This window comes from Peromyscus leucopus, chromosome 2 (assembly GCF_004664715.2).
Source record: "Peromyscus leucopus breed LL Stock chromosome 2, UCI_PerLeu_2.1, whole genome shotgun sequence".
NCBI classification, from domain to species: domain Eukaryota; kingdom Metazoa; phylum Chordata; class Mammalia; order Rodentia; family Cricetidae; genus Peromyscus; species Peromyscus leucopus.
The window spans coordinates 58,097,002-58,168,398 of NC_051064.1; the positions used below are offsets into that span (position 1 = coordinate 58,097,002).

The 71,397-nt window shown below is 51.1% G+C and overlaps 1 protein-coding gene across 1 annotated transcript; it reads right to left on the reverse strand.

The window, feature by feature from the left end:
* Nucleotides 1–9,180: 9,180 nt before the first annotated feature.
* On the reverse strand, nucleotides 9,181–52,623 carry Anks6 (ankyrin repeat and sterile alpha motif domain containing 6). Its single transcript, XM_028882777.2, has 16 exons — nucleotides 52,258–52,623; nucleotides 45,349–45,851; nucleotides 43,781–43,825; nucleotides 42,578–42,782; nucleotides 40,702–40,808; nucleotides 37,657–37,805; nucleotides 37,277–37,475; nucleotides 36,491–36,540; nucleotides 33,299–33,493; nucleotides 30,848–31,001; nucleotides 28,726–28,913; nucleotides 25,009–25,192; nucleotides 23,370–23,437; nucleotides 21,330–21,446; nucleotides 14,465–14,561; nucleotides 9,181–10,615 (listed from the first exon to the last, which is right to left on the reverse strand). Exons 1-16 carry the CDS (start codon nucleotides 52,587–52,589, stop codon nucleotides 10,566–10,568), a joined length of 2,643 nt encoding a protein of 880 aa, XP_028738610.1. The 5' UTR covers nucleotides 52,590–52,623; the 3' UTR covers nucleotides 9,181–10,565.
* Nucleotides 52,624–71,397: the final 18,774 nt, after the last annotated feature.

Here is a 71,397-nt window from a genome sequence, read left to right on the forward strand (position 1 = left end):
AACACACCTGTAATCTCAGTATTTGAGAGGGGGGAAGCAAGAGGCTCAGAAGTTGAAGGTCATTCCCAGCAAATTCATAAGACTCTGCTTTAAAAAGGGGGGAGGGGCTAGAGAGATGGCTCAGCAGTTAATAGCACAGGCTATTCTTTCAGAGGACCTGGGTTCAATTCCCACACCCACATGGCAGCTCACACTGTCTGTAACTCCATTTCCAGGAGATCCAACATCCTCACATAGACATACATTTGGGCAAGATACCAATGCATGTAAAATAAAAATAAATAAATCATAATAATTTTTTTTAAAGTCTCTGTGCTGCCTCCCGCTCTCCATGGACACAAGCATCTTTTTGTACTCGTGTCCTTAGGAACATACAGGAGTTCCCCTGAGGTACTGTGGCCAGGGTTGGGGATGCTAGGCCCCAGGTATTAATCAGTCTAAGCAGAAAACAGTGTTTACCACAGAGGGCTGAACAGGACACTAGGGACTGGAGGCATAGAAGGCTGAGTCGCTTCTGGAGGAAGGTGAGCCGTCCCCAGCATCAGCAAGAGCAGAAGGTGGCTACTGTCTCCTTCTGGGACCAGGGTGACAAGAGGTCATCCAAGAAATCTAGATGGATGGCTGATTTGCTGCCCAGAATGGCCTTTGGAGGTGATGCGGCGGCCAGCGAGGAGACACTCGGATACCCACATGGAGGAGAGCCTGCTGCTTCTGTCCTCCGGCAGGTTCTCAGTGTCCTACTTTACTTCTCCTGTGGGATGGCAGTCCCAGCTGCACCCTGAATAAGGCTCTGGCCCCCAAGAGAGCTCAGAACAGTATTGGTGCCTTTTCTCTGGAGGAAACCTGCTGAGGCCACTGGCCAGAAGTCAGCTGACAAGGAGCCTGGGGAATGAGACCTTTGGGAACCGGTCCTTCATCACACAGAGCAGAGGGAGAAGAATTAAGAAACCCCTCAGAACACAAGGCCTGGGGCCAGCACCACAGGCTGCTACAGCCCTGGCTGAAACATGTCTTGGGCCAGACTGTATCTCAGTTGGTAGAGTGCTTACTGAGCTACACAGAGCCCTGGGTTCAATCCACAGCACTTCACAGCCCGGTCATAGTGGCACACAACTGTGATCCCAGCACTCAGGAGGTGAAGGCAGAAAGATCAGGCGCTTCAAGCAGGGCTGGGGAGACGGCTTAGCCGGTAAGGTGCTTGCAAACAGGTGGACCTGAGTGGGAGCCCAAGAGCCCCTGTGAAAGTTCCAGCCACGGTGGTGTGTGCTTGAAATCCCAGTGCTGAGGAGGCAGGGACAGGATGATCCCTGGGGCTCACACTCAAGGCTGACCTCTGGCATCCACACACATCTACACACACACACACACACACACACACACACACACACAGAGAGAGAGAGAGAGAGAGAGAGAGAGAGAGAGAGAGAGAGAGAGAGAGTGTTCAAGGTAACCCTCAGCTGAGTTTGAGAACAACATGGACCACATGAGATACTACTTCAAAAAAAAAAAAAAAAAATCCAAACACCACCACCAAAAAACAGCCTGCTTTGCAGAACTGACTGTGGCAGCTGTTACAAACCACATCTGCTTCCCACTGAGCCTGTCTGCCTGTCTACCCTTCGGTATGAAACTGACAGGTAGAGAGTGTTCACGTCCTCTCTCACGCAGGAGGCTGGACTTCCCTTCCCTTGGACCTGGCTCATTATGTCTCCTAGGACAGCCCCCTTCCCTGGGTGCAGGAACACTCCCGCCTCTAACTGCTCACCTCTGTGGGCTCCTGCCAGATGTGGACATCACAGTTCACTTTATGTCCTTCCTTTACAGCTTTAACTCTCATGCCCCACAATCTATCATTATTATTACCTTTCTCGGGGCTTTGGGATGTTTTTGGTACCTTGTCAAGGAGTCTGAGATGGGTGGCATATAGCTGTAATCCCAGAATTTAGAGAGTTGGAGGGCTGAGGCAGGAGGATCACGAGTTTGATCAGCCTGGGCTACATAGTATGAGATTCTATCTCAAGAAGCAACAAAACAAAAATAGGAGTCATTCCCCACTTGGCAGGTCACATCCCCTCAGTGCCCTGGACTGTGCTTCTAAGCCCCAGGGAACTGTGGGAAGAAAGTAGGAACTTGTCCTTCCAGGTTTCCCGCTCGCTCTGCCCTGTGCTGACCCTTCATTCTGGGGTGATCTCTGCCTGTTTCCTGGATTGAAGGCTCTTCATGGAAGACTTAGTTTTCAGCAGCATCAATTTCCCAGAGAACATAGTAAACATTGTCATCACTATTGGCACCACAGCTGGAAATAGCAATGCTGAACAGGAGGGAAAGGTACGCATTATGTGTGGAGCAGAGCTGGCTTCCGAAGCAGGTCCCTTCTAGGAAACTAAGAAAAGTGGAGAAAAACGCCAGGTGGGCACGTCTGCTCCCACCCCTCAAGTGTCCTGTCCTAAGGGAGTGTGCACACCTCAAGTTCACTTCCAGTTCTGCGAGTGTGTCAAAAGGTTCACAGTGATGACCCGTTTCATAGCTATAGAGGCAGCAGAGCATGGGGGTCAGACACACGCCAGTGCGTGCGAGAGAAAGCCGAGGGGATCTGCACACAGCCCCCCACCTGCCACGTCCCCTGACCTGCAATGTGCCCCTTCCCTGAGGACGCTTGCATGCCAGTGCAACTGAAGGGCGCCCCAGCGTTTAAGGAATGGTTCGTTTTGTCAAAAGGTTCCCACTGTAGCTCAGGCTGGCTATGAACACGTGAGTCTCCTGCCTCAGCTTTCCAACTGTGAGGATTATAGGCAGGCTCCACCATGACTAGCTAAGGAGGCTTTTGTTCTGAGACAGAGTATAGCTATATAATCCAGGATGGGGCTCCCAATTGTGACCCCCCTGCCTCCATTTCCTGAAGGCTAGGATTACAGGCATTCAGGGCACCACACGTTAGGCCTTCACAGATTGCTAAGCACCTACTTTGTGGTATGTACCAGGGACACCTTTTCTCACTTAATCCACCCCCCCCCCCCGTGCGTGCACACGCATCATCACAATAGGAGAGACTTATTCTCCCCACTTTATGGAGAAAGCCATCGAGACGCAGAGGTTCCAGACTGAGGTAGCGTTGCTGTCGGGGAGGATGACCATCCTTTTTTTTTTTGAGCTGAGTCATGGAGCCATTTGATTTGAGGTCTTGAGGCCTCTCATTGGCCTTCCTTGTGATCGCTCAGGCTGCTCCCCACCCTCCCCACCATTTTCTTGGCCTGGGAACCAGATGAACAGCAGTCACACATAGCACTTTCCAGGTCTCTCCTCCCCCACGGCTTAGGCAGTGCTCAGAGCTCCGGCAGCCCCAGGGATCCCCCATCTGGCTGCTGAAGCTTGCAGTCTCCTGGGAAGTAGTTCCTATAGCTCCAGGCAGGTGCAGAGGCCTGGAAAGACCTGTTGTTCCAGGGCTGATAAGTGAAAGCCCCAGGAGTCCTAACTTCCCATGACAAGTGAGGAAGGTGTCACTGCCTTCCCTGAGCAGGGGAAGAAGCTGCCTATGGCCCTGTGGATAAGGTGTTCGGGCGAAGTCTGGGTGTTAGAGTATATAGTGGGATGACTTGTAGCAAACACAGTCAAGTGCTCAGCCATAGCCACCCTTGGTGACAGGTTAGTGTAAGGGGTCTAGAGTTGCGTGGGCATGATGGCCTCAGGTTGCCCCTTAGTTTGAGAGAGCATAGAGGCGACTTTCCTGTAAGACTCACTCCCAGGAAACTTCTAGAGCCAGTCAGCAAGGGACTGAAGTCTTTAAACTCTGGTTGGTGTCCCTTGATGAACAAGGCATCAGGTGATTCCAGGAGCAACAGGTTCTCAAGTCTGAGCCCTTCCGACTGGAAGGTGCCTGAGACACTCCACAGCTTGGTCTTATGTAGAAAGCAGGCTCAGAGAGGGCAAGCAAGGTTGCACAGCACAGCCAGCCACCTGGCATCCACACTCCCAGTTATGACTCCCAGTTATGCTTTCTGCTTAGGTGGTTCTTGAAAGTCCCTGTGTTAAAAGTCACCATCACCACGAGTGCTCAGCCTGAGGGTTTGTCATAAAAGGGGCTGTTCCCCTAGATTCTGAAAGCTCTAAGGAACATCCCTGTTGTTTAAAAACTATATCTAGTTCATTTTAGTGTGTGCACATCACAAAGACATCACCGATGCTCTGGCTTTCCCCTTGCTGGATCCCTGGGAGATGTAGACTCAGGGAACATTCTGCTTAGAGCCTATGGGGAGCCGGAGAAGTCCCAAGCCTAGTGTATCCCAGGGAGCAAGCTGCAAGGCCGGGCGACAGCAAAGGCAGGTGTGGAAAGAAAAAGTCACAGGGAATTTATTGAAAATGTGACTTTGTCATTGACCTGCTGGGTGACCTTGGGTGGGTGCCACCCCATGCTTCCTCAACACCGGTCCAGCATTGGGGCTGAGATCCTTGTTTTCCCCCACTGCTGTCCCTGGGTACCACTTTTCTTCTTCCCTCGGGTTTGCAAAGGCTGGGGAAGGGTTGGGGCTGAGATGGAGAGGTTTCTCTCCCGTTTCAGCTCAGGGTTACTGAGTGACTTAGTCTCTGGAGGTGACAGCTGGTGAACGCGAAGCTCCTGAGGGGCTCTGTCTAGATCTGACCATAGCCAGCAAGCGAATGACAAGCCATCCTCTGCTCGCTCTGGGCTGACATGGCAGCCAAGGATGCTGTTAATTTTGCTGTTTACAGAAAGAAGTCCGGTGTGAGTGGAGGCTTTTTTGGTGTTTAAAGCCAGATGGTATTTCCTGCCTTGATCAGCCTCGGAGCTTTGGTTCCCATGGCAACCCTGAAGTTCCACCTACTGCAACTTCCTCGTTCTCCAAGCTTCTTCCTCTTCCACCACCGTGTCAGGGGCCCAGGAGAATAAAGCCATTAACTAGTGTGTTGCATTGCACTTCACAGCTGACATACGTTCGAGCGTTTATGACCTCACTCCTCACCGCAGCCTTGCCACAGAGCATCTGCTGTCTGTCTGCTGTGCACAGGGAAACCCAGGCTCCATAGACAGGTGACTCGCTCCATTTGCCCTTATTGGTGCCGGCAGGACTCCAACCAGGTCTGATGTCTCTGGACCTTCAGTAGGACGAGCATACCCAGCACACCAACTGCTGTGCTTACGATTCTGTGCTTACAATTCCTTGATTCCTAAGTGGTGAATTTCTTTTGTGAGTTGGGCTAAAATCAAGGTGTGGCATCTTTACCAAGTTAACTTCTCTGAACCTCACTTTATCTACAAAATGGTAATCATGGTGCCTCTGAAAGGGTGGGGAGATTACACATGGATACATACATAGCCACAGTATATGCCTAGTGGATTTGAAGAGGACCTGAGATCGACTGTAATTACCTGCAAGACCCTGGGCGGATTATTCTGCTTGTGGAACCTGATGGATGAAAGTCTGAGAGGTGTCCAACTTTTAGACACTGCAGCATGATGTTGTCATCTACAGATGTGCTGGGCCACACAGCTATGTGATGCATGCAGCTTGCAGGCCGCAGGTTAGATATGCCCGTGATAGGTAACAGCACAAAATGTTTGTTTGCTGTGATAAGGGCAATGGACAGCTTCTCAAGATGCAATGGACGTGCACATCCCTGAGGACCTTGTAGGGATTTCACTTATAAATGACCTTATGAATGACCTTAAGGAGCATGACCGTAGCTTATGAAGCACTGTGCGAGTGTTCTGAATGTTTCACTGTGTAGAGAGTCAGGGCCCTATCTGTAGACTACTCCAGAAGCTTCGGGGCTCTCAGAGTGTGGGCAGGCGCTGGTGTGGAGAATCCCTCCAGGTACCAGATTGTTAGAAGGGCACCTGCTGCCACCGCCTAGGTTCTGCACATCCGGCACCCCGTGAGGCTTTGGCGGCCATTGTGCCTGACCTTGGGACACCCAGGAAAGAAAGGAAAGATGTCTCGCATGGCAAAAATGTACTCATTGATAATGACTTGGCCAAATCTTTTGAAACTAAAGTTACTTCTTAAAAAAGTCATCCTTTCTCAGGAATGCCAAAGGACACATTTAAGCTCCTGACAGAAGGGGGATCGAAGTGGAACTGACAGTCGGCACCTGCTCTTCCTGCCAGCTTTCTTTGCTCTGTGTTCTGTATGACTGTGGTTTGCAAACTGAATTATGTGCATTAAGTTAATTGCTATCCAATTAACAAATATTTTCCATTCATTCTTGCAATCAGTCTGGCTGGTACATCCCATAACCAGCTCTTTTGCCTGTCCCCAGCTCTGTGGTGGTCAATGTAGCGGTGCCAAGTGGCTGATCAGTAGTTTATGTGGCTCGATCCCCCACTGGACAGACAGAAAAAAAATGACCAGGAACTCGGGGGGCCGGAGAGTGCTTTCCTTGTGACGAGCCCTCAGATGGCCAGTCAAGCTCCACACCTGCCCCTTGAGCCAGGACTGTCATTATTCTAGAGGATGACAAGCGAGGCAAGGACTTGGCTTGGCTCCCGGGGCTTCCCCGGCACCTGACAATGCTTGGGCTTCAGCACATGAGCCTGCATCCCAGTTCCCACAATCCCTAAGGACACAGTACAGTCAGCTTGCCCGGTAGCTTCATTCACAACGCTCTCCATCTCTGGACCCTTTCCACTGGTTCCCCATGCTGCCCTAACCCCTCTTGTTCTATGTGGGTTCCAGGAGGCAGACTCTACTAGTGTAGAATGGCTGTGTGGTCTAGTTTTATGTCAACTTGACATAGCTAGAGTCATCTGAGAGGAGGGAACCTCAATGGAGAACATGCCTCCAGAAGATTATAGGCTTCATAAGGCATTTTCTTAGTTAGTGATTGATGGTGTCATCCCTGGGCCGGTGGTCCTGGCTTCAATAAGAAAGAAGGCTGTGAGACTTGAGGAGCAAGCCAGTAAGCAGCACCCCTCCACAGCCTCTGCATCAGCTCCTGCCTCCAGGTTCCTGCTCTGACTTCCTTCAATGATGGACTATGTTGTGGAAGTGTAAGCCAAATAAACCCTTTCCTCCCCAGCTTTCTTTGGTTATGGTGTTTCATCACAACGATAGTCACTATAATGAAGACGTTGGCCTCCAGCCTTTGAATGGACACTTGCAGACAGGGAAGTGGGGCTGGGTGGCAAGAGAGGAACAGAGGGGACTGAAAAGCACACGAAAGGCTACAGAGTCCCCAGGCTGAGTCTCAAGGGCTGAACAATGGCTGAGCAGATCCTGGAGGGGTGGGTGACCATGCGAGTGACAAGCTCTGAGCTCCACATTCGTCTGCTGCTGAGCAGAGACAATTGCTCTACTGAATGAACTGCAAGTGAATTCGCTGAGAACTGGAGAGAGGGTGTGGAGCGTGGTGACTCCACCCCATGGGGCAGTCTCACCTCAGGAAGGGGGCTTACTGGCCCATTCTGAAGCATTTGCTCTGCAGGGCTCTGGGGACACTGGCTTGAGAGTCTCAGTATGCCTAGGTCCCTCTGAAAAGTGGGCCCACGTATATGAGAGAAAGCAGCCCTGATCAGGTAAAGATCTCCCACGGAGGACAGAACAGAGGTGAACAAGACCAACTCGAAGGGTGGAAGGCCACGGGACACCAGGGCCTCGGGTGGCCCCTCCCATCTCCTATATTTGGTAACTGAAACCAAAAGCAAAACCACCGAGGCAGAATGCAGCAGCAGAGTCACACCCCTGGAACCACCAAGGTAGAATGCAGCAGCAGAGTCACACCACGGTAACCACCAAGGTAGAATGCAGCAGCAGAGTCACACCCCTGGAACCACCAAGGTAGAATGGAGCAGCAGAGTCACACCACGGTAACCACCAAGGTAGAATGCAGTCACATACCCCTATGGAGTCACACCGTGTGACGCTTGCACAGCCTCTAAGGAAAACCCTCCCTGTCAGCAATCACACTCCCCTCCCACTCCAGCCTGACCACAACCAACATGCTTTCCATCCCTGTGGATCTTTATCTGCCACTGTGGAGACACTGTGGTCTTCCGTCTGTTTTTTTCCTTGGTGCCAGTCTCAGGTTCATCCTGGTCAAGACATCTGTCAATTGAGTCATGTTCTTTTTTATAGACAGACCACATTCACACACTGGTGGATGCCTGGTGTGATGGTTAGGCTATTGTCAACTCGACAGAATCTACAGTCACCTGGGAAGAGTCTCAGGGAGGGACTGCCTAGATGAGGTTGGCCCGTGGATATGCTTGCAAGGCATTTTCTTAGGTTACTGAGGTGGAAGGCCCACACTGAATGTGGGTGGCACTGTCTCATGAGTCTGGTCTTGGACAATGAAAAAGAGACCTGAGCACACATCCCTGGCTCTGTCTACAGATGTGACCACCTCCCTCAAGCTCCGGCCTCCATGACTCCCCTGCCACGGTGACTGTAACATGGAAAGTGAGACAAATGAACTCTTTCCTCCTCAATACGCTTTTGTCAGAGGCAACAGAAGAAACCAAGACACCCGGGCACCTCCACCTCTTGCCTACTGTGATGGTGAGGTCTCGTTTGAGCATGATTTCCAATTCTTTTAGAAATATGCTGAGGAAGTGAACTTCTGGGTTAGATACACATTGTGTTTATACTTTTTGGTCCTGGGTTCAATAACAGGGTCTGGAAAATCTAGAGGCGAGCACTCTACCATTGAGCTTCCCCCAGCCCGGCTGGGTGGGCATTCTACGTTTTACTTGTTGAAAGCGCTCTCCTGCTTCCTAGTTTCTCATGGTTATGGGGGGAATAAGACCTACAAAGGGTCCAGGACGGTGTTTTTGAGATTTGGATTTCAGCAGTCAAACTGAAGCTATCATTGCTGTATCTTCTTCCCAAAGCATGGCGGACTTGTTAGGGTCAAGGCTAACATGTCAACTGGAGACTTGGTGTCAGGGTAACTTGCTAATGGATACCTATCCCTGTCACCCTACTACTGACTTTGGGAATCACCTGCCAATCCATCCCCCACTAATCTGAATTCCTCTCTAGTTACCTCTCTAGTACCTAGCTCGTGCTGCGGCGCGCTCCTCGCAGCTCTGGTTCCTGAGGGTTCTTCCCCATAGGGAGCTGCCCTGTCCAGCCTCCCCCCAACACCTAAACACCACCTTCTGTTTGCCTGTGCTCCAGGTGGCTGAGGCACCAAGACCAGAGTACAATTCTTCACAGAATTGAGGTGAACCTTCCAAAATCTTTATAGCACTTTGCACCCCCTCCCCACTGTAGACAAACTATAAGGAGGAAATGACAAAGTGCCGATTGGTTGGTTGGTTGCTGGCTGGGTTACTCATTGCCAACAGGCAGTCAGACATCAGAAGATGGACTCTGAGGGGAGACCTGCATTCAAACCAGCGTCCCTCATTAGCTGGGTTTGACCTTCCTAAAGCTGGTTACTATCAGTGTGTCAGTCACCAAACTGACAGGAATGGAAGGTTCCAGCGGCCTCAAAGGGTTATTGTGGAGATGGGGTAAGGCGGTACGAACACCCTGCAGCATGCTGTGCCCCGAAGAGCACAAAGAGAGCAGACACACTCCCCACTTTTAATACATGCAGTTCCGCAAGCAAAAAGTCTTTCCAAGAATCAAGTCTCTACGTGGAAATAATGTAAGTCTGATGTGAAGGAAATGGAAACCAACCGCAGGGCTGAAACGCAATGGCACCATGATCTCTGACTATCGGATGCAGCCACCCTGGTGTGGCTTGGGACAAAGTCGCACCCTAGCCCCGCCACCAGGGTATCCTGATGAAGATGGCTGGGGCTGTGTCTACTGGTCTTTGTGGAGAGGAAGCTCCCGTGGGAAACAGGACTCCGCTCTGAGGTGATCTGGCTGCACTCCGGTAGGGCCGGAGTAGCCGGAGACAGGTGAAGGGCTTTGGTGCTCTCTCCTTGGTGCTCTCCTGGACGGCTCCTCCTCCACAGCTTCCCCCTGCGGCTCTACCTCACGGCCATTGTGCTCTGAGCTGTGCTACAACCATAGGTGTGTCCAAGTCTGTTCCTGGAGAGCAGTGCCCCAAGAGCAGGAGGAGACTGGCAGCCCTCTGGAAGGAACCAGAAAGCGACTGGGAAACTCCCAAGGGTCTTGGCACTCTCTCCCTGGCATCCTGCAGAATCTGGCATTATGGGCAGCATTAGGCTTCTTCACGTGTTGAACAGGACCCACTGGTGATTGCTTAAAATGAACAAGGAGAGCCACAGTGGGGTGCTTCACCACGCCTTGTGCAGGGGTTCACCTGTGCGTAGCATCTTCTCTGGAAGGGTCCCAGGCCTTGAAGGCAGCACCTACTTGGATGTAGAGGTTAGGGTTCTTATCTGCAGCCATGGGGCCTCCATCTTGAACTGTACATTTCCAGGCCTCTCCAAAGCATTAGCAAAGAGAGGGGCTTCCCAGGCCCCTGCATGCTGCATTAGCTCTGATGATTTGGCTACCCAGCCTTCTTTCTGTGCACTTGCTGTGAATCCCAGGGAGGAAATAACCCAGGGGCAGACGCAACAGAAGGGCAGAGATTCACCACTCAACCTCGGTGCCTCAGGGCTTCGGTGCAACAGAACCATCAAGCTGCAGCTACCTCTTGCTTGACACTGCTTCTTCCGGCCTCGCCCATCCGGCCATGGCTTGTTGTCGTTGTAGAAGGACAGACGGAAGAAAAAGGGAAAAGGGGGAAGAAACAGATTTAAAAGATGCAACCATCTTCAAGATTCCTACCATCTATACAGCTCCAGGGCAAAGGGGCTTTCTGGACTCCACCTGACTTTGGCACCTTGGGACAGAGGTTCCCTGGTAACTCCAAGAGGAAAACCGAGGCTCAGGAGATGAAGTGACGTATTGTGTATCACTTAGTGAACAGCGGCTAAGCTAGAGCTTGGTCGGCTCCACACGCAGTATCTTTCTAGAGCTTCCACTCACTTCAAAAAGGAGGGAAGTCAGGTGATGAGTGACATGATGGATATACAGACTCCGTGGACATAATCCAGTCAGAGTACCTGCTGCCACTCCTGTACCCGCGACTGTACCATGTCCACATCTGCTGAGGACCAGTTCCTGTCATCTGGGACCATCCAGGTGGAGCCCGAGGCCTCACTAATGATTAAGTCCTTGGCTCACCACACACGTGTCCTACATCCTGACATGTCACCACTGTCTGTCTGGCCTGCCATGGGCCAAAGTGAGTCTTTCTGTGGTCTCAGAGCCCAGAGGGTCTGGTATGGGGCAGATGCTCAATAAATGTCCCAAGAAGAAAAGGCTAAAAAGGACACTTGGTTCTTACAAATTCTGCCAGCCTTCTTGGAATGGTGTGGGGTGGAAAGAGGTGGCCAGGACATTCCAGCAGGATGCTGGGCAGCAATGTCTCCCACCGTGCAGTGGACAGAAAGGCCACTGAGCAGGGTTCCTGCCAGCTGAGTCAGGGAACTCCCTCACCCTGATGTCCTACCGACAAGCAGGCCACTTCTGCAGGGCAGTTAAGAACAGAGTCTGAGGACTCTGGGTGGCTCGACTGAGTGCCCCCTGGAGTCTGCAGCTGTCACTGTTCCGGATGAAGCAGGGCTTTCTCGGTGCTGTCCAAGGGACCCTGGTCTCACAAGAGCACCTTATAAAAGCCACCATGAGAAATGGCACCAGCTCTGTGACCCCATGAAGTGGCCCAGCACAATGAAGGGACTGGGGTGTTTCACGGCAAAGACAATCTCGCATCTTGGCTTTGACTAGCGTTTGCCAAACCTTCCTGATACAGAACCCGACCCAACTACCACAAACCCTCCTGTCAAAACCTAACATCTCGTGGCATTAGTGTCCCAAGAAATGCATTCTGGAAACTACTGGAAGCCATGGAGCAAGGGAAGCACTTTTTGTGGAGGGCAGGGAACAACCGTGAGTAGAGGAAGGGTCCCTAGAAGAGGTGCGGATGGCCCAGAAAGGATGCCAGGGCTGGCCAATCAGCACACTGCGTGGGAGGAAAGGGCTCAGAACCATTAGAGGGCAGTAAAGGTAAGAACGGTGTCACCCACAGCCTGTCGCACACCAACCTCGCTGTCCGGCCCTCCGATGGGGTCCCGGAGGCCTGTTCTATAGAAGCCAGCTCTGGCACGGCACCTGTCTCACGGGTGTCCCACTGAGGGCAGTGCCAATCACGTGGATACGCCAGATGGGGCACAGCAGGCGGCACACACGGAGCCTCCAGGACACTGGTTACCCACAACAGCAAGCAGCACCACGACTCCAGAGGTGGACAGGATGGGGAAGGCCTGGACGTGGAGGCCGCCACTCGGACTCACACTCAGCACTGCTACTTCAGGACTGAGTAACTGGAGGGCTGCTTTCTGCCTCCTGGGTCTACTTCCTCGTGTACACTGTGAGGTTAACCAGTGTGGAGGATGAACGACTGTGCCAAGAAACTAGGGCACGTAGCAGGGACTTAGCGAGCACGTCCCCTTTAAAGCAGTGGTTCTCAACCTATGGGTCGCAACCCCTTCGGCAAACCTCTACCTCTAAAAATACTTACATTACGATTCATAACAGTATCAAAATTACAGTTGTAAAAACAACAAAAATAACTGCATGGTTGAGGGTCACCACAACATGAGGCTCTGTATTAAAGGGTCACAGCATCAGGAAGGCTGAGAACCACTGCCTTACAGGACAGCATACAGGAACCTTCCTATAGACAGTTTCAGTGAGCAGGGGATGGGAGGAACAAGAGACCCACCGGATCCATCAGGAGAAAACACGAGGCTCTGGCCAGTGTGGTGGCCATGGCCTCTGACAGCCAGTATGGAGGGACAGATAAGAGATGGCCCAGCACAGCTCACAGTAAAGATCTGAATTCCGAGACAAGTGCTGTCTGCTAGGTGCCTCCTGAGGACCAAGTACTTGATGTACACAGGCTCCAAGGTGCAGCTCAGAGGCCCGTGCAGCTCTCTTACCATATCCCCGGCCAGCTGCACAGCTGGCCCCGACCCCTGACCCCAAGTCCACAGCACAGAGCCTACTCTTTGTTGCTGTCCCTGAGGCTGGGACTGCCTGCTCACGCGCTTCCCTGCCCATCAAGATTCTCCAGACAAGCTCCAGTTCTTCTCTCACTCTCAGCACCCAGTAAAAAAATAGAAAGAGTGAGTTTGAAAAGCCAGGCCCTCCCTGGCTGTAGAGATGCACAGGCCAACTAACTTTTGAGGAGCACAGCATTATAAATAAGGTAGAGTAGAAACCCCAAAGTTTCTACTTCATTGCCTTCTGAGCCCCAAAGCCCTTTATTTTTCTTCTCTATTTTATTTTTTTGGTTTTTTGAGACAGGATTTCTCTGTATAGCCCTGGATGTTTGGGAACTTTCTCTGTAGACCACGCTGGCCTCGAACTCACAGAGATCTGTCTGCTTCTGTCACCCACGTGCTGGGATTAAAGCCCCAAAGCCCTATCACAACGCAGTACTTCAGTCTCTGGCTCTGTGCTATTGCAGAAAGATATACCTGACTCTGGAGGGCACCGTGGCGCCCAGAACCTTGTTTTCCCAGCTCTCTAGCCTGTAGTAGAGAAGGCAAAGGCCACAGAGGAGGAGGATCCACACAGTGGGTTGACAGCCTTTGCAACAGAGGAAAGCATGCTGTACACCCCACGCTTGCTGCTTGTGTGCCGTAGCTGCAGTGAAGAGCTACCGTAGTGATGTGCACAGCACAGAAGAACCGTGTGTGTCTGTAGAGACACCAAGAAAGGCCATGACTGGGTGACTGGGACCACCAGGAATGAGTTATGAGTTGTTCTATAACAAATGGTCTCATGGATCCAAGGCTGGCCACAAACTCACTACATAGCCAATGAATACTTTGAACTTCTGATCCTCCTGCCTTTACTGCCATGAATGCCATGGCATGAGATTATAGGCATGTATCACCACATCATTTATGTGGTGCTGGGGGTCAAACCTGGGTCTTCATGCATGCTAGACAAGCACTCTACCAACTAAGCCTCATTCTTAGCCACAGGTGAAGGTCTTACAGCAAGATGTAGCAGGCAGGGTTTACCTTCCACCAAAATGCTCACTCCCCTGTGATTAGTATTGCTTGAGCCACTACAGGAACTACATTTCCCAGCCTGCCCTGCATCCAGGTAGAGCCATGTGATCACTGGGGGCCAATGAAGCATGAGCAAAGGCATTTAGGAAGAAGTTGGGTCTGTCATGTCCATTTTTTAAAGACTTTAAAACTCTTGGGGATGGTAAGTCACCAGGGGTAAATAGTAGGGTCCCTGAGTCACTGTGTGAACCCCACTACCAACCAGGAACACCCAAATGTCTCTATGCACTGGAGTCCTGTGCAGTACAAGTATTGCCAGGGCTGTTCTGGTGGAGGGACAGTGAATGGGCCAAGACATAACATGGCAGCTTGGGGCAGCAGCTTGAGCTCTGGCTGTGGGAAGGGGTGTGGATGTTCAGGGCGCTCACACTGACGGTCACAGCAAAGAGGCTCACGTACAGGGACTGTTGCCAGGGGCCCTGGTGTTGCTGGCGCTGCTCTCGAAGGAAGAGTGGAAGTTGTGGATGGTCTCCTGTAGAATCTGCCTCTCACGCCCCTGTGGACAGAACAGAATCACGCACAGAAGTCCTCTTAGACGTGTGGTTGCTCACTCGGCTGACTGTGGTCGAGGCTCAGTGCACACCTGAAAAACCCCAGTGTTCTGGAGGGAAACAACCCCCTAACTGCCCGAGTACCCAGTTCAGGAAAACCAGACCGAGTCAGAAGCTCCCAGTGCCAGCCCACAATTACAGCTGCTGAAGGGAGACAGACCCAGGGTGCAGGGGTCTTGTCTCCAGCTGAGGTATGACTGGGGACTCCACCTGGCTCTTGGGGAGGGTTCCTCACTTGCCCAACTTCAAGAATGCAGTGGGATCCCCCACAACAAAGCCCCTACCCCCAATTCTGATGTGGGAAAAGGCAGAGGTGGCTGTTTCCCCAGCCCTAGGAGAGCATCTCCCCCCACAATGCCCAGATGAGAAGCAGCAATAGACACACGCAAGTTAAACATGGACTAAAACCCAACAGCCTGGGTTCAAATCCCAGGTGTCCCATTTGCCTCTCCACCTCTCCGGGCCCTGCTGTCCTCATCTGTCAGTGGGGCAAGGACAGTAGCTCGGCAGGTAGGTCCCATCATGGGACTCTGCATGGCAGCAGGGAGGTCCTAAGCAGGCGCAGCACTGTCTGTTAGACTGTATGTTCTAAACTATGGACAGACGTGCCCAAAACTTAAAGCAAGCCACAAGTGTATTCTCAGCTGCGCATGGTAGCACACACTTTTGATCCCAGCACTTGAGAGGCAGAGGCAGGAGGATCTCTGTGAGTTCAAGGGCAGCCTGGTCTTCATAGCAAGTTCCAGAAGAGCCAGTGAGTCCCTGTCTAAAAAAGAGGGGAAAATGCCCACTGAGTGAGGTCAGATTCAAAGGTTCTTTTTGAACTTTCATGAACTTCCACCAGCTAGAAGTGTCTGTCTGTCTCCAGATCCAGCGTGGGAACCTCCCGTGCTGACGGAATAGTGGGAACTGCCCTTTACGGCAACCTTGCAGACGACCTCAAACAGCTGTTAGAATTAGCAGGGGTGTACGGACACACGGCTGAAGGCTGCAGAGTAAGGACCAAGCACCAAATGTGAGCAACGGAACCAGAAGCCTTACTCCACCAGTGACAAGCGGTGGCATCCAGATCTGGCCTGGTTCCCCTGAGCAGTATCTGTAGAATGGGATAATGCAACCTGCCAAGTGGCAGGGGACATGTGGTCTGATTTGAAACATCATTTCAGCCTTAATTCCCTGAGAAATAGGTCAGGGACACCCAGGCCCCAGAGTTCTGTTTCCTCACCTCAAGAGGACACCAGATATTGAAACCATCGTCACCAGGATGGCGGTGACAACTGCCTTCTGGTCTGCCTGAACATCCCCAGAAAGAAAGAGCAAATGACCAGTGTGTGTAGGCAACAGCTCTGATCCCTCTACAGCTCAAGAAATGTAAATCAAAACCAAGGGTATGTTTGAGCCTACAAACACATAAGGACTAGAAACCACACCAAAGGGCCACTGAGATGGTTCAGTGTGTTAACACTTTCCCCTAAGCCCCAGGGTCCAAGTTCAATCCATAGGGCACACATGGTGGAAGTTGAAATTGATTCCTGCAAGTTATCTGTGATCTCCACATGCACTCTGTAACATGAATAGACACAGACAGACAGACAGACAGACACACACACACACACACACACACACATACATACATAATACATACATACATACACACATACATACATACATACACACATACATAATACACACATGCATACATAATACACACATACATACATACACACACATACATACATAGTACACACACATACATAATACACACATACATACATACATAATACACACACACACATACATAATACACACACACACATACATACACATGCAACTTTTAAAAAAGCAAACCAGCAGAGCTCAATACCAACAAGGCCTCCAGGGAACTGGAACTCACAGCCACAGCTAGTAGGGTGTCCATGATACTTTCTGGAAAGAATTGGGGATGACATGCATGCACTGTGGGTCTGGCTCTTTGAGTTGTAGACACCTATCCTGAGGACACTGGGAAGAGGCTTCGTACAGAGCTGGCTGCTGCACCCACATGTAGGGAGCCACAGACCAACAAGCAGGGATTTTAAAAACAATTTTAGTAAATCTATGTAAATTTATATCAGTAAGAACTCTGCAGGGCACAGTAACATATTCCTGTCACCCTAGCACTCAGCAGGCTGAGGCTGGAGAACCCTAAGTTCAAGGCCAACCTGGATTTTATAGCAAGGCTCCATCTAAAAAAACAAAAACGGGGGAAAAAAAAAACCCAAGAGATTTCTTAGCAACGTGGGTAACTGCATAGATTTCATGCTAAACAAAGAAAACAGGATATAAAATTATAGATCCAAATTTATCTTAGTCGTGTTTTAAAAAAAAAAAGCCACCTAGCAAAAAAAAGTGCAGAGTAATTTGCCCCAAAGTGAATAGTGTTAGCCTCTGAGTAGCTGGAGCATGATTTCTTACAAAAATCCTTTTGATCATTTTTGAACTGTACAAATTTAGTTAAAAAAATCATCACAAAAAGAGGGACCCTAAAGAAACAAAGATTTAGAACCCAGGAGGGTGAGACAGAGACCATGGTTTCTGCTGAGCCGTCTGAGACACAGAACCCAGTGGGGCATTCATGGACCTAGCAGCAGACTCACGTTCACGCTCACTGTGGTGACCTGGCCTGCAGACACAGGGCCTGTGGCACTCTACTAAACGGTGTTATTAGGCTGATAATACACATTCAACATATGTATTCCTCCCTTGAGGCTGGCTTGAACTTACCATGCAGGTAAGGATGACCTTCAACTTGTTTTTTTGGACACAGTCTCCTGGTCTTCTGTATCTCAGGCTGCCTTGAACTTGCTATCTAGGTGAGGATGGCTTTGACCTTTTGGTCCTCTGGTGTGCGCACTACCATACCCTGTTTTATGCAGTGCTGGGAATCAAAGGACTGCATGAATGCTAGGTGGCATTCTATCAACTGAACATCTATCCTTTGCCCTCACTTAGAAACAAAAAATCTAGGTTACAATGCTCAAGCATTTCTTTGAGTAAGAGGTGTGTTTTCTATCAGGACTCACAGCAGAAAGAAATCCCCATTCCTCCAAGCAAAGCCTACTAATGGTCCCATTTCACTGCATTTTTAAAAAGTGCTTCTCCAGGGGCTGGAGAGATGGCTCAGTAGTTAGAGCCCTGGCTGGTTTTTTTTTTTTTTTTTTTTTTGTTTTTTGTTTTTTTTTTTTTTTTTTTTTGATTCCCAGCATCCCCATGGCGGCTTAAAACCTTTAACTCCAGTCTCAGGATGTCCTCTTGTGGCATCCTTGGTACTGCATGCATGTGGTGCACAGGCATTCATGCAAGTAACACACATACACACACACACACACACACACACACACACACACACACACACACTTTGAAAATTAAACAAAGTATCCTTTTAGGCCCACTCAGTTGATTCTCCACCTCCCACGGCATGCTGTGGACCTGGGTGGCAAGAAGCTTAGACCTCCCTCTGGCATTTCAGAGATCCAATCTGCAGTGGCTGTCCTCTTGACTGAGCTGAGTGTCAAAAGAAAAGCCTGACCGTCCAAACAAGTTCACACTCAGCCTCAGTGTGGAGTTGGAGCCTCCAAAGAGGGCCAGGCAGGGCCTGCCCTGAGCAACCTGGTCCAGTGCAGTGGTCGGGATTGAGCGCTGCATCTGGCTCCAGGAATCATGCTCCAGCCAGGTCCAGTGCAGCAGGTTGGGATCTGAGTGCTGCATTTGACTCCCGGAATCATGCTCCAGCCACTACGTCGTGCTAAGAACCTGGGTGAGTGGCACCGGAGCAGAGAGTGCAGCTGAAGGCCGTGTTTTCATGTGAACCCCTCCCACTGTACCTTCCTCTAGGACACGGTGGCACTGCCCCTTTCCAGAAGGCTGTGCCTGGTACCATTTGTCCCTGGGGCAACAGGGTCTTCCTCGGGCAGTGACTTAAGTTGGAGGCTGCTGCTGCTGAGGATCACCTGGCTTGGCATGTGGGCTTCCAGGGGGAAGGACACAAGGTGCTCTGGGCCCAGCATCTCAGTCACACAGAGCGTTCCTCTTGAAGAAGCTCCAAGGAGGATCACCCAGCTAACCCTTCTGCCTGTGAAGGAGCCTTGCTCAGAACAGAAGGCAGCCTGTGCTAACCGGACAGCAGGAGGCAGTCAACTTGGGAGAAAACAGTTGTGAGAAACGCCCGTGGGGTGTTGGTGGCCATCTCATCTACTCTGTGGGGGGCAGTTACCTTTCCTGAGGCTGGCACACCTTTCTGTTTGTCTCCCTGGGCCAAGGAGCCCATGGCTACACAGGGTAGAGGAGGCCACGGGGCATTAGCCACTGCCATCTGCATGCCACCTCCTGTGGTGCCCACGCCCTACCTGTCTTCACCATCCATGTTTAGAACCTTCTCTGGCTCTCTCTCTGAACTTTGTCACTGGCTTTCCTGCCATCCTTTCTTTGGCCACATGTCCACCCTCTAGGCTTGGAGGATGGTAGAGACCCCAACTGTGGGAGCTGGTTCTCGGGTTCCTCGTGGCTTTACCCAGCAGGTCAGCATAGAGGATGATTAGGACCACGGGCCTGAGTGCAGGTGTCTGAGATGGTCTGCACTTGGCTGTGCTGGGGGAGGAGGTCTTTTGCTCCACCCCTTGGCATCTCTATAAAAACCCTGGGGCAGAGACAGGGCCCGTTGGAATAGGTTCCAGGCCTTCTCGAGACTATGCTTTATTTTCTATCTGTTTATCTCCGCAATATTCTCAGTAATATAAATCCTTCTATCTAATATTTCCTGTTGTTCACACTCAAGAAAACTCTGGGGAGCTGTGGGGTTGGTGGGTAAACGCCCCACACCCAACCTCACAGTCTGCCAACACTCTGCCCTTTTTCAAGATCCTGCCCTCCTTCACCTGGTCACCCCACCATCCAGCCTCTGCCCTCTGGCTTCCTCCACGAGTGTTTCCCTACACACGTGCTACCTTTGGCCTAATCTATCCCTCATCCAGGTCTGCCCTCCATCTCCACTGCCTCAGGAAGGTCTCTCCGGGCCCTGCCTGCCCAGCTCCACTCCACATAAAGGACAGGGCATCTCATGCCCGCCCTCCTCCATGTGTGTCTGTGGTTCACTGACACTGGGACATGGTCACACCAGGTCCCAGTCCAGGCCAGTCTCTGCCTCTTACTGGCGGTGTGGCCCTGCACAAATTCCTCCATCACTCTGTGCGTGGGGGCTGTGGGGGCATTTCTCAGCATGGTCTCAGAGCGACACTCAGCTCTCAGAACTCACATGGTACCCAGGACAACACAGATTCTTTCCATGAACAAGTCGGTGCTTCAAAGCCTTCATGAGGGCTTGGCTACCTTTATGGACTGGCCGAGGGCTTTTGTTCCCTAGCTGACACCCTTCCTAACCAGGGAGACATGCCTGCAGCCTGCCTCTGCTTCCTCAGTCTCCACATTTAAGAGAGTAAGAGGAGCCTGGCTGGTGTCAAGGAAGTCAGGGTCCCCTGCCCACCTCTGAGCTGGACTCTGTTGCCTACCCATTGCCTGGGTGAGACACTTTCAGGGACACCGACAGGAAAGACAAGGAAAATGTCAGCAATGCAGTACCTGCGTGGTACTCCCTCATTCATGAAGGGTCATGAAACAGAAATAACAACAACCATTGGCCCAGGCCTAGCTATACAGCAGAGAGGAAGAGGGTAAGTAAGGCCAGAAGCCCTGGGTTCAGGTCCTGCCTCAAGATGCCCAGCATGGAAGCCAGACACAGTCCAGTCTGGGAGTCTCTACTCCCTTGCCAGGCAGCTGTGCAGACTCCGGCCTCTATCAGGGCTGACTGACATGCTTACTGAGTGACTTGCAGATGATAAAGAGCGGCATGAACATTTCTTCGCCGTGGGCACTGTTCATCAACCACTGTTGCAGAGCACACTCCCCAGGGCAGAGAAGGAACCAGAAGCCTGGCCATGCTCCTGCCTCGACTCACATAGTGCGGCACCACCCGGGAACAGGCAAACCATCAGACAACAGCCAGAGTTCTTATCACCCTGACACACTGCTACTGCTCCACAAGTGGGAAGCTGTGAAGCAAGGGGCAAGAAAAACAGCAGGCAAACAAGCACTGTGGCTGCTGAGGGAGCGCTTGACGGGCAAGGGGCAGGGGTGCAGGCCAGAGCCTGACAGCAGCCGCGGCTAGGGTTTGCACGGTGCGTGCCGTGGAGTGGGGGTACTGCCGATGCTCACTTCTAAAGCGATGAGCTTTAACACTAGGCATCAATGCAGGACACAGGACAGATAATGGTGTTTGACAGTCTTGGGTGCCAGGGGGTCTGCAACAGCCCTAACCCTCACACTACAGGCAGGACAGGGCAGGGAGGCCCAGAGAAGGAATGCCAGGTCCTGAGATTGCACCCACAGCTAGTCTGATCCCAGGGCTCCCATCCCACAGTGTTGTCAAAGGCAATACCCATCCCTCGGCACTGAAACCACCCTAGGAAATACGCATGTAAATTGGAGGAGCCACAACCTGGCTGGGAGAGGCATTTGCAAAGGGGACGGGCTGTATGGGGAGGTAGTGGGCTCTCAGTCATGAGGAGTGTGCAGGCAGGCCACCTCTGTCACCTGCCAGAGGACACGCAGAGGGACCATCGTGAAGATCGTGGTGGTCTTCAGCGTTTGAACAAGGCGGGTGGGAAGCTAGAACACAGTACCTTGCCTGCATTCAGCTCGGAGATGGCGGCCAGAATCTGCTGCCGGGAACCATCCGTCTTAATACCCAGCTCCTGCAGGTCACCGTCGGTGAGTGTGAGGAAGGCCTCCATGTCCACCTGGGGAGAGAAGGGATCGCCACTGTCTGTGGGACACTCTCCCCGACGGCACATGTGCCACAGGAGGCGCTGCTGAGCCTTTCTATACACACCCGTGATGACTCACTACTTCCGAGTCCGGCCTGACACTGAAAGACAGCTAACTCTTCACAGCCCTAGCCCGTGGCTTTCCAACGGAGACATTGTGGGAAGATTTGAAATGAACAGAGGGACATCTTGGGGACAGGGATCTGAAGGACTCGAGGTTCTGCCACTAGGAAGGGAATCCCCATGTGACTGCATGTAGCCATGCTGAACCCTGCACAGCAAACAGGGTACATGGGGGTACTCACCGTATCCCCCCAACACACAGGACAGGAGAGGTGCACACTGGGGAGAGACAGAGAGACAGCTCAGCAGGAGCAGGAGGGAGAGAAGGACCATGGGGAACTGAAGCGGAGACACCACAGAGGCATGTGCGACAGTACCCCTTGTCTGGCCGGTGACATGCTGCCAGCGCCGGCCGGCCGGCCGACCCGGGTGTTGGGAAATGTCCCTGCTCTAGGAGAAAGGGTGATGGGCCTCTGCCCCAGGAAGTTGGGGCTGAGAGGTGGTCAAAGTGGCCCAGGTAAAGACATCCCACCACCCTGCATGTGGGACGACGACAGCCTGAAACACAGCGGGTCAGGGACAGGCTCCCAAACGCAACAAATACCAGTCCTATGTGCCCGATCCTGCACAGAGTGTGGGCGTGAGGGCTGGAGCCCCAGGAGCCACACGGCTTTGGGGATGAGGGTCACACACCTCATGAGACAGAAGTGAGGTACACTCTGAGACACAGTCTATGGACACGTCAAGGAAGAGCAGGCAGCAGCCAGGAGTCGGGAAACAGTTCTTGGAAACGAGGAAACCTCTGTGGAAGTTTCAAAGGCCAAGAAGAGAGACAGGACACGACAGGAGGAAAATTGAAGAGGAAGGCAGGACACACGTCTGTCTCTAGAGCTTTCGCTGCGTCTCAAGCTTGGTGGGGATCAGGAGTGACAGTCCTCAAGGCAGCTATCCTGTGCCAAGCTGTCCGCGGACTCCTAAACCAGTGATCACAGCCCGGGGCTGGTGGCCTGCAGGGAGTTTTATTGGGCTGGTACAGTGGATTTAAAATTTCTATTGATGTATAACCCACCTGCTCTACAAGTCACCAAATACAGCTGTGTTACAGTGTGTATCTGGATTAGTGCACTCCATGTCAGGCCATTCCTTCTGGGGAAAGGGTCTCAAGTACCCCAGGCTGACCTTGAACTTCCTGCCTGCCTCTACTTCCTGGATGCTGGGGCTGTGTGCACAACCAGGCCGGGTAGGTGTCGTGCTGGGAATTGAAGCTAGGACTTCAGGCACGCTAGATAAACAGTCTACACCTCAGCTCCCCGCCAGCCCAGTATCAGGACATTTGCATGCCCTGTGAGGAAAGCCTATACCCAATGGCAGTCCCTCTGAATTCAGCCTCAGCATTTCTCTCTAGCCCTCCCTGCCCTTCTCTCTCTCCCTCTCTCTCATAGCCTCCATATAGTCTCACTCTGTAGTTCACGATGACCTGGGACTCGTAGCAATCCTCCTGCCTCAGCAATCTGAGTGCTGGGACGACAGGCATGAGCCACCATGCCTAGCTGAAATGTGGTTTTTGGTGCCTGTAGGTGACCCCGACACTGTTTCCAGATGCTTCCCAAACTCGATTCACATGTGGCTTGTGTGAAGTCCATACAACAAAACTGCTTTCAATACAGAGAAGTGCTCACAGTTACAGACTTCCATCACACAGGAGAACTCAGGCTCCGTGCCACCGGGAAGGACTCAGATGTGATGGGCACCACTGGACTGAAGGGAACTGTATGTGCAAAACCTGCATTTTGATGGTGAGTCTTAGCTGACACCCAGAAACAACACCCTTACCTCTTGCTCCTCGAAGATGGGCTGGTATTTCTCAAGTGATAACTTCTTAAGGATTCCAGTCAGCTCATCTTCGTGAGAAAGAGATGGAGATTAAATCATGCGTGTGTGTGTGTGCGCGCGCACACACACACAATACACACACAACACACACACACACACAACACACACACACACACATACACACACAATATACACACAAACACACACACAATACATACACACACAGTTTGGAGTTTGGTAACACACAGCAGGAGTGGGTCTCACATTTCTCTAGGACATCAGTAAGATCCCCCAAGAAGCCATAGCGCAGACAGATCCCTTGGCTGTACCCCTGGTGACTGAGGCGAGGTGTGCTCAGTTATACTCTCCCTCAGGGCAGGCCCTGAGCTCTCTAGGAAGCCAAGACCTGCCTGTGGAGACTAGGGTGGCCTGGGCCAATGGTCCTGGGGCTACAGGCAGCAGATGTGGGGGGTTCCAGCTACTGGAAATGAAACCTGCCTTGCAAGAGCACACACTCAACGCCCCGGCTAAGGCCAGAAGCCCTCAGCTGGTCTGAGAAAGGCACCAGAGCAGCAGGCACTGCAGATCAGCAGGGCAGGGGCTCACATGCATGGGGCCCAGGGCCTCCCCAGTGCAGGGGTAGCAGAGTCAGAAGGACTTAGATCGGGGGATGAAGGTGACATCAGACCAGGTAGGACAAGGAGGGGACACAGAGCAGTGTCTGGGACCAGAAGAATGCAAGGACATGCTCAAGAGGGGCTGACCAGACCGGACACCACCCAGAGGACACGCAGGCTGAAGCCAAGGCAGAAAGGAAGGAGAGATCAGGGTGGATGGATGACAAGAAGATGCTGCTCAGCAGCGGGTGGCCAGGGCACAGTGTTGCCTGTCCCGAGACGTTCGACATTAAATGAAGAACAAACGATGCACATATCTGAGGGCAGAGCACTAGGCAGCATCTAGGGAGCATGAACAGCAGGTGCAAAGGTCCTGAGGTAGTAAGTCCAAAGAAGATAGCGGAGAATGGGTTCCTTCTTCACTCGCTCAGCAGTGACTATCAGTGTGGCTACAGCATGCTGCGAGTTCATGGGTGGGGCGATCTCTGTGACCCGAAACCCTGGGGTTTTGCTTGGACCCACTGAGAGAGCAGTGTTCCTTCAGCTGGCTGGCAAAGTCAGCACAAGGATGAAAGAAGTTTGAAGCTGCTTGCTAGCCCTGAGGTCTGCCGAGATCTGGAGAAAGCATTCCCAAAGTCCCTGGGTCCACACTCACCTGAAGCCTGCTCCAGACATCTTCATCATACGAACCAATTAATGTGTTTTTCTTAAGCTGGTTTGAATAGAGCCCCTCCCCCCCCCCCCCCCCCGCCACACACACACACACACACACACACACACACACACACACCTCACTAGCAGCTGTAGGATGCTGACTTGTGCAGTACACAGGGAGACGGAGCAGTTGGGTTTGGAAAGGCATCTGTGCCTATCAGCAAAACAGCCTATACTCAAACCCCACTTGAGTGCGCTCACAACCGGGGCAGGGAAGAGATGTGAGACCTTGGCTGGCAGCACCTGGTTCTGTGCTGCCAGGTCCCCGCGGTGGAGGCAGGGGTGTGCAGTCCCCTCTGGGGACTCACCCTCGTCTGTGATGGTGCCACTGCTGGAGCCTCCACTGCTCTTGGACTGCCGATGGGATGACGAGGAGGACACCGAGGATTCCGCAGCGTGGCCTTTGGGAGAGGGCGAGGGCGTGAGGGTAGGGGACGTGCTTTTAGAGGTAGCAGAAGTTCCCGATGGAGGCCGCTTGCTGGGGTCCAGTTTCTGTACAGGGCATAAAACAAACATTGAAGCCATCACCTGGTGGCTGGGGAAGAGGTGTCTTGGAACACGGTGGTACCCATTCCACATCCAGCTGGGACGGTAATGCCTGTAACACAGACTCAGAGATGCAGAGTGGCATCGAGGCCGAGAAGCCTGGGCTTGGGTACCACTCTGCTGCCGCCAGGAGGGTGGGGTTTGTACCTAAACACTACTGAGCCTCCCATCTCCTCATGGAGTTAAGCTCCTTAGATTAACCAGCGTTCCATAGTGTTCAACCTACAGATTCTACACATTTTACTAAATTTAAACAGATTTCATTTTCATATAATCTTATGTAAATGATATTTATAAAATGTCAAATTAAAAACTCTAATTGTTGGGGCTGGAGAAAAGGCTCGGTGGTTGAGAGCACTTGTTGCTCTTGCAGAGGACCCAGGTTCGGTTCCCAGCGCCCACATGACAGCTCAGACCCATTGGTAACTCCAGTTCCAGGGTGTCCTACATCCTCTTCTGATTCCTGTGGGCCCTGTAAACACACATGGTACAGATACACAGATGCACACAAAAAGCTCATCTACACAAAATAAATCAAATTTTTAAAAAATTCTAATTGTTTACTATAAGTATAAAAAAATACAACTGACCTCATATATTGGCCTTGTGTTCTCTGAGCTGCAGCCCAGCCCATGGCCTCCTACTTTGGGCTTGCTAAACCATTTTATTAGCCCTGATCTGTACAGATTCCTTAGTTTTCTATATGGCCAGACACACGACCTAAGGGCAGCGGGGGTGTGGTTTCTTCCTTTCCACACTGATGCCTTCTCATCACTGGGAGCACAGGTTGTAAGCGGTAAGCACCCCTGGTCTGACAGCAACTGTGATGTCACTCTACTTATTGAACCAGTGACTGAGGAAGTCCCTCTGATAGCTGCTTTGTGTTTTAGCTTCTCTACACTCCATACACACTAGGTGTCCTAGAAAGCCAGAGGAGGGCATGGATCTCCTGGGACTGGAGTTACAGCTGGCTGTAAGTCACCATGTGGTGCTGAGAATCAAAGCCAGGTCCCCTGGGAGAGCAGCCAGTGCTCTTAACCTCGGAGCCTTCTCTTCAGCCCCTCAATTCTGAGTGTTGTTAAATGCTTTTCTGCATTTCTTCTTCCATCTGTTATACAGTGTGTCACAGTCACTGATTTTCTGATACTGAACCCAACTTACATAACGAACCCCAATTAATTGGAAGGGGCTTCCTTTTGTCCACCACTGGGTTTGGCTGTGTGGAGATTTCAAAATTTATAAGGACTGCTGATGCCACATTCTTTCTAGCAATGTCATGAAAACTCACCTTGTCCCAACCTTAGGGGACAGAGAGACATTGCATCATAATGCAGGGGTCATTAAGACACAAGAATCATCCAGCATGGTGGTGCACATCTCTAAAGCTGAGGCAGGAGGATCTCTGTGAGTTTGAGGCCAGACTGGTCTACATAGTGAGTTCCTGCCTCAAAAAACAAACAAAAAACAAGACAGATCCAATGTTTGTAGAACTTTAAGTGAGGCAGAAAATGATAGACCTGAAAAGAGAGATAATTTACCCCCTTCTCATAGTTACAGATGTTCCCACTCCTCTGGGAACAGATGGAGCTGGAGAATCAGGATGTAGAACATGGACCACACTACCAGCCAACCTTGACTCCAGAGTGACAGAGTCCCCCTCCCCAGGGACAGCAAGAGAATACACGTTTTTTTCTTCTTAAGTGGCTATGGGAGTTTCACCAAGACAGATCACACTCCGGGGCATAAAACAGACCTTCACACACATATAGACGGGGAGGGGAACCATGGCGGAGCCGAGCTGTGCTCAGTGATAGGAAGATTCCTAGAAAGCCCTCCTCAGATGACTAAAAAATTACAGTAAAACAAAAACCAAAGATGTCCAGACTCAGCTGTGCCCAGTCCCAGATGCTCCAAGCATGAACCTTAGCTTGATGGTGGAGGAGGCAGCTGACACCGACAGAGATGTGGAGGTGGCCTGCTTGCCCCACTCGCCATCTGCCTTCCCAACGATTCAGGTTTCCATGATGGGTGGGTGAATAAGCAGAAGCCAGGCCCATGCATACCTCACCAGAGCAGTGAGCCTCCTGCTTTAAAGTACAAAATCCAGATCCAGGAGGCTCCAGTTTTGAAGGCTATTCTTCCTAAGGGAGCTGTTGAGAAGCACTTCATCTCTTCACTTACTACTACAGCCCGCAGCAGAGAGGCCATTTCTTACTGGGGCAGTAGTTCCTAAGAATCCTGGCTGAGATGGACTCTCTGGAGGCAGAAACATTCCCCAGACCCCATCCCGAGAGTTAAGGGCAACAGGGCAGGGTGGAGGGCTGTTTCTATACCAAGCATCAGGAGATCATGGAACTGGATCATTCTCCTGATGACTGCTCCTGGGGTCATCTTCCCACCCATCCCCCCCCCAAGACAGGGTTTCTCTGTGGTGTTTTGGTGCCTGTCTTGGAGCTCCCTTTGTAGACCAGGCTGGCCTCGAACTCACAGAGATCCGCCTGCCTCTGCCTCCCGAGTGCTGGGATTAAAGACGTGCGCCACCACCGCCCGGCTGGGGTCATCTTTTAAAAGACAGCTAATTTCTTTTCATCAGAATATACCTGTGTGTTGCTATAGTTGACAGATATGGCCAAATAAGGTAATAGTTAATAACTTACATGCCTATTTCCAACACCTATAACAGAAAGCTAAATGATATTTAATACAGTTAATTCAACCATCAGAAAGGAAGAGAACATTTTAAACAACAAAGGAGAAAGCTATTTCCAAAGCTCTCAGCTAGTAGACTTACTTTAATGAGTAGCTGTGAGTAGCCAAGGAGAAAATGTGAAAAGAGAAATACACCAATTATGTAACTTTCTGTGTCTGATAAAGAAAATGCATCAACATATCAGGAGGAACTTTTTTGTCTCTAGCTGAACTCTAAAATAAACTTAATTATACAGGTCCTTCGCATCAAAAGTTCTGAACATAACAGAAATATGTGTATGTGTTAGGGAGAAACTTGTGGAATAAATTATAAAAGAAACTTAAATTATGAGGTTTTGCTGTGAGTTGGGGTAACAGGAAGTTGTGGAGCCAGTAGCAGCGGGGCAGAAACAGACTACTTTTCTCACGTCTGCTAAGACACAAACCTAAGAGCTGCGGCCGTAGCTCAGTGAGCGGAGGTTTAGTTCAGCAGGCTGCCCCAGCCCTGCTAACCCTCTGCTCTCAACAGTGAATAGTGTGTGCAAGGTGGATTCAATGGACACGTGCAAGGTGTGCACATGGGCCCCTTCCAACGTCCCGCAACCCCCACCACACTGAAGAAGAGGTGGGGTGAACACAGGCCTGCAGGGGGCAGATTCAGACCTCCGCAGGAACCTTAGAGTGGCCGTAACTGCAACGCCGCTGTGGCTCCAACCCCCGGTACCCCAATTCCACATGTGGGTCACAGGAGAACAATCTACAGGTGCCACAGGCATTCAGAGAACAAGCACCTTGCTGCCGGAAGTGCCACTGGAAGAGCCACCGCCACTGCCCACAAGGGAGGCTGGCAGCTCAGGCGGGCTGGAGCCGGGCGCTGGCCCCACAGGGCTGGACCGCTGGCTGGGCTTCTGCTCAGACAATCCAGCTGCCTTTTTCCTCTGAGCAGCGATCTGGGACAAGACACTGTCCACGCTGCCACCTGAGGAGACAGAGACAGGCGTGAGCAGCGAGGTAAGGGTCCTTCCGGCCCTGTGGTGGATGGTGAGCTGTCTCAAGGCTGAGGCTGGAGAGAGCTCTACATGAGGGCCCAGAGGGGCTGAGGTGGGGCTAACTGTCTCACGGTGAGAAGCGGGGCAGGTAGGAGCCTGCTTGCCTCCGCTCCTCCCAGGGCCAGCATGTGCAAACGCCTAACCCCACAGAACTCCAGGCGCTCTGCCTCTACCAGCTTCCCAACTGACATTTTCCCTCTCAGCTGAATGCACTGCAACCTGGAGAGGAGTTGGGATGGGCACACTTACACACGGACACACAGACACACACTTCCTGGGGCTGTTCCCAGGAAGCCACTGGCAAGAGGTGTTCACGGAGCATTGCGGTTGGTCACCCCCTGGCAGATGCACCTGCCAGCACCTCACCCGGAACTGGAAGGCGAGCATACTGACCAGCTGGGTCTAGTGGTGCGGGCCTGGAACCTAAGCTACTGGGGAGGACTGAGGCAGGAGGACTGCAAGTTCGAGGCCTGCCCGAGCAACTTAGTGACTGCCAACCTCATAGTAAGAAATGAAGAGTGAGGGGTATAACCAAATGGTAGAGAGCTTGTTGGCAACAAACTAAGTACATTGACTCTTTTAAAAGGCAAATTGATGACTCAGCCATGGAGCTTAGGCTACAGAGATCACTCAACAGGCCTGAAAGTATCACCTGGGAGCCAGCAAGATGACTCACTGGCTAGAGTCAAGCCTAAGGACTTGAGGGAAATCCCCAGGACCCATAGGGAGGAAGGAGAGAACTGTAAATTATCCCCTGACCTCCACTCTCATGTGTGGCACATACGCACCCACACACGTACACAAAGTCACATCACAAAATAGGTTTAAATATGTTTAAACTTTGGGATGAGCAAGAATACAGGACAGGGATTCGCTAAGAAGTGGCCACACCAGGCGAGAGCTGAGTGCGGGGGCGGAGAGTACTGAAGAGCAGCGGCAGACAAATGCACATCCACCTCAAACACCAGGGACAGGGTAGACACCCCCCCCCAACACACACACTCATCGGGGCTCTGCAGCAGAGTGCCTGGGTTCAAGTCAGAGGCATATGACCTCAGGCGAGGCACTGGAACCCCAGCTCCCTCACCTGTAGTATGAAGGGACGAGAACATGAAGGGATTGTTCAGGGACCCTTTAACGGCTCGGCATCGTGCCGGGTACAGTGTTCAACAAATCATTCTGACTGTATAAAATTCATAATATGTGCAAAATAAAACACTGCAAAGTTACAGCAAAATGCTGGTCATGAATGAGCCCTTGTGGGTGAGCTTATGTTCCCTACCCCATTTTTTATTTTTTATTTTTTATTTTTTATTTATTTTTTGTCTTTTAGCTCATCTGGTCTTCAAGTCTACTTTTCTGTCAGATGCATGTATGCTTATGCAATGACATGCCACGGGTGTATCCCTGTCAAAGAGCTGACTTTGGCTAGTCCTCGGGATCTCTGGAGGACTTGGAAGCATGCTGTGGCTTAGAACTGCGGGGTCCCCCGCTCTGACCCTGCCTTGCCTCCAGCTTGCTGGGTAAGTCTGGGTACGTCTCTTTCCCACTCGGAGCTCCGGGATGCTTGTCTGTTCAACAGATGGTAGAACGTAAGTTCCCTGAGCCTTTAAGAAGTTTGTGTACCAGGAAAATCCTTAGCATTTTTCTCCATTTCTTACAACATTTTACAAGAAATAAGAAAAACCATCCGGCTTCATTTCAGGAAAATAAGTGAAATCAACCCTGAATGGTTAGTGAACTGAAAGCTGAGCTAACTAAATAGTGCAGCCATTTCTGGTACTGAGTGTAGATGGAGCTTGGAGCCAGTTGGTAACCTGGCCGGGGACCATCCCATCTCCCCGAGTGGCCTGTGGCTACTCACCTGAGCGATTATGCAGCTCCCCGCCCAGCCTGCTCATGCCCCCAATGCCACTGGCACCTCCTGAGGAATGAGGTGAGTGGTTGAAGTTCCCAGAGCTGGCAGGGGAGGTGGGGCTTCGGGAGATGCTGGGGAATTTCACTGGCCTGCCAGCAGCCTGCGAACACAAGGCGAACCGTCAGGACTGGGCCTATGGACCCGCCCCCACACAGCACAGCAGCACATGCGTGCCTATCACCCTGCTCACCAGGGTGTCCCCCCCCCCCCCGCCCCCCGCCCCGCAACCCATTGTCTCAGGCCGAGCCACGGACCACCATCCCAACACTGGCCACTTGACTTCAGTCTCGTCAACTACAGCGCTAAGGAGCCCATTCACTAACAGCCGGGGCAGGCCGCAGGATATCCGAGACAGGTCCACCTGGGGTCTAGCCTCCCTCTGGCAAGCTACCTCTGCCACTGAAACATCTCCTCCGACTTCCTTCCAGGCTAGTTCCACCAGGTGCCAGTGGTCCGGCCACTTGCCCCTCCGCCCTGCTCCACGCTGTGGCACAGACTTCCTTGGCTCCCAGGCGGTCCCTCTGCCTCGAGGCCCTTCACCAACCATCCTCCCTCTTTGGATCCCTGTCCAGGGAGTCCAGGCTCGGCTCCTGCTGTACCATTGTTCCACCCCAGCACCCCGGACATCCATAGAGCCTGACCACAAACTGTGAGTGCAGGCTTACTCTAAACACCCACTGGGTTGACCCTTAATGGCCTGCTGGCCACTCAGACCTGCCCTCCTCTCTACGGCTTGTCCTCAGTCCTGGCCTGGGCATACTGGAAGCACTCAGAAGGAACAAAGGCTTCAGTGAGCTGGACGATGACCCCCAGAAGGCAGACAAGTGTCCTCATCTCTAGAGCCTGTGAATGTCAACTGTCAAGTGCCACCACCTCAGAGGGACTTATCAAAGGTGTGCCAACAGGGACATGGGGCTGGAGAGGTGGCTCAGAGATCAGGAGCACTGGCTGCCCTGTCACGGAACCTAGGCTTGGTTCCCAGCGCCCATGTGGCGTCTCCTAACAGTCTGCAATTCCAGCTCCAGGGCATCCGACACTCTTTTCTGGCCTCTGCAAACACTGTACACAAAAGTGCAGGGAAAGCACTCACGAGCGTAAGACGAAAAGAAACAAAATCAGAACAGGACAGGGACTTGCCTGGGTCACCTAGACGCTCCCTAAGTACATTCTCAGGCCCTCTTGTGACCCAGGGTCTGACAGAAGAAGTCCAGTGACCACAGAGGCAGGGGGCATGAAGTGTTATGTCACTGGGGCAGAGTCCCCCTCCACCCCGCCCCCACCGCGAGCCTCAGCAGGGGCACAGCCCTACCCACACATGCTGCAGCACACACAGCACTGTAAGAAAGCATCCAGCCTAAACTGAGCAGAGGTCTCACACCTACACTCTCCCTCCGTGGGGTGCTCCCGGAGGCCTTCCTGGCTGCCCGCCCAGCTCCCGGGACACACACTCATCTTCTGGGGCACAGACACCCCTCGCAGGCTCTGTGCCCAGAGTTCTATGTGCCGTGGAGGAAGGGGTCAGTGGCTACCTGCATCATTGTTGACATCCAGGCCCCTGGGGTTAGTGACATTTTCAAGGAAAGGTAGCCATGGGAGGAGATCTTAGGGGACATTCTGACTGACAGCCCCACATCACTTCTCACACCCAGCATACCAGCATCCCTGTCTCCCCTAGCACCTGGGAGTGCCTGGCCCTGGGACAGTCCTGCCACAGACACCGTGAAAACCCCAGGAATATGCAGTCACTCAGCCACCAAAGCAGCGGGGCCTGGCCTAAATCCTCATCTACAATGCGTACCGCGTACTGCAACCACAGTGTAGACAGTCGACACACCCAAAGACCATCTGGCCCTGCTGTCAGGGTCACAGTGGTCAGTTCAGAAACAGACCAAGGCCTCCAGGCTAGAGGCCACAGTGGGCAAAGAGACAGGAGTCCCCTCCCACAAAATCCCCGGAGCGCCCTCAGCGGTCACCCAGCATGTGCTCTTGGCCACAGCCCTGAGCTACATGATAGAGTCCATGAGAAGCCATGAACTGATTTCTGACCCACGCCCACCAGGCCGGTGATAGTCAGAAAGTCATTTCCCAAGGTACTTTCCTCACCAGCTGAAGGAGAGGCCGGAAAGCTAGAGTGGATCCTCAAACTGTGTTCCCCAGAGAGGAGCCAGGGCTCCAGAGAAGACAGAGGTCCCTGGCCCCCACACCCCACCCTTGAAACATTTTAACCTTCCACATGCTCAGTTCTTTGGTAGGATCTACTTAGACTAAGGGTCATGGCTCACTTAAAAGAAGGAAGGGCTGGGACCCAGCCGGGGTCCTGGTGCCTGAGGCTCCTCTGCTGGCCACACACCTGGCTCTCTGTGAATAGTGTCAAAGCCCCGCAACCAGATGACTTACGGGGTCTGTGCCCACAAGGTGGGCCCTGCTGGCTCTGGGGGGCAGCACAGTCTTTGTGGGGTCTGCCTTCCTATTGCGACACATGCGGGACCTGTCAGAGCTCCACAGCTCAAAGCTGGACGGAGGCAGGAAGGGGGGGATGACGGCCTTCAGCTTGTCACTGGGCAGCCGGGGGAAGGGAGCGCCGTTCCGTAGCTGAAAAAGACAAGCCAGGATTAGATGGGCCCAGGAAGCTCCCACACCGGGGGAAGGATCCAGTTTTCCAGCACTGTAGATGACGGTACCCTGCCCACTTCTCCACTGGGAAGAGGAGCCCAGAGGGCATTACACCGCTCTCCTCCCGGTAACCCAGTGCACCGTGGCAAGATGAGGGCATGGGCAGCGACAGAGAACCAGAGAGACGAAGAGATGGCAGAGTGGGGAACGAGGGGGCCGGGGGACCACTCTGCAGCGGCAGAGAACTGAGCTCAATAGACAGCTTAGGGAAGCTGGAGCAGAGAACATTCCAGACACAGGATGGGCAGGGTGTGGGCAAGCCTGGAGCCAGGGGGTACAGAAGAGACTGCAGAGCTACAAAACCAGCTGAAGGCACACGGGGCAGAGGCTGAGAGCTCCCAGCCCAGCCTCACTCCCTCCACGCCCTGCCCAGGCTTCCAACTGACATTTTCTCAGCTGTGACTTAGTATGACTCTGTGCTGCTGGGGTCAGTCTAAACCACACAGCCCTGACAGCTGATGCGTGCAGCGGCATTCTCATGTCCACATTCATGTTAAATAAGAAAAGACTGAGCCTAGTGCCATAGGGTCCTCCATGGGACGTCCCACAACGGCTAACCCTGCCTCAGGGTAAGCGGGTGGGCGGGCATCTTGGCACCAGTGGCCGCAAACATCTACCCTGGGGCCGACAGAGTCATGGACCAGCAGCCACCCACCATGGGCCACCAAGTGGGCACACTGGTGCCCTCTAGCTGCACACAGGCAGTGGGAAAGAAGAGTGCCAGGGCTGGAGGCAGGCCCCCCAGGCTTCCCTCTCGGGCTAAGCTGCTTCTCTGCCAGTCAGTGGACGGCTGTCACCCTCTCTGGAATGGACAAGCTTCCTCTACCCGAGGGGCTGGGCTCGATACTCAGGGCGGCCAACCCACCACCACAGATGGGCACAGTTGCTGCGGCCCTTCTGGAAGCCAATGACTTCCACATTCTTTGCCTGAGGAATAATTAGGAAGTGGAGGAGATGGCAGGGGACGGATGTTCAGCAGAGCTGTTAAAATTACAAAGAGCTATAGACCAGCCCCCCAACTCCCGTGGGTCTGCCTTGGGTGAAATCACTCTATGATAGAATGTCCTGTCACACGGCTATTAAACATGATATGGCTAAACAAGGTTTTAATGACATGGAAAAGATCATGGTAAATTGTTAATAAATCAGGTCCAACACACCATGGGGAAATTTTTAATACCACCAGCCTTGTGCGGTTCTGGGAAAGTTGAGTGAGGATGTGTAAAGAGCTGAACGCTTAGCAAGTGGTATTTGCTCTTATTAGTACAACATGATTCCACAATCTTAAACACTAAAAAGGCTCAGGAAAAACCCAGACGGGATGAAAACCATAAAAATGCCACCATGACTCACTCTGGATGTGTGATCTTGATAATCCTGAGGGCCGTCAATCACACCTGGTGGCCAGGCAAAGTGTGGACCAGGGCCAGGACCACTCTGTGCTCGGCCTCTCCAGCCCGGCCCCGGCCACTTGGCAGCCTAGTTGCTCGGGCTTGCCTGTCCTTGACAATACTGCCCCCTGCTGGCCAGAATTGGAGTCCTAGTGCCGAGGTGCTCTAACCATGAGACTTGAGTGCCACAGAACATCAGGCAGAGAGAGGTGTGATAACACAGTCAAGGTCACACAGTGCTTACTCTGAGCCAAACACTAGGCTGAGCCTCTGGGGGACAACCTCATTTAAAAATTGCCACTGTGATGACCATCACCCCCTTAGTTAGAGAACGCAGCTTTTCTGAGGGGGTCTACCTTCCACATCTCTTCAGCAATAATATCTCTGACGTTTAATAGGGACTGAGCACCTGGACCAGACTTGACGGGCCAGCTTTCTGCACAGTGTGCCCTCACCACGTGACTAAACTGTAACCCCTCTGCCGTGAGCAGAGGTGACATGTGGGGTCCACTCCCTCTTTCTCGCTACGCGGACTGAACGGTTTGCCTTTACTGTGACATCCAGTCACAGAACCAAGAGATCACAGGTGGAAAGCTCTAGAACCATGAGCCCTCAAAAATCTTTCTTCCTTGTAAGTTGTACTCAAAAGATTCTGTCTCAGCAGTGGAAAGTCTAACACAGGCTGCGATGGCCAGAGCTCTGGCAGCCTCTTGGACCGTGAGGTAGCCTACAGATGGTGGCTCATGCCTGGGGAACTGCGAATAGAGGAACCCAGGGTCCCAACTCCACAGAGCTGTCTTATTGTACCCCTGTCACCTCGGGGACCTTCTGATGCTCTTAGCTTAGCCTAGTTCTAAGCTTACAGATCAGGAAACTGAGGCTTTCCCTAGACAAGAGACACCCTTTCCTCAGTTCCCCCACTTAACCAGAATGCCGAGTCTTCCTGACCAATGCTGGCCATCAATCTGTCCAACTAGTCCCTGCAACATGGCCAGGACTTGGATTGGTCATCAAGATCTGGGGATGAGTCTCTACGTGGAAGAGTGTTTCCCTAACAACAAGGCCCAGGTTCTGTGTTAACTTGGCATGATGGATTCCCTTAATCCCAGAACTCAGGAGATAGAAGTATTGGAGTGGGAGGATCCGAAGGTAAGTCACCCTCGGCTACACAGGCTACACAGTGAGACTGAGGCCAGCCTGGGCTGTGAGAGACTCCAAGGGCTCATGAGGCCTCATTCACAGTTCAGGGCTGGCATCCACGCCGATCCCTAGGCGCCAGCGCTTCATTCACGGGTGCCCATTCTGAGCACCATCTACCTGTGGCCACCACGGAGGCAAACGCTCACCCTCCTCCTCCTCCTCCTCCTCCGTATCAGCCAGCCGGGGCCTGGCAGTCCCCATGTGACAGACTGCAATAGAGTGGGCAGCAGTAGCCAGCACAGAGGCCTGCGTCCTGGTCCTTCACTGCCTGCGAAGGGACCACACTGCCCCTCCTGCCTTTCATGCTTTTGGGGGCCCCACTCACCATGGTTGTCAGTAACACATCTTCCTTCTCTCCCCTTGGGCTCCCAGGACCTGCAAAACAAATAGAAGCTTCCTGAAACGCCCCTCCCCGTGACCACAGACTGCTGAGTGGCACTGGGGGCCCTACATCCTGGAAATCCAGCTCTCCTGGGGGCTTAAATATTTAATAACAATTGGTGTTCGATATACTAACAGATGGAAAGCATTTAAAGTCATCTCAGAGTATGTTTGCAGCCTCTCCGGAAGCCGCTGCCATACTGGGTCAGAGAGCAGCATTGCCCACTCAATAGTCTGTCTCTCTAACAGCCAGGCCAAGGAGTCGATCCAGGATGGAATCTGACTGCTGGGGGGATCATCTCCAATCCATCTTCCTTCCAGTGTGGAAATCTCCTCCGGCAACCCGGCGAGGTTGCTCAGTCGGCTGAAGGCCCCAGTGGTGTGAAGCTCACTACCTCCCTGCAGGGGCTCACTGTATTTCAGACGCTTGCAGGACCACAAGCCAGTCACACTGGATTGTGCAGACGCCAACCATCAAAGGCAAGAGAGCCGGTGAGCGGTCTGTGGCCCCTTACTGGGGAGTCAAGAACCGGGGCATGGGGCTCCCGTGCTGGTTACCACTGCCCACTTCATTACATTCGGCATGGCGTCTGCCTACTTCTAGTGACTCCCAGACCAGCCACTGATCCTGTGTCCCATCCCCACACCATGTCATGGTCAGCCGCTCGGCGACTGGGACCTGGGCCTTGGCGCCTCCGCTGGAAACTCCCCCACCTGCAGCCCTTCTCACCGCTGTCTTTGGCCCCACGGGCCGCTTCAGGTGGCCCAAGGTGGCTAGTCCTGTCCTGGGGGGGTGCCCGCATGGTGGAGTCCAGCGCCAGCTCAGGCTCATCAGAGAAAGGCAGAGGCTGGTTGGCAGCCAGTCCGCGTGGCAGTGTCTGCATAAGTTTGAGCTTTCGGAACCTGTTGGACATCCGGCTCCACCAGGACTGTGTGGGAGGGGAGGAGACAGACGTCAGCTGCGGAGACCAAAGAACCGGGCCCCGGGGACAAGGGTCCTACTCCATACAGCTTCCCCCTTCCTAGGTGCCAATCAACCACAGCACCCTTCCTTAGCGACCACGCTGCCTGCCAAACCCTTCCCCAGCCCTTCCGAAGAGGAAGGCAAACCTTCAGGCCGCCCTTGTCATCGGGCAGCATGGGGATGCTCCAGGGTTGCCTGGCCTTCGAGTGAGGCAGGGGCGGTCGGTGGCTGGGCCGGCCTCGGTCCTTATTCACCTGCATGCACACAGATGCCAGCAGTCGGACAAGTTCAGTGTCTGTGGGCACGAAAAACAGTGTTTGACCTGTGAATACATCTTCCTGGCCCCGAGGAGGGGCCGAAATAGCCCCTTTTCAGTTCCAGAACTCAGTTCTGCAACACCAGGGTAGGCATAACCTGAGTCCCCAGCTCAAGCTCCTCACCCCTCCATTCGCTGTTATCAGAGACACCCCCCCCCCTTCCCAGAAGTCAGGAGACTGGGTGGTGAATCACAGGATCTCAGCCAGACTACAGCAGTTCCTATTTGGTTTCTGTCCTAGCGTGGCTAATGGTAGGTAAATTACACAGTCTCTCTATGTGGTTCATAAGGAGGTGACATTAACCCCCAGCACATAAACACGTCTTGAGGATTTCAAGGGGATTCTTTGGATGCTCAAGGTGCTGGAATTCAGTATGCAAGAGGGTTTTAAATCACATTAGCACTTCCTGTAAGCACCTAGGGCATCCTATGAAAATGGCTCACTATTCTCTTGACCCAGAAAACCAGACAAAATCATGCAAATCAGGAGGTTCAGATCTTCATGTTCACTTTAAGGATACCTGTGAAACTGCCCAGACCATCAGAGGTATGCAAATCTGAAAAAGCCACCAAGCATCCCAAGGATGTCTTTAAAGGATCGGTGTGTGCCATTCCAGCAGGATAATGGGAGAGTTGGTAGGAATGCCCAGGCCAAACAGTAAGGCTGGGCACTGCATCAGTGACCCCCAAAACAGTGCCCAATCTTTTCTGCACATGCTTAAAAATGCAGGGGTTGAGGCTGAACTGAAGATTTCGATGTAGATTCTCCAGTCACTGAATATTCCAGGTGAGTCAAAAGCACCTAAGACGCACAGTTGAACTTAAGATGTACTGTCAGGGGAACCCACAGAGACAGCTGACCTGAGCTCATGGGAGCTCACGGACTCTGGACCAACAGTTAGAGAGCCTGCATGGGACTGACCTTGGCCCTCTGCATGGGGGTGACAGTTGTGTAGCTTGGTCTCTTTGTAAGGCTCCTGGCAGTGAGATCAGGACCTGTTCCTGGTGCTTAGCTGGCTTTTGGAAACCTGTTCCCCATGCTGGATTACCTAGCCAGCAGGGGGAAGAGCTGGGTCCTGACTCAACTTGATGGGCCATGCTTTGTTCATGCCCAGGGGAGGCCTGCCCCTTTCTGAATGGAGATGGAGAAGTGGATGGGGAGGGGGGTAGATGGGAGTGTGGGGGGAGGGAACTGGAGGAGAGGAGGGAGGAGAATCTGTGGTCACTATGTAAAATAAATGAAAAAAAAAGTTAATTAAATAAAATAAAAAAAGATGCTCTCGTGTCATTTTTAACCCACAGGGGAACTCCCCTGCCTCCCTGAGCTGACCCCACTGGAAAGGAACGCACTGTCCCTTAAGAGGCTGCTGCACGGAGGCAAACCACATCCCAGGGGAAACTGCAGAACAAAATCTTTTGGCACCAGAAAAAAAAAAAATCAGCATAAAATAAATGCAAATTAAAAAATTTAAATGCACTTTTAGTTATTGTGAACTCCACTGGATTTTTTTAAAAAGAGTGTTGGACAAGATTGTGAAGAAGAAAGTACTCAGAGCTCCTGGGCTGGGGGATGCATCCATGTGCAGTGAGGAGGGTCTGGGCTGGGGACCACCTGGACTCACCTGCCAATCTTCTATCCGTCTATCCTTTCCAACGTCCTTGATGGTGCAGCAGTAAGTAAGAAAGACAGAGAAAGTGCCCGCTCTCTAAAGCATTTGATAACAGATAAGTGTCTGGGTGAAAGTTTGGACAAAATGTTCACTTAAAAACCTGAGGGCCGGAAAAATGGCTCAGCAGTTAAGAGCATTGACTCCTCTTACAGAGGACCTGGGTTTAGTTCCAAGCACCCACACGGCAATTTCATATTAGGCTGCAGCTCTAGTTCCCGGGGATCCAATGCACTATCTGGCCCCATGTAAGCAAACCAATCATACATACAAAAAATGTTTTTAATCATTAAAAAAAAAAAAAAGCCCCAAACACTAAGAATGGGTATGGGACATGCCCACATGCCTAGTCAGGAGGCTGAGTTTAAGGCCAGCCTGGTATGTACAGTGAGACCCTGTCTTAGAAGGAGGTTGGGGGAGGCTAGGGTGTAGAGATGGTCCAGAGGGCATTGGCACCTGCTTCCAGGCCTGACACACTGAGTACAATTCCCAAAAACCCATGGTAGAAAAGAAAACCAGCTTCTCCAGTCATCCCGACCACACGGACACCAAGCCATGCACAGAGCAAATGCAGCTTTTAAAAAGCCTCCGTTCCTACAACTAGGGGTTGGGATCCCAGCTCAGGCTCAGAGCCTATGGCTCAGGAGGCCTCTGAACTCCTCCATCTCTAGACTGAACCTCCAGGATAACCAAGATCATAACATGCCAGAGAGACCCAGCCCCTATTTGGAAACCCCAGGCCTTAGAAGAGGGCCAGTGAGCGCAGGGGAGGCTGGAGGGGAGCAGCAGGGCCATGGACAACCCAGAGAGGGAAATAAGGTGGACACACCAGAGCAGGGCCTGGGCCTGCAGCGCCTCACACAGAATAGAGTGGGGCTCCTCCTCCACTTAGCTTTTCTTGTCAAAGGCCCTTTCTGTTTCCTGCAAAGTCACTTAGCATTTCTGGCTGTGACCACAGAATGGGTCTAGGCCCTAACAGCCTACAAAGCCACATGCCCTTGTCTGCCCGCTCTCCCCAACAACTCCACGGTGACTGGGGCTAGAAGGCGGCTAGCAGAGAGTGTCCCAAGGGCATCGGGTGTGCCCTTGACACCTGAGACTGTTCCTTCTGCAAATCAGCATAGGCTTCATACAGTGATGGGAGGCACTGTTTGGTTCCCAGGTGAGGAAGGGTATGGTGGCTGAGCACCCTCTGCAGGCTTACTCACCAGGATCGTTCAGCAACATCACCAGGTCAAAGGCCGTGTACCCGTTTTTGGCCCGAAGAGCAACATCAGCCCCTTGATTTAGCAGATACTTGACAATTTCCTTATTTCTGGGGAGCGAAGAGGCAGGCAGTTAGATTCCCTATTCTCATTTGGGTATCGATGACCTTACAGCCCATATGCAAATGCTGGATCACAGGAAGGTGCTGTGGACCGTTAGAGGTGGGGCCTTATAGAGGCCTCTTGGTCACTGTGTATGTGCCCACAGGAGGTTATGTACCTCTGCTTCTGCCCTGGATTGAGCACTTGCTTGGACACTTGCTCCCTGCCTGTTTGAATGTAATTGGCTTCCATAAGCTCATGGGGAGTGGCAATATTAGGAGGTGTGGTTTTGTTGGAGTAGGGATGGCCTTGTTGGAGGAAGTGTGTCACTGCAGGGGTGGGCTTTGAGATCTCATATGTGCTCAATCCACTCCCAGTGTCTCAGACAACTTCCTGTTGCCTGAGGATCAAAGATGCAGCACTCTCAGCTCCTTCTCCAGCACCATGTCTGCTTGCGTGCCGCCATGTCCCGCCATGATGGTAATGGACTGAACCTGTGAACTGTAAGCCACCTCATTAAATGTTTTCCTTTGTAAGAATTGCCATGGAGCATGCCTTTAATCCCAGCACTTGGGAGGCAGAGGCAGGTGGATTTATGTGAGTTCAAGGCCGGCCCGGTCTACAGAGTGAGTTACAGGACAGCCAAGGCTACACAGAGAAACACTGTCTTGAAAACTAACCAACCAAACAACCAAACAAAAAAACCCAAACAAACAAACAAAGAGTTGGTTTCTCTCTATAGCCACAGAAGCCCTAACTAAGTCACTGCCTGTGCCATGGATACTTTCACCAGAGGTTGGAAGCCTTGGGACTGCTCCGACTTGAACCTCTAGAACCAGGAGCCACAACAAACCTGTTTCTTCATAAACTAACTGCCTCGGCATTTTGTTAAGAGTGACACAACACTGACTAACACGCCAAGTGACGGGAAAAGTGTGGCTGTGTTCCTAGACAACAAGCCTGGCAACATTAGCCAGGCACATGGTCTCCAGATGTTTAAGCAGGGCATGGGCAATCACCCCTGTTCTCACAGGCCATCATGTCCTATCACTCAGCAGATCAGGGGCAAATGTGCTTCCTATCTGTCCTAATGCTCTTCCTTAATGACGATAAAAACCAGGGCCTCTGCCCCCAAAGCGCTCAGCCACCACGCCTACGTCTCAGAGACCTCCTTCCAGAAGCTTCTGCAGGGTCAGGGATTTCAGGCGCATCAGATAACAACCAATGAAGGAGTGTGATGTGGCCAGCTGAACCAGGCAAGAGGAAAGCCCCTGAGGGGAGCCAGGACATTTGGCAGCTACAAGATGTCCCCAGAGGGGCCTGCAGGAGGGGGATAGCCCACCTGGCCGCGATGATCACATTTTAAAGGGGGTCAAGATGACTATCAGAGTCTAAGGTCATGAAAAGCCCAGGCATGTGTGACCACTGCTCCTATCACAGAAGGGACGCTTAATGGCTGTCTCTGAACTGCCATGTGAAAACCCCAGATGAACTAATCACACAGTTCAGCTGAAAACGAACTTGAGAAATGCATCTTTCTGCCTAAAATGCCACCTGCTGCATGGGTTTTCACGGCCACCGGGAATTCCAAGGCAGGCTAGCACGTGCCCTGGATGGAGACAGGAGGCTGGCTGAACGGATCTTTTCTGCAGGCCTCAGTGTCCCCACAGCCCTGGGCTAGAGGGTGCATCTCAGATCAGAAAACCCCAGTCCCCCAGCCAGAGCACCTGCTTGGCCTCACATGGAGGGAGTTGTGGAGGGGGTGGGAGACACAGACCCGTGGTAGGTGGCCTGCATGAGGGCTGTCCAGCCATGCACACTGTCCTGCTTGTCCATGTCTGCGTGCTTCTCCACCAGCAGCTGTACCAGGGGCAACTGCCCCGTGACAGCCGCCAGCATCAGCGGGGTCGCCCCGTCACCGTTGACCAGGTTCACGTGGTTGGGGTCTTCATCGGCAATCTCCTTGACCAGCTGGAAGTTTCCTACAAACGGCAGGAGTCCAGGTGACCCACGGCCCTGGCGCCACAAGCTCCGTATCCAGTTGTCTCCCATGATGAACATTCGCTCACTCTGCCTCTGCTGTGGTCACGGGGGCCACCAAGGTGGGTCAGAGAGAGCCCCACTCAGATCCCTCTGTCTATGACAGATGGAGACTAGCACATGAGCATCAGAAGTACTTCCTGTGTCTCAGGGAGTGAATAAACAGAAGTACTTCCCGTGTCTCAGGGAGTAGGGAAGAGTGGGGGGGGGGGCCACAGACAGGCCTGCAGAGGGAAAACACAGATCTAGATGGTGAGTGGAGATCCAGGAGGGCTGCCTGAAGGTGATTCTGTATCAAGAGGAAACCCAGGGGCATGGGAGATAGACCAGTGGGTAAAAGGGCTTGCCATGCAGGCATGGGACTTGAGTTCGAATCTCCAGCTCACACATGTAGCAGACACATGTAGCAAGAGTATCTGTAATCTCAGTGCTCCTGTGGGGAGGCAGAGGACAGGAGAATCCCAGCAGCTTGCAGGACAGCTGGCCTGACATATGAAGCAGAACCATAAGAAACACCCTCTCGCGGTGGAAGGAAGGAAGGTGGATGGTAACACCGGAAGCTGACTGCTGACCTCCCCCTGATGCCATGGCACACATGTGGGACACTGTCTCTCACACACATGGACACTCTGGGATAACAAAACTGCGGCCAGTAGAGAGAGAAGCCAGGGTACAGCTCAGCATCTAGCTGGTGGGATTGCAGGGACATGGGGACAGAGTGTTCTAGAATCTGTGGGTAGAACGCTCTAATAAATACGGGTCCCCAGGGCCCACACTTCCCTGGGAAAAGTGAACTATAATCTCACAAAAGTTAAAAAAAAAAATTACTTAAAAAAAAAAAAGCAAAAAACCAAAACTGCGTATCTTTATCAGATTCCTTGTATCCAAGGGGCAGGCCTCAGCCTCTTCAACATCCGAAGCCGCTTTCTGAAGCACTTACCCATCTTCAGTGCGTGGAAAATGTCAGGTCGACTCTTCTCCTCATCTGGGCAAACAGAGATTTTCAGAATTAGCAGAGGAGATGTTAACACACTGTAAAGCTGCAGCGGTCAGAGCCCAGGCTAGCTTTCTAAAAGGCATGCCCTTAGGAGCCTTGGGGCCGAGGCTAGGGCCAGTGGACTATGTGACAGCCATCCTGGGCAGCTGTCACCGCCAGCTTTTGAAAACCTACAGGGATAGACCACTGCCCCAACTACAAGCCAAAGAAGCTATCAGATTCAGGCACTGAAATTTTAGGGGTGTATTTACCTAGGCTAATAAAAAAGCAGGGTCTGAAAATGAGTCCATTCTATAGGAATTGGAAAAGGAAACTGATTTTTTTTTTTTTAAACTTCTAAAATCTAACAACAATGAACTAAGTACAAGGTCAGAGTACCCTGTGACACTACGCAGCTGAGCTCAGGAAGTCATGACCGTGGCCCCAGTAAAGACAACAGCACCTTTTTCTTTCTTCCCGAGCACTAAGGACCTGAGTGCCCTGTCCAGTCTATAGACAGCTGTCTAGACGATCGTCCATCAGACACCCTCACACAGGACTCCTTTCCTTGAGCTGGTGCTGAGACTCCACACCTACCAAGAACCCACTCAACGTAAGCCCCTCCCTCCACACACCCGTGCCACAGCTGCCCACCAGGGTCCCTGCAGTTTGTCTACAAACAAGCACTCCTTAAAGCCAGTCCGCATGCCGGGCAGCATAGGCAAGACACCTGCCAGCTTCCTGAACTCCAGGAGGGACACCTATGGCTCCGGGCTGCCTGGGAGGAGCAGTGAGTCTGGGCTCCATGTGAACTAGAATGTTAGAAGGTATGCTTCTGGACAGGCTGCCCCATCACCACCCGCAGGGAGACAATATCCACGCCACCAGGTTGTCCCAAGGCACAGGAGGGAGGTACTTCAGAAACATGGAGCCAACTCAGTGCCAGAAAAACCCACACTCAAAAGGCAGCTGCTACTCTATACTAATGTTGAGTGAACTGGTCCTTGGGGATTTGATGGCCAGCACGCCATTCCTGAATAGGGGGTACCATCGTAGGCTTGGGACCAACCTGTCCAAAGTCTGTCTCTGTACTCAGCACAAGGTCACACCTACTCATTTACGTTCTAGGCGTGGCTGCTTTCACCCTAACAAGGGCCAATAATCATCGCATCAGCACCTAGCTGGGCCAGGAAGGCTAAGTGTTCGTGATCTGGCCTCTTACAGAGAAAACTGGGCTGGCCTCTCTCTGTTCAGGAAGGATCCTGGGACCGCCGAACCAGAGTCAACACTTAGGGAGGAAAGGACTCACTCTACAAGTTCACAGGCTCTTCCCCAGAGCACCTGGTCCGGTTGACAAATGAGTAAGGCCTGTGTGTCACAGGCACTCATAGGCATGGTATAGCTCAAAGCTCATGGCCTGCCTGTCCAGACTCCTATTTCTGCACACTCTTTTGGATGGGCAAACCCTGGCTCGTGCCACCTAAACACGCCTCTGTGAGACCACAGCAGGGACGGGGGTATTTTGGCCTGACCTGTTTTCGGCCTGACAGTGGTCAGTGGGTCCAGGTAGTCGGCCAGATCCCTGTGCTTGCGGTCAAGGGCAACCTCGAAGGCCGTCTTCTCCAGCACACTGAGGTGGTCGGGGTTGGCTCCCTTCTCAACCAGCTGCTGCGCCACACTGAGCTTCCCAAGGAGGGCCGCCAGCATCAGAGGGCTCCAGCCCACGGTCCGGGCTGTGTGGTTGGGGTCCGCACCCCATTCCATCAGCAAGCGGACCACAGCCTCGTGCCCATGCTGAACGGCGGCCATCAGGGCTGTGATGCCCAGCAGCTCATCCCTGCTGCCTCCCATGGCTGGTGACTCTCCAGAGGAGTTGTGAGGGTCCACCATGGCGCCTGCCTCTAGCAGCAGCTTCACCACACCCAGGTGGCCGCCCCGAGACGCCACAGTGAGCACGCTGGCACCTAGCCGATTCTGAGCGTTGACGTCAGCCCCGTGATCCAAAAGGAGGTGCGCCACGCTCGCATGCCCACACCTGCCAGAAAGATGGGATTAGTGGCACTAAACAGAAGACACTGATAAGTGAACAGCTCCAGTAACCCTCACCACTGTCAACTACTGCGGGTACAGGGGCTGCTTAGATGTCACGACCACGGCCTGGTGTGAGGTGCCAGGATCTGTGCACCCATCCTCATCTGATGACTGAAGCCCTGTCTAGCTTGGAATCTAGGTCTCTTCTCCATGTGACACTGAGAAAGACTTCGTTTCTTTGTGCCTTCATTTTCTGATCTGTAAAACAGGGCTATGATCCTACCTCCATGAAAGACGGGTTGTGGCTTACCGAGCATATATGTAGAGACCTCCTGGAACTGTGATTGGCCAAAGGAAGCAGGCACTCAATATTAGCTACGGTAACACCTATGCATTTTCCATTCCACAACCTGCTACAGTCACCTGCCTGACTAAGGACCACTCCGGGATAAAACATCCAGCCCTGCCCAGGCCTGGTGATGCACACCTTTAATCCCAGCACTCAAGAGGCAGAGGCAGGAGGATCTCTATGAGTTTGAAGCCAGCCTGCTCACACAGTGAGACCCCTGATGCCCAAAACTGAAAGAAAAGAAGCCCAATCCCGAGGCTAAGGCACAGACATGCAGGCAAAACATCACACACGTCAAGTAAAAGACATAAATCTAACAACAAAAATAAAAAAACAAGACGGACTTTCTATGAGGAAATACACAGATATCTCTCTCTCTCTCTCTCTCTCTCTCTCTCTCTCTCTCTCTCTCTCTCTCTCTCTCTCTCTCTCTCTCTCTCTCTCTCCCACATGCACACACCCCGAAGACTAACTCCAACTGCCTTTACTCCTCCCCTGCATCCCTCTGTCCCCCACCTCTGAGTTCCCTGTACACTGCTTTACGGCCTGCTAAACTGTCTCTGCCTGTACTCTGACTCCGCCACGGGCAAAGCCCTTGTGATTCATTTCTGCCCTTTCCAGCCCCCACCAACTCCAGCACAAGCCAGTTGTGACAGCTGTGCTGGGCAAAGGGACTCTGGCACCTCCGTGGAGGCCTACTGCCACCTGCTGGCAGGAATGTTCACCGTAGGTGGCTGTGAACCAGGCTAGGTCAGATCAAGGAAGCTCTGGCTAGGGCTGCATTCGGGACAGGCAGGCTCCCACCGACTCCCTGACTCCAGGGGAGGGCAGAGGCCACTTCTCAGCAGGCAGGCTTATGTCCTAAGGTGTTCCTGGCTCACAGGAAAGAATGGCAATCCCAGGGAAGGGGTTGTTAGAAGACCACAGGGCAGAGGTCAGGCTCACAGGCAGGTTCCGAAGGGGTTGCTCAGCCCTCCTTTCTGGAAGTGGATGTCCTGCTAAATCTAGGGGCTGAACTGCAGGAGGCAAGGCCAGGGCTGAACTCTGGTCTGAGGCTCCAGCTAAATATAAAATACCTTCTGGGCTGTGAACCTTGACACAGCAGGCTGCCTCCTGCAGCCTGCGAATGGGAATGGTGGCCTGGCACACCAGCCCGGGGCGGGATGGGGGCCTCTGCTCTGCGGCAGAGGGGCCAGTCTGGGGAATCGCACCCACACGCAGAAATGGCCAACTTTGCAAACTGGAGGCCTCCCCTGTCCTGCCCCTCCTGCCCATCCTCCAAGCAGCCCACACACCTAAACCTCAAGGTCCCTGCCAACCACCCAGAGTCAGGAGGGTGGCCTACATCGCTAATACTTCCCAGTCCCTTGCCTCCTCCTTCCTTCCCTGCACTTCCAGCATGTCTGACTCCAGGCTCCTGCCATTCAGTCCTGCCAAGCAAAGTGCTCACTCAGCCTGTCCTGCTCAGCCCCTGTCCTGCTCAGCCCCACCCATACCCCATCTTACCAGCTTTGGGCAGTTTCCTGGGCTCCCTCCCAAGGACCCACAAGTCTGCAGCTTCCCTCTGCCTATACCTGAACCCTCCTTCAAAAACCATGTCTCCCCTACCTGATTGTGGCTAAGGCAGGGCTACGTGACTTCTCCGGCCGCGAACACAGGGGATGGCCCATATTAGAGTTCAAAATATTTTGTCTAATGAATAGATAAATGAATGCCTAGAGAGGATGACAGGGGAGGGGAGGTCTGAGACAGACAGCCACCAGGGGCGCTGCACTGGTCTCCACTGCAGTAGAGTTCAAAGCTCCCACAGGTTCGGGGAACACAAAATAAACTCTGGTGTAATCCCTAACTGCAGATTACATGATCCATTCAGATTCTTATCTCCTTTGAAAACTGAGAAGAACACAGCCTCCCATTTCATAGATAAGGGGGCTTAAGATTAGCACAGAGAGCAATTCATCTCAATTTGGAAGTGACAGGACCCAAACCCGCCCCAAGAATCTCAAGTCACAGCTCCTCCAGCCTGCCCACTTCCTGCAGAGGAAGCAAAGGGCTGAATTCGAGCAGAAATACTGAATTTGGGGATGTTGTCTCAACTCTCAGGTAGCCCTAGAGAGCATTCAATTAGGGCTGAAAATACAAAATGATCCAATGAAGCCCAAGATAATTTTGCGGCTGTTCAATTTCTAATAGGTAATTACTGGAGATGAGGCTGCTGGGGGCTTCTGAGCAGGTGCTGGGACTGCCAATTAATTTCAGCAATTAACACCTGTGCTTCAAGAGCTGGCACGTGATCTCGCCACTCAGAGCACCTGGCGGCCACCCACATCCCTTGGGTAAAGACAGAAGCGGAGGGAAGGTAAACAGGCCGAAGTGTGATTAGAAGACCACGCTATGCCGTCCTCTGCTCAGAGCCACCACCAGCACCCAAAGGGAGATGTCAGTCGCTGGATTCACAGCTCTTGGGCCATCAGTCTCAGTGTGAGTTTTACTCTGTCACTCAACTAGCTATGTGGCTATGGGCAAGTTACTTAACTTCTCTGTAGCTCAGTGCCCTATCTGTAAAAGGTAGGGCAATAATACTACATACTTCCTGGGGTTTTGGGTGGACTGAAGGAGCCGATCCACTTAAAACTGTAAGCACAGTGCTGGACACGAAATAGGTGCTCAAGAAAGACCACCGTTAGCTGGACCTAATGATGCAGGCAGGGACATCAGGCCTGCTTGGACTACAAGGTAAGTTCGAGGACAGCCTGGGCCAATCAGTGAGACTTTGCTTTAAAAGAGGGCTGAGGTGGTAACTCAGTGGTAGCATGCTTGCCTGCCAGGTGCAAGCTCCTAAATTCAAGCCCCACTACTGGGGAGGGGAAAGAGGATCATCCATTTTGCAAATGGGGACTATTGCTTGTACTAAAACCATAAGAAACCAATGTCTCCAAGTCCTACCCAAGGTCTCCATGGCTTGCCTCACTGACAGATGTTGGAACACACAAGATGATAAAACAAGTCCATTTAGGTAGACACGGCGACTGTCTGGAACACTGTCCAAGGATGGAGAGTGTGCAGGCACAGGCCACCCTGACCTGAGAGATGAACTAACAGAGCCTCCAGGAAGTCTCCATACCTCAGTCCCTGACCCTGAGCCTCCACGTGGACCAGGCAGCAGACAGCTCAGTGTGTCTCAACTCCAGCGCAGTGGAGTCACCTGTGAGGGTCAGCACCGAGAAAGTATCCAGGCCCTGGTCAACAGGCAATTGTGAATTCTAATCCTCTTCTTACAGGGTACCCTCTACCTTGGTCTTGTAGAACAGTAAGGAGTGTATCATACTAACGCTCTCAAAACAGCACCTTTCGGGGCCAGAGAGAGGGCTCAGTGGTTATGAGTGCTGGCTGCTCCTCCAGAGAACCCAGCTTCAATTCCCAGCATCCACATGCCTGCTGACAAGCCTGTAACTCCCGTTCTAAGGACTCTCGTGCCCTCTTCTGGCTTCTGAGAATACCAGGCCTGCACATGGCACACAGACACACATAAAATAGTAATTAAAAAACAGCACCTGTGGCAAACTGAGGCACGAAAAGGGAGCCCAAAGCCTCTCAATTCGGAACTGGCAAAGTTGGAGTGCTTGGACCACAAATCCCAGCTCTTTTACAATACCAACTGAAGGGCTCTATCAGGCCCAGGCATGGCAACCATGGCGCCAACAGGTCTTATACTCCTCCCTTCCCTCACCCTTGCTGTCCGTTAGATTACATCCCTAAAGCTAGCCACAACGTCTAGTCCTTTATCTGGCCATTCTCCTATGCCTGACCCAAACAGCAAGGTCCGACTATGAAAACACCACTGTTCACCAAAAAACCATTATTGGGCCACACTGACTAACAGGTCCAATCAGGACTTACCATACTAGCACAGACCTCCCCTTTTCTCCTTAAAAACCACTCCTGCAGAGACACCCGCTGCTGTCTCTGACGGGTCCCCACCCCCTTCTTGTCCCCTCCCCTTGTTCCCTCAGAGGTAACAGAATCTCTTTTGTGCCCACATTAAGGTACTGAAATCAGTCAGGTGATGTGGACCATCCTGCAGAACTGAGCAGTAGAACCAGGTGCCCAGGGTTGGTGGCACGGGTGTAAACCAGTGCTGCGATCCACTGCAAGCCAAGATCTCAGCAAGTTCCCTGGGACTTGCAAGGCCTCTCTGCTAGGTGGGGTTCGGAAATACGGTGTATGTCCAGGGCTCTCAAATGTACGAAGTCATTCTGAGCCTCCTTCTCATGGTCCTCCCTGGCCCCCATCCCTCTCCTCAGACTCCAGGCCTCTAGTCACAACCTTTAGAAAGGTGACCCCAGAATCCCCATCTGGAAAGACATCCCAGTGAGCCTCTGGTACAGCCAGGGTTGGGTACACACAGGGAGGGAGCCGGCTGCAAGTGGGCAGGCTTTCCTGGTGTGGTGAGGCCAAAGGATATGGCCACAGCATGGAGGGCTTCCTGGAAGAAGGAAGCTTGAGAGTGGAGGGGCTTTGCTGAGGGCAGAAGAGGAAAAACTCACGCTAAGGGTTCTGCAGAGGGCTCCCTGCCCACACACATTCTGACGAGCTGTATGCTGGAGGCTCATTTTGCCTTCGAAATCTCAGGCTCTCTCTCATCTGGAAGGTGGAGAAGATACTCTTGGCACAGAGTAAATGCCCAGCGTTCGCTTTTTAAAAAGCACAAAATGACGTGGAGAAGGACTGGATGAAATCTTGGCCGGCCGGAGCTTAAGAAACCAGAAGGACATAGAGGAGAGTCCAGGCAGGAGTGTCATCCCGAGACTAGGGGACACTGCAGACGGGTACAACCAGGCACTCATTCCAGAAAGATCTAGAAGCTCTTCAAGGAGGCATAGGCAAGGGCATGCTTGGAGGAGAGGGGCATGATGGGAGACCTCTACAGAGATGTCTGTGGACAAGGGTGAGGGGATAGGGAGAAGGGTGTGGATTCCAGGGCTATCTCAAGCTAACAGGGGTGGGCTATCTCAAGCCAGCAGGGAGGTACATCATAACTGTGCCTCCAGTTCCAAGGGATCCACCGGCTGGCTTCTTCAGGCACCAGGCACCCTTGTGGTGCACATCCACACAGGCACACACACTCACACACATAACATAAAAATAAATAAATCTTTTAAAAAAAAATGTATCTTCTCTTGTACTCTCCAGCTCACTACATTTGTAGCCGACGGCCAGAAATCTATAGAGATGGATTTTGCTGTCTCCCTCTCTCCTGACCCCTTCGCAGGGTCAGACGGCCACAAGCATCTACTTCAGTCTGGTCCAAACCACTATGCCTCTTTCCTGGGTTGCCGCCTTCCTAACCAGCCTTCTCGACTCTAGCCCATCTCTCCGCCCATTCTCACACGTGGTGAATGAGACCTATGCAAAACAAAACTGTGGTCCAGTCACTCTGCCCTGTGCCTTCCACACTCCCGACGCCCTTTCCAGCCCCAGTATCTGGTGCCTGCTTTTTTCTCTCCAACGGTGGGCTTGCTTCCCATTACTTCCAGCCCCTTCCGGGTCCCAGCATCCTCCCAGGTGTCTGACCACTTGCCACCATTACGTGTGCACTGTGCCCTCCCACACACACATTTTCCCGTCGCGGTTAATTCTTACACATCCTCGGGTCTAGACGTGGATATACACATTTCTACTAAAAATTGCCTCCGTTCTCCCAACGGGGTCAGCTACGACTGTCAGACCTTCTAGAACAAGATTGCTACTTTATCTACCACCCCACTCCTACCCCCAAGTGGGGACTTAACAGGATCCCGGTTATCCTATCCCCCAAAGCCAACATGAGCAGACAGGTTCTTGGGAGACCCTTGACGCAAAAACGGAATGAATGAACGCCTGGAAGATGCACTCGGCAACCTCCAGACTGTTCAAAAGCCAAAGTTTCTAACATCCCAACCTTGTATTTCTGAAACAGCCCTTCTAGTTCCAGCATACAGACGACCAAAAGGCAAGGCTCCAAATCTGCCATTCGCACTTTCACGAGTCCCGGACTCTCTCCCTCCCGGTGCCCGCTCACCTGGCCGCCTGCATGAGAGCGCTCCAGCCGTAGTGGTTGCGGCTGTTGACCGAGGCTCCGCGGCGCAGCAGGAACCGCACGAGTGGCTCGTGGCCACCGGCCGCCGCCAGCTGCAGCGCCGAGTTGCCCGCCTCATCCGAGCAGTCCACCGGCACCGGCGCTCCGGCCTCCGCCACCCGGGCCGCCTCGGGCCCTGCCTGCTCCGCTCCCGCCTCGGGTCCCACGGCCGGCTCCGCGCCGGGCTCCAGCAGGCGCCGCGCGGTGTCGGTGTCGCCCTGCTCGCAGGCGCGGAGCAGCAGCTGCAGGCCCGGGGCCAGCGCGCCCTCGCCCATCGCCGGCCGCCCGCTCAGCGCCGCCGCCCGCTCCCACCCGCGTCCGCGCGCGCCCGCCCGCCGTCCGCAGGCCCGCCCCCTGGGTGCGCGCGCGCGCCGCCGGGGACGCGCCTGCTGGGGAACGCGCGCGCAGGGCCCGCCTCCGGGCTTGGAGTGTGGGCCTGTGACTGTGCGGTCACTTCTCAGCCTTCCTGCCCTGTGCCAATCCGACCTCGGGGCCTAGCGGGCCTCGGCATCACCTCTGGACCGCAACCCGCGGCTCCACCGACCCCAGATCGCCCTGCACTTCCTAAACAGTCGGGGACTGAATCGGGTCTACCCGTCGGTTCCTGCCCCATCGTTTGCCCCAGAAACCCGGCAGTGCTGGGTTCTCCATCTGTGCCAAGCTACCAGCCCCTGTGCCTTGCCTTTGATGTGTGGCTCACACTGTAGCAGTAATTTACATGTTACAGATGGAGACTTTTCGAGCCACACACCAGACCCACTGAGTCAGAAACTCAGCGTGGGGGCCAGGAACTGTTATTTAACAAGCCCTCTGGTGTGTGCACAAAAGGTAGGACCCACTTACTGATCTGCAGGGTAGTCCTGGCTGTCACCCTAGGGTCCAAATGATCATTCCAATCTACAGAAGAATGGCCCAGGGAGGCCATGTGTTGCTGTAGTCTGTACAGATCTGCAGATGTTGCCGTTGGCTAGGACTCTGGCCTTCTGACATCAAGTTCACCACTCTTTCCATGCTCAACAAGTATTTATTGGATGCCTGCTAGTGCCAGGCACAGCTTCACATGCTGAAAACCTCTGAGAGGCAAGATAGTATCTCTGCCTTCCAGGAGCTGATCCACCCATTCCGGCTGTAAAGATACGATGTGGAAATAACTTCAGTGAGTGCTGTTGGCACAGTAAAGTGAACGTGAATCCAAGCAAGCCAGGGTAGAAGGTGGGGTATTTGTTTTATAATCGAGCCAGCAAGGAAATCACTGAAAATGTAACACTTGCAAACACCTGAAGGAAGAAAGTAAACCGCAGTGACATTTGGGGAAAGAGCCAGGCAAGCAGAGGGGCAGAAGAAGGTCCTCAGGAGCAGGCCTGCCCACAAGCAGTTCACACTGTACTTGTCATTAAATCATGGACACTTCCATGTGAAGGCACAACTGGTTTCCATAGATGGTTAGTGAGGGACCCAAAGCCCAGCAAGAAGCCAGACATACAGCCAGACACGGCTGTTCCATACCAAGTCCCACCAATGTATGATGGTGACAGCAAAACCGTTAGGTCTGGGCAGCCATGAGTCACAGATGCGGGTCAGAGAGGGCGGGGCCAGGGCATTAGAGCTGCAAGAAAAAGGGAAAAGGATGAGGATGGGAAACTATGTTGAAGGTGCCCAGTGCCCTGCTGCAGACTATGGAGTTTGTTCTGTGAGCGGGAGCCTTGAGAAGTGTTTGGGCAAGTGAGTCAGGGGCGGGAGCTAACCACTCACCTGCAGATGAACATTCTCACTCTTCCACATTCAACCCCTGTAGGGTGGGGGAGGGAGACAACCACCTTCAGAATTCCCAAGGAAGCCATTTATTTCCCTGAAGATCTGTCATATTTTCTATCTTGTCTTTCATACCTTTTCACTAACTATTGTTTCACTATGAAAGCAATATAAAAGTAAGAGATAAGGCTAAGCTCAGTGGTACATTCCTATCATCCCAGAACTTGGGTGACAGAGGCAGGAAGATCATGAGTAACCTTGACTCCAAAAGCAAACAAATGGGGCTGAGAAACCACTTCATTGGGAAAGTGCCTGCCTCGTAAGCACAAGGACCTGAGTTCAGATCCCGGCACCCATGTTAAAGCTGGGAGTGGTGGTGGCACGTGTGTGTGTAACCACAGCACTTGGTAACAGAGCTGGTGAGACAGGCAGAGCCATAAAGCTCATCGGCCGCCTGATCTAGTCTAAGCGGCAAGCTCCACGTTGACTGAGAGACACTGTCTCAGTAAATAAGGTGGAAAAGAGGTCAAGGCAGACAACGGAAGTTGACCTCTGGTCTCCCTGGCCACATGTACATACACAAATAAGTGCACATGTCAAACTAACACACACACACACACACACACACACACACACACACACACACTCTTGAATAGAAATAAGTGAGCGGTAATCAACTCCAACAATACATGAAAGTGAAAGGCAGAAATTAAAATGTCCTTTCCCGCCTTCCCTGGTTTTCCAGGGCTATTCCCCACAAGTCACCAGTACGCACATTCATTTGATCGTTCCAAAAAGATTTTACGTTGTATTATTTTATGCTACTGGGACCAACATACCTGAGAGAGATGACTTACGGGAAGAGAGAGGTATGTGGGATCCTGATTTCCGAGGGTTACAGTCCCTCACAGCGTGGAAGGTGTGCTTGAGTGGCTCCACCTGTCAGAGCAGGAGCGTGTCATGGTTGCTGTCCAATCATGGCGGGCCAAGCATGGGCGGAGTCAGGGCTAGCTGGGCCGCTTTCAAAGGCTTGCCCCTGCGCCTGTGGGTAAAGTGCTTGCTGCTCCAAGTGCAAGACCTGCATTTGGATCCCCAGCACCCACAGAGAAAAGCTGGGGGTGGCAGTGCACTCTTGTAATCCTAGTACATGAGCCTAGAGGCCTGCTGGCCAGCCAGTCTAGTCAATTGGTGAGCGCTTGCTTCAGTGAGAGGGCTGCTGATATGGCTCAGTAACTAAGGACCTGAGTTCAATCCCTGGGACCCACACAGTTGAAGGAGGGAACCAACTCCTACTTGTACTGTGGCATGCACAAGCGCACGTGTGTGTGTGCACACACACTAAATAAATATGTCAGGTGTGGTGGTGCGTGCCTTTAATCCCGGTACTGGGAAGGCAGAGGCAGGCAGATCTCTATGAGTTTGAGGCCAGCCTGGTCTACATAGTGAGCTCCAGGCTAGCCAAGACTACATAGTAAGACCCTGTCTCAAAGTAAACAAAATAACAATAATTAATATAATTTAAAATAAACGAAGTAGAAAGCCATGGAGGAAGACACTCAACATTGACCTCTGGCTGCCACACACCCACATATAGTATATGCCTATAATCCTAGCACATGGTACATGCAACACACACGCACGCACAAGCAAAAGAAAAAGAATGCCAGCCCATAGCTGGATGTGGCGGTGCATACCTATAATCTCAGCCCTGGAGTGACAGGAAGGAGGGTCAGGAGTTCAAAGTCATCTTTAGCTACAGAGAAAGTTTGTGGCCAGCATAAAACAACAAACAAACAAACAATAAAAGAATGGGCTCCTAGTGACCTTCCTCCAGCTAGGATTCATCTAAAGATCCACAGCATCCTTAAATATTGCCATGCACTGAGACACAAATATTCAAATTATTTGTGGAGGACATTCCCCATTAAAACCATGAATATGTACATATGTGTAGATATTGGCCAAGAATCTTGTTTTTAGGCAGCAGAAATCACCCCTGGGGTCACTGAAGCAGAAAGAGAATTTAGTACAAGATTTTTTGTTTTTTATTTTTTTCCTAGTTCATAGCCCCTAGAAGGACCCAAGTTTTAGAGACTTCAGACCAGGCTGTCCCAATCAAGCTATGTCTGGTTCCTACTGGGATGGAGTGTGCTCAGGTCCCTTTTGGTGTCACTGGCTTCAGGTTGACAGCCTGACATGGTAGTGTCTGACTGACCCATCCTGGGTCACATGCTATGCTCCACAAAACAAGGAGGCTGGGAAGGTAAGTCCTGGGTTTTCAGCATCTATGGATGGAGGAGCCTATGGTCCACAAGGTGGGGGCCACCCAGCATGGAAAATGTCTCAGAGACTTTGACATAGACTGATAAATGTCCACTGCACTCTCTGCCTTCTAGGCTCTTTCTCAGGGAGTCTTCCTTGACCAACCCAATCTCTGGGGGTCAGTGCTTATATGGTCCAGCCATGCTAATTGACCTGACTGGGGGGCTTACTGAAGCAAAAGAGGCATCCCCCTCTGAAGGCTGTCAGCGGTCAAACTGGAGACACTCTGCCAGAACCTGAAGCCAGACTGTTTGCAGGCAAGTCTGCCACAAAGGGCAGCAGGACCATGAGCAGCAAACCCTGCCCCTGCCTTTCTGGTGAGGTTTATTTTGAGCAAGGCTGTCATCCCAGTCAATCCAAACCTAGCAAGGGTAGCATTTACTGTTTTAAAGACATAGGTTTGTATTTACGCTTTGTTTTTCTTTTGTGGCATTGGGCATTGGCTCCAGGGCCTTGTGCATGCTCGGCAAGCATTCTCTCACTGAGCAGCACAAACCCCATATTTATTTTTGTTAATGAGTGGCTTTGCACAATGCAGGCTGTTCTGAATTTTGCCTGGTTTTTGTTTTGTTTTTCCATTTGGCAAATGTCTTAGACGCCATTTCATGTAGGTGAGTATAGATCAGAGACAACCTTTCCAGTGATACACATGACACCAACAATTAGGAAATGTAGCATCATTTCATTTTTTTTTCTAGACAGGGTTTCTCTGTGTAGCCCTAGATGTCCTAGAACTTGCTCCGTAGACCGCACTGACCTCAAACTCAGAGAGCTGCCATTTAATGGTGAGCCACTACACCTGGCCATTTAATAATTTTTTTAATGAGGCATAGCTGGCTTGTTTCTAGTATTCTGCTAATATATATTAAATATATATCTATATATTATATGTAACATATAACTATGTATATAGTTATATACAAATATATGATATATAGACACATATAATTGTTATGATACATACCATTATACAATATAATACATTATATAATAATATGTAATAATTCAATTGTATATTGCATTTTTAATTATATTATAAATATATATAGTATTGTCCAGGTGTGGTGGAGTGCACCTGTAACCCCAGCACTCAGGAGGAGGCAGGAGAATCTTGAGTTCCAGGACCAGCTTGGGCTATGCAGTGAGACCCTTTTTCTTTCTTTCTTTTTTTTTTTTTTAAAGATTTATTTATTTATTGTGTATACAGTGTTCTGTCTGCATGTATGCCTGCAGCAGAAGAGCACCAGATCTCTTTACAGATGGTGAGCCACCATGTTGCTGAATTGAACTCAGACTCTGAAGAGCAGTCAGTGCTCTTAACCTCTGAGCCATCTCTCCAGCCCGAGACCCTTTTTCAAAAACACCACCAGCAAATCCTTCAGTAAGCAATGTTTATGGCTGCTGTGATGGTCCTCACAGAGGACAGATGGCACATTTAGCTGACATGCTGACGAACACTTACTGAAGACTGGACAAGTGGCTGGAGAGATGGCTCAGCAATTAAGAGCATTTACTGCTCTTGCAAAGGATGCTGATGTGGTTCCCAGCACCCTTTAGGGCAAGTGATAGGCATTCACAGCTGCCTACAACTCCAGTTTCAGGGGTTTTGGCACCCTCTACTGGCCACAATGGGCACACAACTACACATACAATAAGTAAGTAAATAAACGAACGAATAAATAAATGTTTTAAAAAGCATTGATTACATTTGAAAAACAGTGCAGGATGCCAGGGCTGCTAACCCTCAGAGAAATTACCACCTCAGGCCTGAAGGAGGAGGGGTGAGGCAGTTACAAAATTCTGCACAAAAGCAAATGCTGTGAGCCACTTGATAGAGTGTGGCATCCAGGAGAGGGTCCACAGTCCATTGCAGTTCAGCAGGAGATTCCTCCCAATGGTAACAAACACATCTAGTCTCACTCCCCTCTGTCTCCTAGTCTCGTGCTGTGCTCTCCTCAGAACCCAGCAGGAAGCCAGAGTCTAGGAGCCACTGGTGTGGTTCCCCCTCCCACACCCACTGAGCTTCCCAACAGAGGGGTGCCTTGCTGCTCAGCATGTGGTCCCTGGGGCAGAGGACACACACAAGTTAGGAGCCTGCTAGCAATACAACATCTTGGGCCCAGGCCAGCTCCACTAAAACAGAATCTGCATGTCCACACAGTTCCCGGGTAATTCAGACACACATGAAAGTTCATAGGGCAAAGGCCTGCATCTCTGATGCCGGGGTATCTACAGTCCTATGATTTATCTTTATGACCTGTCTTTCAACACTTTTTTTTTCCCATTTCCCCACTGTGTTGGTTTGCATCCTTTAAAAAAATCAAATGTTTAAATAATTGTTCATTTGTTTGGGCTTCTGGGGAAAATGTCTATAAAGAATAAGAAGGGAGGGAGGGTGAAGGAGAAAGGTAGGGAGCCACAGGTGTGGTGCTGAGAAGGGGCAGAGAGGCAAGGGGGCTTCCGCCCACCCCAGCCCAGCTCTGGGGAGACTCAGCCAGGTCCACCAGGAGTCCGTGTTAGCATTCCCACCACACTGTTGGGAAACTAGAGACCGCCACCAAGGCTGGGCAGGTGCAGCAGCTGGAAGCTCCACGTCTCTCTGCTCCCCAGTAGACTGGACTTACTAGCAGTTGTGAACCACTTGCCATGGATGCTGGGAACACAACTCAAGTCCCCAGGAAGTGCTTAGCCATTGAGCCGTCTCTCCAGCCTGGTTTGCTTTTACATAGGATGCCTTAAGTTTCTGGTATGACTCTTTTGAGAGCCTTTTAGCTTATTTTTGGTGGCGAAATTTCTAGCTGTGGACTCACAAAACCAAAAGAATAATAACACTAGCGCTGAAATAAATGTTGCCTCAAAGCTTTCCAAAGCTTACCGCCGCCATTCCTCCCTCCCCAGGCGCACAGGGTGTGCTTATTTACAGCCTCGTCAACAATAGAGTTACCATGACAACCTTTTTAAAATCCCTGCCACTCTGATAGGTGAAAAATTAGGTGCTAGGAAGTTTAATTTGCCTGCATGTTGGGCAAAGAGATTGAGTTTCTCTTCTGTCTTTCTCAAACTATACCTATCTCTTGGGGAGAGGAATTGGCTGTTCAAACCCTTTGACCATTTTAATCTCTGTCTGGTCTCTGTAGTTCCCTGTTGATTCATATCCCGGGTAAAGTATATAATACCGGGTAAATGCTACCTGAAGAAAGCTTTTCCTGACTTGTTGTCTAACTTTGTGTTTCTCTGGAAGCCTTATACAATATACACTCTTTTTTTTTTGTTTTTTTTTTTTTTTTTGTTTTTCAAGACAAGATTTCCTCTGTGTAGCTCTGGCTGTCCTGGAACTCCTCCCTCAGTAGAACAGGCTAGCCTCGAACTCACAGAGATCCGCTTGTCTCTGCTTCCCAAGTGCTGAGATTAAAGGTGTGCACCACCACCACTCAGCCAATATACACATTTTAATAGATTTATAAATCATTTCTGTAATGGCTTCTGGGTTCTTTCATTCAATAATTTTATTGTTAAATTTCTCTCCTTTTTTCTCCTCTACCCCTTGACCTGGACCCCTTCTTCACTTTTTGTATTTTTTTTTTTTCAGACCAGGTCTCACTATGTAACTCTGGCTAGCCTAGAAGTGGCTGTGTAGACCAGGCTGCCCTTGAACTCACAGAGATCGGCCTGCCTCTGTCTCCCGGGTGCTGGGTTTAGATGTGCGCCAGCATGCCTGGCCTTCCACTCTTCTCTTTAAAGAGTTTATTGCATCTGCTTGTTTCGTGTGGATGGGTGGGTGAGCACTTTCGCAGCACAGTACATGTGTGGAGTCAGAGGACAGCTTGCAGGGGTGGATTCTCTCTTCCTCCCACGCGGGTCTTGGGGATAGAGCTTAGATCCACAGGCCTGACAGCAGGTGCCGTTACCGAGGAGCCATTTTGCTGGCTTCTCTTCGACTCTTAATTTCTCTTTCCCTCTCGTTCTTCTCTACTTCTGTCTCTCTATTTCTTTTCCAAACTCTTCCCTCCCTTCCTCTCCCCCTTCTTCCTTCCCTTCCTTTCCCACTCACTTCACCCCTAGGAGACCATTTCCTTGTCTCTGTCTTTGCAAGGTTACCATTAGGATGCAGAGGAACAATGGGAAAAGTCAAGCCCAGCACTTTACAGCCCGCACTGAGAGCCAATAATCATCTGCTTCTTTCTGTCAATTATCTGGGCTCCACTCCCCCACCCCACCCCCTTCGCCAAAGCCTCTGCAGAGAAGCCTTCCAATTTGGCAGTCAATCCAAGCCCTTATGAATTGTAATCATTGTCTGTTTTCTAATCTGACCGCAGATCTGAACTGTCTGGAAAGTAGCCCAAAGGTGGGGTTCCAGGCTATCCTAGAGCTAAAGCCGTGGTACCTGGAGGCAGCAGGGCACCCCGGGCACTGGATGGAACCAGTTGTGCTTTGCAGGGGTCGCCCAAGCCTTATGCCCTCCTGGATCCTGGGGAGACTTCCTCCTCAGGCTTTCTCCCAGACTACAGGTTGAGGGAGACCATCTATCTTCTCACCCTGTGTCTCAGCCCCCATCTGTGAAATGAGAAACTGGACCAGTCCGGTGCTTCCTGGACTTTGTCTTATGGTTCACATGAAAACAGCTGATAAAAAGCTTTGGGCTGCTTTCTTGTTGATTTACGACAAAGAAAGTAATAAATCGAACACTTTCAAACACATTGGTGTGCCCATCAGCTGGGCGGTTCACAGTAAAGTGGGAAAACCACGGCTGCAGGCCTCGGATGCTATGTGATGACCTCCTTAGCTTTTGGGTCGGTGGAAGCAAGGGGTCTTTCTATACATTCCAAAAGGATACCTAACATTCACAAGGATTTAAGTCACACACAGGAATGGGCATAAATGGATATTTAGGAAACTAAGATAATTTGCTTTGGATCTGCAGCATTCCAGCTCTTTATAATCATTGAAGTTCTTCAGTCAGCTTCTGTCCAGGAACTTCAGTTAACAGTTTGGGGACAAACCTTTGAGTTTCTGGGACTTAGGCCAACTCCCTGGTAGACAGACAGATGGGTAGAGGGGCCATGACTAGGTAATAAAGATGGCAGCTTCCCAAAATGGCCGGCTTCTTCTTCTTCTTCTTCACTCTCTTAATTTGAGACAAATTCCGGGCAGCTTCAAACAAAGGCCTTGAGGGGTTTTGTCTCCCACTGGCAGGCCCCCACTGATGGACAGACTCAACAAGTTCAAGGCCTGCTCAGGACGTGTCGCACCCCAGCTTTCTTCAAATGGACCGACCCTAAATTGGCGGAGAAAAAACTCTTCAATGCTTTCAAACCCCCAGCTCCTGAGGAACAACTCGAGTTTTTGGTTTTCTGAGTCCCCGCTGCATGCGTGTGTTTCCTCACCCCCAATAAACTCCTTTCTTCAACTGCTGATTCTGTCTGCTGCTGACCGCCGTGTGTGTGTGTGTGTGTGTGTGTGTGTGTGTGTGTGTTGTGTGTGTGTGTGTGTGTGTGTATGTGTGTGTGTGTGTGTGTATGTGTGTGTGTTTGTGTGTGTATGTGTGTGTATGTGTGTGTGTGTATGTGTATGTATGTGTGTGTGTGTGTGTGTGTGTGTGTGTGTGTGATTTCTCCACTGCCACCTGTTGCGCTGGCCATTTCCCCGCCTTTGAATTCTTTAACTGGCAGAGAATACGAACCTGTCAGCACCCCTAGGCTCTGTCAGCTTCTCCCTCTGACCTGGCTTTAGACACGTGTTCATCCCAAAGATGGGAGGAGAAAGACCACAGACCCAAATCATCATGGCTAAATTAATTAAAGCAAGCTTTTTTTTTTTTTTTTTTTTTTTTTTCTGTGTGTACACACGCTGCCCCCTCCCCTCAGGGCGGGGTTTGGGAGGACAGCATTGGACATGGGGAAGATAAGGGCTTTTATAGTTCAGGAGTATAGGGTTTCCAAATGGGGGGGGGCAAAATGGGCGGGGTTACAGGAGCAGAACATAAGCATAACAAGTTAGTCCCTCCTGAAATAAAGACAGCATTGCAAGGTGGGCATAACAAGGTAGTCAGAGGTGGTCATATAACCTTTGGAAACAAAGGTAGAGTTGCAAGATGGTTATGAACAACTTTTTGAAACAAAGACACCATTGCCGTTCCTGGAACAGGCAGTACCGAATCATTTTTGTTAGGGTTACAGGTGGAGCATGGCCCGATTCTTGAGAAACAGAGGTTTAATCATAAACAGGGATTAACTTAGTTTGTCTTTACTATCAGATGGCTTTTAAGCCTGTAATGGAGGCAAGCTGGTTCTTCACAGGCTCTTCTGAGTGTTCTTTTTAATCCCCTTCCCCAGGGTAGAGGGGGCAGGTGGGTGGACACATTGCCCGAGCTGACCGCAAACTCATGTTCATCTTCACTCGACCTCCCAAGTGCTGGGGGTTCAAGTATGTACAGTCATGCCCCACAGTGAGCGTCATCACTCCGGCTGAGCACCACTGTGTTCTCCCTGCTTCGTCTCCCTGTCTCCTCAAAGTTAAAGGACTTAAGTCAGCACTATCAGTGTCCAATAGGCGATCCCTAGGCTAACCTCAGCAGCACCATGCCAAACATCTGCCTAGAGTGCTGACGGAGCCACATGGTTCCGAGTCCCTAGCAAGACTTTCTCAGGGTATTTACTGCAGAAGGGTTCACAGGCCCGAATCCTTCCTCTGTCTCTCTGTGATGTGTATTTACCCCCCATAACTTAGGAGAGTTTTCTCCACTGACTGAAAGCCCGGCATTCAAAGTATTATCATCAAGAGGGGTGTGGTGGCTCATGGCTACAACCTCAGCATTCGGGAAGCTGAGGATGAAGGAAGTTCAAGACTAACCTATACTACATAGACTCACACACACACACACACACACACACACACACACACACACACACACACACACCGGCACGCATGGTTAGAGAGGATGGACTCTTCTCTGCCTCTAGGAAGATGTCACTGTCACATCAGCCCTTTGCAATGCGCCTCTACTGGTCCCACCCACCCCTCCCCACTCCTTCATCCCCAGTTAGGCTCAGTTCACACCAGCCTCTCCTGCCCCTCCTGCCGCAGACAAGGCACACTGTGTGACACCAGAACTTCTCACTGCAGGGTCTCTGAGAGTCTCTGACACTGGCTTCTTAGCACGCGCTCAGATCTCAGCTTGGTGCCTGGAACATAGCAAACAGCCAGAAAGTTCTCCCTGGCTGTGAAAATGGGGCCTAAAACCTCTCATTTGTTCCCATTAGCTATTGTATAACAAACCATTTCCAATCTTCACACCCACCATCTCCTCAGGCTTTTCGGTTCTGGGTCTGGGAATTTGAAAAAGGCACCTTTCTCCTCTGTTTCTATTTCTTCTCTCCGGCTTCTCTCAGGAACAGCGATTCCTGCAGGCAGCTGTCTCAGATGAGAAGCAAAACTGTCCTCCCAGATGGAAATAATTATCAGGCGCCAGCAAGAGCCCACAGGACAGGCCTTAGAACTTAATGGTCAGCTGGACACCCCACACCCTCCACCCCACCCCCCACCCTCCACACACACCCCTGGTTCTGACCTGCCAGGGCTTAGTGGCCTGGCCCAGCTTCTTCTGCTGTCATAGTGTGGGGCTACTCTCTCTCTCCGCCTCAACGACAGGGCTTTCTGGGGCTGGGGGGTGGCTTGCTTGGGCAAAGTGCCTGCATGAGCACAGTTGGCTAGTTCAAGTCCCTCCCTTTGGTGTCAGATTATTGACACGTGGACCCCAAGGAATCAGAATTTCCCCAGGACTCTCCTGCTGGGCAAGGAGAAGGCTGAAGGCCTGGCCTCAACCAGAGGACAAATTTCTCTCCCTGGGAGATTTACTACACCAGGGAACTTTTGGGAGAGCATGACCTTGGGAACTGAGGCAATGATGTCGTATTTTGGATTCTACTGTCTTAGGATGATGTCACTGGTAGAAGATTGAGGTCAGTGAGAATGTGCAGCAGTGTGTTTTTCCGGCATAGGCTCTCCTGTGGCAGGACTCTGCTTAGGAGTCAGTGGGACAACCCCCAGGGCAGAAAACATACTAGGAGCCACACAGGGACTTGGTATTTTTAATGCAGATGCCCCACAGGCGGCTCCTTTTTTATCCAGATAGTGTAGATTTGTGAGTGGATTTTCTTACTGCAATTAAGAACTGTGTGCTATGGGCTGGAGAGATGGCTCATAGGTTAAGAGCACTGACTCCTCTTCCAGAGGACCTGGATTCAATACCCAGCACCCACATGGCAGCTAACAACTGTCTGTAACTCCAAGACTTGACACTCTCGCACAGACATACATGCAAGCAAAACACCAATAAACATAAAATAAATAAATTATACAAATAAAAAAAGAACTGTGTGCTAGAAGACAGATTTGGGGGAGTCACTTGGTTTCTCTGTCCCTCTTCCTAATAATGGCCATGTCTAATAAGTCTCCTTTTTCTGCTTTTCACCATTCATTTGGTTCTTCTAATTTACTTATTAAAGACAAATGATCTGAGCCTGGCTTGTTTAAGGCAGCCAGAGCCTAGTCACTGACTCTTAACTCTGGTAACACGAGGGCCTGAGTTCAGATCCCTAGTACCCAAGTAAAAGCTAAGTGTGGGCTGGTGAGATGACTAGTGGGTAAAGGTTCTTGCAGCTAAACCTGATGTGCTGGTCAGTTTTACGTCAACTTGACATCTGGGAGGAGGGATTCTCAATTGAGAAAAATGCTTCCATAGATTTTCCTGTAGGCAAGCACATGGTACATTTTCTTGATTGTGTGTGTGTGTGGGGGGGGCAGCTCACTGTGGGTGGGGCCACCTCTGGGCAGGTAGTTCTGGGTACTATAAAAAAGCAGGCTGAGCAAGCCTTGAGGAACAAGCCAGGAATCAGTGTTCCTCCATGGCTTTTAGATCAGTTCCTGCATTGATTTTCAGCCCTGCCTTGCCTTTATGATGGGCTGTGATTGAGATGTGTAAGCCCAATTAATCCTTCCCTCTCCGAGTTGCTTTTGTTCATGGTGTTTTACCACAGCAATAGAAGCCCTAGCTAAGATACCTGACAACCTGAGTTCCATCTCTGGGATCCACATAGTGGAAGGAAAGAATCAATTGCAGTCAGTCATCTTCACATGTGGTGTGGTACATACACAATCCATCAATCAATAAAGTATGACAGGACAAGACAGTTCAATGTTCCTTCATCTTGGTTTTTTGTTTGTTTTGTTTTATTTTTCAAGACAGGGTTTTTCTGTATAGCCTTGGCTGTCCTAGAACTCACCCTGTAAACCAGGTTGGCCTTGAACTCACAGAGATCTGCCTATCTCTGCCTCCCAAGTGCTGGGATTAAAGGATTATGCCACCAACACCTGGCTCATCTTGTATTCTTGCTGAGACCACTTTAGGTTTAAACTAGAATTTGATCTCCTTGATGGAGAATCCTGTGGAAAATTACCCAACTCTGTTCTAGGAACCTGAGGTCAGGATGCTTCAGCTAACTTATCCTAGCTTCTGTTAAACTGCTTGCTTGTGCAAAAACTCCACCTGCAGCTGGCAAGTGAGATGCAAGGATGTGGTTTTTGCCTTTGAAACCCCTTACAGCCCTGTGGTGGTGGCACAGATCTTTAATCCCAGCACTCTGGAGGCAGCGGCAGATGGGTCTTTGAGATCAAGGCCAGCCTGGTCTACAGAGTGAGTTCCAGGACATCCAAGGCTACACAGAGAAACCCTATCTTGAAAAAATCCAAATACATACATAATACATACATACATACATACATACATACATACATAAAAAAGTAAAAACCTCTCACCCTAAACACTTGGGGCTACACTTGGGTTCTAAACACCTGAGTGTAGTCCCACATGGCTGGGATAAAGACCTCAACTGGCTATAAACTGTGTCTGAGTGTTCATCTTTGATGAGTGCTCATCCCTGTAACATTTTGGAGGCCCCCAGCAAGATCCCCAGAGACTGGGCCCTGACACTTAGGGGTCTCAGGACTGCCCAAGATAGGGCAAGAGTGTGCTGGCTGGAGATGGCTTCTAGGAGATGCACAACCTGAGATGTTCCAGGATTTAGGGAAAATCCTCTCTGATGAATCGCTGCCAAGTACTCTGGAGGCACCCTGACAAACTACCCAAAAGAAAAAAAGGGTAAATTGAAAGTCATCTGGTCTGAACACCTCCAGAAGCAAGTTTGATCCTGTAGGAGGCACCCTCTGGTTAGGACACCAGAAGGGGGGGTGGGGGGGGGCAGACTGACTGTAGATCCTGTGTCAGGGATCTGTGAGATGCCACTCTACTCTCCTGGTCTGTTCAGGTGTATCAGTGTGCGGAGGCCACCCCTGATTCTTTAATGTCTCTGTGTGTGACTGTGTCTCCCTGTGCCTCTCTCTGTGCGTTTCTGTCAGATCTCAGAAACAGATCTAAAACGGAGGGGGAATGAGCCATTCCCAGACCACAGCCGCCTGCCCATCCCCCCTGCCAGCTGCTGATGTTGAAATGGGGATACTGGGGGCTCCTGAGGGGTGGCAGTGGGCACTGGAGCCCCAAGTCTCCCTGTAATAACCCATGGCTTTCTTTGGTGTGAGATTCACCCCTTCGCTTAAGACCTGTGGCCTCATTTTTTTGGGGACCCAGATCCTTTTGACCTGACCAGGGCACCCAGAGAAACTGGAAACCTCTGCCTGTTCTCCCTGCTCCACTGCAGGGAGGAGGAAGTGGTTATGTGGGCTCTCTCTCTCTCTCCCTCTCTCTCTCTCTGTTCCCTCTCCTCCCTATCTAAGCAGCTAGTTAGGCCTGGAGAAGGGGGAAGTAGTTCCCTCAGTGTCACAGGCCTGGGTGGTGCTGATGAAAATTCAACTCCTTCCTTGTTCACGGTTTATTAGTTCACAAGCCTTCTCTACCCGTGACTTGTGTTATTGGAAGATCCCAAACCTTCCCCCCCCCCTTTTTTTTTTCAAACGAGAAGCCACCAGCTCTTATCAGCCAGTTGGAAACTGTTTTAAGGTTGGACGCTTTTCCCCAAAACATTGGCAGGATTAAAAGCAGTAGTCAGAAAGCCTACCAACTCATCCAAGGCAGGTCAGGGTATTCAGACCTAATGAATTTCCCACTGGGCTTCTGAAATAGCTCTGTGAGACATATCAGCTCTTTACTTTCATAGACCCAGATTTCTGCCCTTCCTACCCCCATCACACAGTCAGCCCCAGACATACAGAGAAAGTTCCAGAAATTAGAGGGATTTGAAGGCACAAGTCGGCCTCAACTTTTGCTAATTGCTCAGAAAGTTTACAACAGCCCAGACGCAGCTGAAGACAGACAGGGAAGGAAATTCTTCCAGGCAGTAATTGCTGCCCTTGGGGAAACAAATGGGGAACATAGACCAGGAGAAGGACTTCAGGGACCCACCAGCATCATTTGATGGGGCCCCGGGTGCAGACCTGATGGAGTTTAGACAAAAATATCCACAAAGCACCTTGCTCCAGTGTGTAGATGACCTCCTCATAACTTTGACTACTGAAGAGTAATGAGAGCATGCAACAGAAGGCCTTTTGGAGGCCCTCCAAGCCCCGAGGTACAGAGTATCATCCACAAAGCCTCAGCTATGTGTCCCTCAGGTCACATACCTAGGCTACAACTTAGAGGAAGGAAAAAAAGATGCTTTCTCATGACCATGTTTCAGCCAACCTGCAACTCCCCATTTCCAAAAGTGCGGGAATCCCTGGGAGTGATTGGACATTGCCAGCTATGGTTAATGGGATTTACCGAGATAGCCAAGGACCTCTATGCCAGCAGCAGGGGTATGCAGCCTTTGAAATGGACTAAGACTGAGCAGAGAGCTTTCAAAGCTTTGAAAAAGGCCCTAGTGTCTGCCCCAGCCCCAGCCTTCCCGTACATTATTAAGTCATTCCACTTGTACATGGATGAGACCAGAGACCCCACGGGGGTCCTCATGCAAACCCTGGGACCCTGGAAGAGACCAGTGGGATATCTGTCCAAAAGACCTGAGCTGGTTGCAGCCTGATGGCTAACATATAAGGGCTATAGCTGTCACTACCCTGCTGGTAAAAGAAGCTGACAAATGAACTTCAAGTCACATACTGTTCCTGACAGCCCCACACTTTGTTGAGGTCCCCTTGGGGGGGCACCTAAGAAATGGATGTTTCTTGTCTGGATGACCCAATACACTGTTTCTGGATCAATCCCACATTCAGTTCCTCAAGACGTCAGCGCTCAACTCCCCCAGTCCCCTGCATGACTGTCTTGAGGTGGCTGACAGGATACAGTCCACCAGGCCTGATGTGACTGACATCTCATTTATTGCAGCCCAGGAGACCCACTCCAATGAGCCTAGCAAAACTCAGGACTTTCATCTGAGGGGATATTTTAGGAAAGGAATGAATTCACAAGCATTCTGATGGTTACTTTGTTTATTCTCTCACATTCAATTTCTTTCTTTGTTATATATATATATATATATATCCAACAGAAATTCTTCAGGCAATATAGACATTACATTTAAAGACCACATTCCAGTAAATGATAAGAAATAGAACCATCCTGACAACTGACATGTAATAAATCTCAGCCTCCTAATTAGCAGGGCTGTAATTTATAGCTGCAGCTACAATGAAAGAACCAGTCATTTTGTTATCTGAATTAAAGAGATAATCTTATAAAGGATTAAAAGAGATATAAGGCTAGACTATTGAGAAGTCTAAGAAAAATAAGGAATTCATGCATATATCATATATTTTAAGTGTAGCAACATACTAATGTTTTGTGGGCTGGGAGTGTTTACACACAGAGAGAACTGTGTCATAAATGCTTTGGTTGGAACTCAAGTTTACCTTAATTTTCTTGATATGAGCTCACTTCAGCATTCTCCAAGGCACAGTGACATTAAAAGCATTTTAAATCCTAAAATATATTTTTCTGTCCTGTGTGTAACTTCTAATTATCTAAAAACACCTGTAGCCTTCTTTAAGGACTACAGAGTTGAGTTATTTTGGGTAGGCTAGACTAGTCAGAATATTTTCACAAATTGAGGTCATGATGGGTGCAAGGACTTAATCTTATTTGCCAGCTAGCAATTATTGGGCTCTTTGTATTTATAACCTAGCCAGATAGCTCAGTATGACCTTGTGAACTAAGATAAGGAGTGTTTATCTAAAAATCCATTAGCAAGGCACCTGGCCTAATCTTAAAGTTACTTTGAAGCTTTAAATCAGCTAATGGTATACAGCTGTCTTAGAACTAGGTTGATACAACTATTTTCCTATATCATCCCGAGCTATGATATAAAACAGGTCCTAAGTATCTCACAATCCTCGTGGAACAGAAGGCCTAGTTGTGAAACATTATTCTTATTCATCAAAATTATACAGCTTAAAGAGAAATCATCTTCCTGACAATCCACAGATATAAATGCCCAATAGAGGAAAACGTATTTATGAGATAAACACACTGTAATACAGGCAGTGGGGGATTTCCCATATATATACATACATCATATCAGGTATCAAAAGTACAGCAGAAGCAAAAGATATTTCAGAGTCTGTAATCTTGTGGCCTTGCCTAAAATGAGACTGATCTATCAGAGATTTTCCTTTTGGTGGACTGACACCTGAACTTCAGTCGTCACCTGCTGCACCTCTGATATGGCCACCAGCATCCACTGGTGGCACCAGGCAAGGAATTATTCACAGATGGGAGCAGTTTTATCTGAGACGGGATCAGGTATGTAGGGGAAGTGATTGTGACCCAAGAGAAGAGTACCTGGGAACAATCTTTGAGCAGGAGAAGCTCAACTCAATGGGCTGAACTTTTAGCTTTGACTCAAGCATTCCGCTGGGGGAAAGAGAAGGCTACCACCATATACACTATAGATAGCCAATATACTTTGCCTATATCCCATGCCCCTGGGGCTCTATACAGGGAAAGAGGACTGCTAACTTCAGCAGGAAAATAAATCAAAATAGAGAAGAAATCTGATTATGCAAGAGAGTGGCCATTGTCCATTGCAAAGGACACCAAAAAGGTGATTTCCCAGAAGCCAGAGGCAACAGAGCAGCTGACTTGGTCACCTAGGAAGTGGTTTTAGAACCAGTGGGGCCTTTGCAAGTCTTGGTAGCCCTGCCTGTAGCATGAATCTTAAAAGTTGTTATTAATAAAATCAAACCCGAGGCGAGTTATTGGGGTCCATGCTGGTAGATCAGAAAGACAGAACAAGCCACAGCTATCTCACCTTGCCGGATCCTCAGCTGGTTTTGTCTCCTCAGACTGGAGGCCTCTGAGTCCTCATCCGGAATGGGTCTCAGCTGAATTACTGCTCAAAAGCCTGAAAGCTTAACCGGGCCACATGTTTAACCAGCCAAATGCCTAACCAGCCAAAAGCCTCTAGTTTCTGGTCCTCACGCCTTATATATCTTTCTGCTATCTACCACCACTCCCGGGGATTAAAGGCTGGCTTTCTGGGATTAAAGGTGTGTATCACCATGCTTGGCTATTTCCAATGTGGCCTTGAACTCACAGAGATCCAGAGGGATTTCTATCTCTGGAATGCTAGGATTAAAGGTGTGAGTGCCACCATTTTCTAGCCTTTGTATTTAGTGGCTGTCTGTTCTCTGACCCCAGATAAATTTATTAGAGTACACAATATTTTGGGGAACACAATACCACCACACCTGCCAGAGCCCAGCTTACCAGGCTGCCTGGAACACACCCCTGGTGAGGCTGACTGGGCAAAACAAGAACTGGCCACACAGCATAAACAAGCAATAGTCAGGGCAACTGCCATAGGTGCCTCAGCCTTGATTGTTGTGAACTAAAACTTTGGGGAACTCAGTTCCCAGTCATACTTAGACGCAGGCCATTTGGGAGGACTTGGCATGGCCTTAGGAGAAACTTGCTGTTTCTACCCCAAGCAATCAGTGGTAATTAGGGAAAACCTTGCCATGGTCATGGAAAACCCCAGAGACAGGAAGGAAAAGAGACAGATGAGA

What these genes read in the sequence shown, in the direction of transcription:
- Anks6 (XM_028882777.2), bottom strand. Translation starts at nt 52,589, where the DNA reads ATGGGCGAGGGCGCGCTGGCCCCGGGCCTGCAGCTGCTGCTCCGCGCC. An exon ending in ATGCAGGCCACCTACCACGG is followed by an intron (nt 40,809 to 42,577) that starts GTCTGTGTCTCC and finishes TTCGCTCCCCAG; the next exon opens with AAATAAGGAAATTGTCAAGT. An exon ending in CCGAGCTGAATGCAGGCAAG is followed by an intron (nt 14,562 to 21,329) that starts GTACTGTGTTCT and finishes TTCTGTCCACAG; the next exon opens with GGGCGTGAGAGGCAGATTCT.